Consider the following 72,089-nt stretch of genomic DNA (forward strand, 5'->3'; position numbering starts at 1 on the left):
TGTATTTACTCTCAATTTCTTTTAAATTTTTTTATTTATTTGAAAATCAGAGTTACAGAGAGAGACAGAGAGAGACAGTGGGAGAGGGAGAGGGAAAGGAAGAGGAAGAGGGAGAGGGAGAGGGAGAGAGAGAGACAGAGACAGAGAGACAGAGAGAGATCTTCCATCTGCTGGTTTACTCCCTAGATGGTTGCAACAGCCAGGGGGTGGGCCAAACTGAAGCCGGGATCCAGGGACTTCTTCTAGGTCTCTCATGTGGATGCAGGAACCCAAGGACTTGGGCCATCCTCCACTGCTTTTCCCAGGCCATTATCTGAGAGCTGGATTGGAAGTGGAACAGCCTGGACTTGAACTGGTATTCATATTGGATGTTGGCATCACAGATGGCGGCTTCATCATCTACCCACACTGCTGGCCCTTCACTTACTTATTAGATATTCAATAACGCAATGATGTTTGATACAAGTTTTTCTCTTTTATAATGACTTATTTGAAAGTTAGAAGTGGGGGTGGGGTGAGAGAGAGATATATCTTCCAACTGCTGGCTCACCTACCAAATGGCAAAAATGGCCTAGGCTTTGCCAGGCTAAGGCTAGGAGCCCAGAACTTCATTTGATGATCTCCCACATGGGTGTCAGGGACTCAAGTACTTGGGCTGTCTTCCACTGCTTTCCCAGGCACTTTAGCATGGGATTTGATTGGAAGTAGAGCAGCTGGGACTCACACTGGTGCTCATATGGGTTGCTGGCATTGAAGGCAGTGGCTCAACCCACTGTGCCACAATACTGACCCTGATACAAGTTTTTCTTGAAAAAGATTACCTTGACAAGGGCTAATTTCTCTTTTTTTTCTCTAGCTTTTTATTTGAAAATTTTCAATCTTTCAGAGGCTTTGAACAAACAGTATGAAACAGTATGATAAATCCACGTGTTTTTTACTTAGAGTCACCATTCTCAAGATCTTTCTATATTCCCTCTTTTATTCTTTTTTATACACATACATGTATACATATACATATATGTAAGTATGTGTATTAATATATACATACATATGTATACAAAGCATCCTGAAACAGTTTATGGAAAAGTGTGTATTATGAAAAAATTAGGCATAGATTTAAAAAATGTTTTGAACAAAAATAACTAATTTGGTTTTCCATGAACTTCCGAGGTTCACTCAAATATGGATTCAAATATACACACATAGACATTAATTCTATTTTATTGCTAAAATTGCTTGAGAAAAAGTTCAGATATCATGGCCCTTTTGCCCTAGATTCTTAAATTTTTTTTTATTTATCTGATAGGTAGAGCTAGACAGTGAGAGAGAGACAGAGAGAAGGGTCTTCCTTCTGTGGGTTCACCCCCACAAATGGTGCTATGGCCAGCGCTGCGCTGATCCAAAGCCAGGAGTCAGGTGCTTCCTTCTGGTCTTCCATGCGGGTGCAGGTGCCCAAGCACTTGGGCCATCCTCCACTGCCTTCCTGGGCCACAGCAGAGAGCTGGATTGGAAGAGGAGCAACTGGGACTAGAACCTGGTGCCCATATGGGATGCTGGCACCGCAGGCGGAGGATTAACCAAATGAGCCATGGCACCAGTCCCAGCCCTAGATTCTTCATTATGCCCTTTGTGAGTACATGGATATTTTCCTATAGAAACATAATATAGTTATCACATTAAACATTTGCAATGATAAAACTAAACATCTAATATATGACTTATTAAAAAAATCGCAGAAGCTCCATAACCACCTGCCCCGGCCATACCTAATCCAGGCGATAATCAAGTGTTGTGTTTAGTTATAGCAGAGATTGTGCTCCAGAAAGCTGGTTCTGCTTCTCTCAAATCAGGGAATAACCTTAGGCTACCAGACCTCCTTCGCTTATGGAGCTCACAGATTGCAGGAAGTGCAAGGATGGGCTGCGAGTGTTGATCCTATGCAATAACTGATGGGGCAGCTCTGTGATCATGCCCTTGGCCTTGGCAGGTCATGCCCTTGGCCCAGGACACCTATGCGTTGTAGGTGCCCCGGCTTGACCTCTTTTTCTTTTCCGCCTGCCTTCTGCACTCCCTGACCTGGTTATCCTGAGAACACTTGAAAGAAAATAGTTCAGGGAATTTTCTTCCCTTGATACGCCTTCGCAAAAACCAGTCTAAACCAGTTGTTAAACCTCTTTGGTGTCTTTTAAATGACTACAATTTCCCTGGTACAAATAAACATGTATTCTTTCACAGAGTGTTCTCAATTTGGGGTTTTCTGATTTTTTTCTTTCTGATTACATTTAGAGAAAATATTTTGGGCAAAAATACTACCTAGGTGAGTTATCTTTCTAATACACATTTTTTTTAAAAAATTTAAAATCTCGTACCGCCTTTCTTCTAATAAATGTCATAATCTTTTGATCACCAACCAAAGGGAATATAAGGATCCTTTTAAAAATCAAAGTTATCCTATTTCACACATGTTTTGAATTTCCTCTCTTCATTTCACCTGGTTTACTTATTGCTAACAGGGTAATAAAATTATTTGCTTATTCAAAGGTCAACAAGATAATCCTGATGTCTTAACTTATTCCTCTTCTACACTAACACTCACATTGAGATTGATTATGATTTTTCTCTGCTTAATTCCATTATGTACACGTCACTGACAAAAATCTATAAACATAAATTGTTGAAAACAGACAACATTTCAACTATGCTTTCATTTTATTTCAACCACCTAGACAAATATTCCCAAATTCTATAAAGTAAATTAGTGTTTTTCTTGGATTCTTTTCGAAGTTTCAGTCCTTTGACACAGGAATAGCCACAGCTGCTGTTCCTTTCTTTTCTTCCTCCCCCTCCTCTTCCTTCCTCTTCTTCATTCTCACACAGGCTTCATCTTTTTCCACCCTCCCCAAAAGCAGCAGCCAGTGGTTGGGTGGCTAATCACCAATCTGAGGGCCGGAGCCTCTTTCCTGGTCCGTGGCAAGCTTCCTGAAAAGCATCTAATAACTCTAGGCTTCCTCCAATAACTCAACTCTTCATTGGGTTAGCCTTTCTGTCTGTTTTAGGTTCTCCTCCTTTTAGATAATATGAACCGGAGTTCCTGTGACTTTCTTCATATATTACTACATTAAATTCAAATTGCGTTAAGTTTGTAATGGACAAAGGGCATGAACTAATTTTCAATTTCAAGTGATGTGGGCATTTCATTAATTCAGCTTAAATTACATCCACCACCAAAATGAACTTTTTAGCATGAGTATTACAGTTGGACCAAAGACAAGAAATGACTTTTCAGTTTGCATTCTCTCTGGTCCTTTCCTCCCTCCCCCTCTCCCTCTCCCTTCTTCCCAGAATGAGCGTTAGAAGGAGCTGTAGGAGAAAACAGGTTTTCCCAGCAGACTTGTCTCCTGTTTCTACAGCACTACTAAGGGCAGTGGTAGTCATCGCCCCCCAGCTGCCCATCCTGCTATTTAAATATCCGTCTTTAGATTTATTTTTTTCCTACATTTCCTTTTTTGCTACCTAGTCATGGCTATGGAGGAAACACTCTAGGCAACACCTCCCACACACAACCACATACATATTTATCAGATTTTTTATTTGTATCTATCTGTCCTGCACAACATGTACAGTTTTCATTGCTGACAGCCTTGTTTATTATTTAAATGAAAGTTCTGTTTATCTGTCTTTTGAATGGGAGAGAACTTAAGCCTTCACTGGTCAATGAGAATGTGTGCCTCCTTTTCAAGCATTTAAGATGTATGGTTTTGTTGCATTCTCCTTTAACTTGCACAGTAACTCATATTTAACTGGAAATTATTTCAAGCTAACTTATATCAGTTGATGGGATATGTTCTCTCCATTTGTATTAGTTCAGTAGATATTATATTGAGTATTTTCTATTTAGCAGGCATTGTATCCAGTACTGGGGATGATTATGAAACTGACTCAGCTCCCAGGAACTTCACAATGAAGCTTAAATAACAGAAAATCTCAAAACAAACAGTAGATTCTAATCAAAGTATACGGTGTGCTGAGGCCTCAGAGCTTGCTCTGTGTTTGCCTACAGGTGAACTATTCAATCCCTCCTGAATCTAGTTCTTCTCTGTGAAATGAAAGGGTGAATTAAATGACATAGTCGTTTAACACCACAACATCATTTTAGTATTGGCTGTGCTTGTCCATAAACCTGTTTGCCCTTGGATCTATCCCCTGCCCTCTCCTGTTGTGCTCTGCTCTGTTCTAGGAAAAAGCAGGTGACCCTTGCCAGCTGAACTTTCTAGTTGCCAGACGACTTTGGACTAGGTTAAGTGAAAGGGAGGCAAGATTTTATCCATGGCTGGAGATTAGGGGCAACACAGGAGTGGGCTTGAGGGAGGGAAAATCAAGACACTTCTTCATCTCCCCAGAAGAGGGCAGCTTGCTTCAGTAGTGGTCCTCTCTTCTGTGACTCCAGCCCTCTTTCTTGCATCAGAGTTCCTGTTCTAGAGGATGATCACATATTTTCCTTTTGTCCCTCCAGCCTAAGGATGGTGAAGACTTCCCTGCTGTCTCCAGGGTTCTTTTACCTCTGTTTAACTCACAGTCAGCATTACACAGAGTAATGTCAAATAGTTACATTCAATATGATTTATAAGATTCTTCTGGATTTCATGTAATGCAACACACATCTGTCTCTCCCCACAATTTACTTGTCATAGACTGAATAAAGACCTCTAAATAGGTCTCCTTTGTATTTCCTGAAACCTGTGAATATTCCCTTATATGGCAAAGGGGACCATGCAGATGCAATCAATTAAGGGTCTTGAGATGCGGAAACCATCCTCTGAATTACTCAAATGGACCCTGAATGCAGTCGCAAGTGTCCTCAAAGAGGGAGTCAGAAAGAAATTTTCACACAGACATACAGAGAGCAGAGACTGAAGTGATGAAGCCACAATCCTAGGGGATGGTGGCAGCCACCCAGAATCAGAAGCAGCAAGGAACAGATTCTCCCTTACAGCCCTGCTGACACCTTCATTTTAGTCTAAAGAGATTGACTTCAGATTGTGGCCTCCAAACATAAAGTTGATTTTTGTCCTTTTAATCCATCAAACATGTGCTTTAAGTCACACAAGAAAACATATATGTTGATGTGTTCAGTGACTCTCAAGCTGGTTCCTCCCTCTGGGACTCCCGCTGTATGAGCAATAGTGCCATTGTTTACCTTGTCAGCTCATCTGCATCAACTTCCCCCTTTCTTATTTCTGCATGCAAAGTCTTGGTGGCAGGCATGTGTGTGGCAAGGGCCAGGGGGAACAGAGCATATTTTCATCCCATTTCTTTCTTTTTTCAATGAATACATTAAATTAAAAAAAAATCTCTGCAAGAAATGCTTACCTACCATTTTAAAGTAAAACACCCTAAGTTAGGATTATTGTACTCTCAGTGATAAAACTGCTAGAAGTAAAAATGCCTTGGTAGTCCAAAGGTAATGGAGAGAAGAGAGGTTGAAGAGAAGTGCAATGCCTAAACCAAGTCTATAAAACAGTTTTTACATTTATATTGCATTCTCTAATCAAAACTTTAGGTTACTAATAACCTCATCATTATGATTTAACTCATGCTGTTAGTGGGGAAATGAGCTATCTGATAGATACAGAGGCTACAATAAAGTCATTTGTCCTTAGAACCAAGAAGTACACAGAATAATGAAGTTCATGAACAGTTTCTCCCTCCTTTATTTACATGGGCCATAACTTCAAACAGATTGACCCTGGCAGCAACATTTAAAAAAAGAGGATCCTGGGGCCGGCGTTGTGGTGTAGTGGGTAAAGCCGCAGCCTGCAGTGCCGGCATCCCATATGGGCACTGGTTCGAGTTCCAGCTGCTCTTCTTCTGATCCAGCTCTCTGCTATGCCCTGGGATAGCAGTAGAAGATGGCCCAAGTGCTTGGGCCCCTGCACCCACTTGGGAGACCTGGAAGAAGCTCCTGGCTCCTGGCTTCGGGTTGGCACAGCTCTGGCCATTGTGGCCATCTGGGGAGTGAACCAGCAGATGGAAGATCTCTCTCTCTCTCTCTCTCTCTCTGTCTTTCTCTCTCTCTCTCTGCCTCTCCTTCATTCACTCATCATATTAAATTCCATTGCAATCCATCGATGGTGTTGGAGGTATCTATCAATAGCTCGTTTCTTTACCTTGATGAGTAAGATTCCAAAGTACAGATGTACCACAATTCATTTAGTAAGTGTCTTTTCCTTTTAGTTCTGGGACAGTTTGTCAAAGTTATTTATTTATTTGAAAGAGAGAGAGAGAGAGAGAGAGAGAGAGAGACATATCTTCCATCTGTTGATCACTTTCCAGATGGCTGCAAAAGCCAGAGCTGGGCCAGATGTGGAGCTTCATCCAGGTCTCCCAAGTGGGTGCTGGATTGAAAGTGGAGCAGCCAGGACTTGAACCAGTGCCAATATGGGATGCTGGCTTTGCAAGTGGTGCCTTAACGCACTGTGTCACAGGCTGATACTTTAAATTTATTTTATTTTTTAGGCCTTCTTCATTTTCTCCCCGAATGAAGTCAATTTACTGTTCATTATTTGCATTGGCATTGTCAATTTGAGACACACATTATTTTTTGCCTTAGGAAATAATCTTAATGATTTCTGATTTTTCTCAGATTTAGTGATTCTCCAATCTTGTTCATAGTATGATTATAATTAAGATTAAGATATTTTTAGTGAAATAAATTGTATTTTTAAAGTGTTTTCATGTTTTCTGGAGCCAATATAGTGGAATGGCTCAAAGTAGATCCTGACTCAAACTGTTTTGCAAAACTCCCTAAGGCCTGGTTAAATCTGGAACACATTTTGGTCAGCACTGGCTTTGGTGAATTCATGAGACTGAGGCTCATGGGACAAAAGATATCTGTTCAGTGAGTTGAGTAAATATGAACACCAGGTGGGTATGTGGCCACCAGGTGGGTTATTCAGCATTCTGTTGCTTGGCTTTTGTTATCTGCAGGTGTCGTCAGCCATCCTTCAATTTGTAATGCGTGGAATTGTACTGTCATCTTCCACTGCAATGATTCTATTTGAAATTAGAATTGGATCCATTCATGGTGGATGGGGTTGTTTGGGAGGATGAATATTTTGTATTACTATGAGAAAGTATTTTATTGGGAAGAAAAGACATGCACTTGTCCCAGAATAATTTATATAGTACAAAAGTAAGTTTTTTCTTCACATATTTTATTGTGGTAAAATATACATAAAATTTATTATGTTAATCTTTTCAAAGTATGCAGCTTTATGGTATTAAATGCATTCATATTGTTATACAACTATCCCCACCATCAATTTCTAGGATTCCTCCCCTTTCAAACCTGATACTCTATACTTTTTTCCCAGCCCTGGCAACCAGCATTCTACTCTCTGTCTCAATTATTATGACTACTCTAGGTAACTCATGTAAATGGAATCATATAGTATTTGTCTTTTTGTGATTAGTTATTTCACTTTCATAGATCTTTTGTTGACTTTATCTGCTCCCTGTCCCCACTTTAGACTTTTTAGTGCCTGGGCTTCTCTTCAAGTTAAACCGCCTTGTCTATGAATGGACTTTAGTTATGAACTGTGCATGCTGTGTAGTTCTGTGCTGATGCATTGCTATTTCAATACTGACTGGGCGAAATTGGGGAAAGAAATGAGCTGAATATGCATCTGCTCCAGGCAAGGATATGACCCCAGTTGAAAGTTATTGTTGATATCCTACAATAAAAAAGAGAGACCGATAGTTTTGCTATTAAATGTATCTTAGTCTTCAGGGGACCATCTGGATTGATTAAGGAAGCCTATGAGAGGTGTTGTCATCATGGAGAATTTTAATCTTTATTATTAATAATACAAATTAAGAAAATTTATCTGAGGATAATATTGAAAGATGTTTCCTTATGGAGACACATTGTCTCTATTCAAAATCCTTCTGTTTTTTGTTTGTTTTGGAAGTGGTAGAAGAAATTTTCTCCCACTGTTTGAGCCTAGGAAAGTGACAGATGAGAGAGATAACATGGGTTCCTGTGACCTCTGTGGAGTATATAGGAGAAGTGAAATCATATGTCACCTAGCGATATGGAGACTAAAAAGAGATAGAGTGAAACTTCCAAAAAATATATTTAGAAGGAAAGGGGGACATTGTTAACATCATTTATTTATGAAAAAATGACTTAGATGAAGATGGAGAAAAGGTTGCTAGACTTGGGGATTGGGTTATTTGCAGCAATCTTCATGAAGAAGATCCAAAACAGATGTTCAAGTGAAAACCAGAGATTGAGGACATCTGTGGATGTTGAGAATGGACAGGTGAGATGTCAGTATCTGCAAAGTTTGTGTGTGATGAGGTCAATGGAAAGAGGTGATAATTTTCACATGGTCTTGAGGAGCCATCTTAAGTTTCCTGGTGAAGACTTGGACATGTCTGTAGGAATACATTAAGAATAGGAAAAAGAAAAAGGGAAAAATATATTAGAACTTCTATCTGAGTGGGAAGCAAATTTTGGATTCATTAAATATGTTTGGTTTATGTATTATATGACATTATGCTGTTTTTTCTTTTTCATCTTCTTACATGAGGTAAATTAATGTAATCTTATGATTTATTTGTCATGGAAATGAAGTTGTACATTTGTTCATGTTGGAATAAGAACAAAACAAAGTTTTCCTGAGAGAAATGTGTTGGAGTGGGCCACATTTCACCAGAGGTCCAGCCTTAACAGCCTTCTTTAGACTCCTGATAAGTCTTGGACAAATAAATGTTGTCTGGAACTAAAATTTGATCCCTGTGCAGTTCATATTCCTGCATATTAGACATACTTGTTTTATAAAGGATTCTATTTCATACAGGATTTATAAATAGGGTCATCACTTGGTTTTTAAGATATCCTATCCTAGATGAACATTTGTGCAGAGCATTTAAAATGGATAGTTTAAAATAACCTCTCTTCAGTCTTTAAATACACACACTGATTTGTCATATATAGAAGGAAATTCTCCTAAATTATCTTGCTTACACTTAATTTTAAGTGTGTTGGTTTTTAAAAAAATTATTTATTTATTTGAAAGGCACAGAGGCAGACAGAAAGATATTCCATCTGTTGGTTCACTTACAAGTGCCTGCAACAACCTGAGCTGGGCCAGGCTGAAGACAGAAGCCTGGAACTCAAACCTAGTTTCTCATGGGAGTGGCAGAGTCTCCAGTATTTGAACCATCATCTGCAATGTCCTGGGGTGCTCATTAGCAGAAAACTGGAAATGGAAGAGGAGCTGGGTCTCAAACCCAGCCACTCATGATATGGGATGCATCTTAACCATTGCACCAAATACCTGCTCTGGGAGTGTTGTGTTTTCATTTATACCACAACTGATGGTGACGACGAAGTCCTAGGTAGGTATGTAATGTCAGTCCAGATGCCATAGGAGGTGCCAAAATTTGGGATTATGCTTTGTCTCTCTGGGCCAGATCTGTTTTATTTTAATGATAGAAAAAACTATAGTACTCTAAGATAGAGACTACAAATTGTTTCAGTTTCCCAATGCAATATCATGCCCTACTCAGATATTTCATGCACTGCTCTTGCCTCCTCTCTGAAGATGGGAGTCCTGGATTACGACATTAGTCTTAGATGAGTGGCTCAGTCCGTTCCACGTCTTGGGACAGGTGACAGAGTGTGTCTACTTCCTTCAGCTGGGTTTCTGCAGGAAGACCAAATAGCTCTTCTAAAAGGGGGAAGGAGTCTGAACATTCTTACTATGTTTCCCAGGACATAAATTGTGTTGTAAAGGTAGTGTCTAATCATAAGTGTCTTACCAAATTTGGGTTAGGAGCATATTTTCAGTATAATACAAACCTCAGAAATTTAATACAATAATGTGTCAGTTACGAAGAGCTTTTCACAGGGAGGTGGCCAACGTCACAAGGACTGTTGTGGTAATATGCATAACGTGTCTGCCTGTGAAAACTTGCCTCAGAAAAAATACCTATAAATACCTGTGGTTGATTCCATCTGCACCTATGAAGTCAGGTTGTACATGCTGCTGTTGGATGATCTCTGAGAAGGTGAAAAGATTTCCTGAGAGGTCATTATAACATTGGAATTTAAAAACAACTACAAACATTTCCCAGGGTGAATAATTTATGGAAGTTAAAAAAAGTGAGTGCAATAAAAACTTATGCTTTGCAGTTTAATACAATGATAAATGCTATCATCTAAACGTGTCCTCTTCAAAATTCAAGTATAACCAATGTGATCATATTAACAGGTGAGACCTTTAAGGCATGATCAGGCTTTTTAAGATCCCCCTTCACTAACGATATTACGGCCTAAGTCCTATTATTTCCCAAATCATCTGAAACCCAAATCCTTCCTGCTGCCTTCATCTTAACTATTTTTGAGTAAAAGGAACAATGCCAAATTTTCATCAGTTTTGCACATGGGCCGCTAGAGGGCACCATTTTACTTCTTCCACTATTTAATGCCAGGCAACCTACAAAAGGCTGAGCTTTCCCTAAAGGGATTTGTGGGATGGAAAATCTGCAATGAAACCCACCCATCTCTGGTTGGTCTTTAAAGAGAAGAACAAATTATTGTATGTGACTGCCTTATTGATCTTGGGACAAGATCAAGCTTTCATGCTTGAGAAATTATCAGGAAGTTCAAAGTTTTAAATTCTTAAAAACAAAATTGTTAGTAAATATTTATTTTTATTTAAAAGGCATTTATGTATTTATTTTGAGAATCATGGAGGCAGAGAGAGGGAGCAGGAGAGACAGACATACAGAGAGGGCTCCCATCCACTGGTTCATGCCCCAGATGCCAGCAGTAGCTAAGGCTGGGCCTGGACTGCAGCCAGGAGCTAAGAATTCAATCCAGGTAATCCCAGTGAGTGGCAGGAAACCAATTATGTGAACCATTACCATTGCCTCCCAGGGACTATGCCAGCAGAAAGCTGGAGTCAGAAGCTGTAGCTGGGAATCAATCCCAGGCACACAGATGTAGGACTTAAGTGTCTCACCTACTAGGTTAAATGCCAGCTCCAAGATTATTGAAATTTATTTATTTATTTATTTATTTATTTGATGGAGAGAGGAGGAGAGGAGAGGAGAGAAAGCCAGGGCAAGAGACAGCACACTCTCATTGACTGGTTCACTCCTCCAGATGCTGGCAGGGACTAGGGGGCTGAAGCTGGAAGTCAAAACTCAATCCAGGTCTCCCACCCAGGTGGCCGGAACCCCATTCCTTGAGCCATTGCCTGTTGCCTCCCAGAGTGTGCATTAGCATGAAGCAGGAGTCAGGAGCAGAGCCAGGTACTGAACCCATGTTCTCCCATATGGGACACAGGTATACTAACTAGTATCTTAGACACTAACCAGTGCCTTTTCATCCAAATCTCCTGCTCCAAGTTTAGATTTTTAAGCATATTTTTAAAAAAGATTTATTTATTTGAAAGGCAGAGTAACAGAGGCAGGGAAATATACACCCCTCCATGCCCCATACACACAGTCTGATGGTTCACTCCCCAAATGGTCACAATGGCCTGAGCTGGTATAGGCCAAAGCCAGGAGCCCAGAACTCCATCCAGATATCTCACATGGGTGACAAGGGTGCAAGTATTGGGCTGTCATCTGCAGCTTTCCCAGGTGCTTTAGCAGGGAACTGGATGGGAGGCAGAGCAGCTGGTACTAGAACTGGTGCTTACATACAGAATACCAGTGTTGCTGGTGGTGGCTTAACCCATTGTGCCACAATGCTTGGAACTTTTCTTCCAGTCTGCATGTTTATCCTGTGGGATAAAATGTCCCTATTTAAGCACCCTGCATGCAGAAATGTGTCCTTATCACAAAACATATTGGTGGTGACACCAGCACAGGCTCTGTCTTCCTTTCCCCATGGCCAACCTGTGGAACCCACCTGCATCACCCTTCTCATGTCTGTCCTTTCTGCAGGTGCATGTCTGCTTTCTGATATCATTTATTTTTCTGCTCTTCATTTAGTACAGTTACACATCTCTGCCTAACATATTTATTTACTCAATTAGTCTGTGAGTTCTTTGAGGATGGGGACTATGTTTTACATTTCTCTTTCATTTCCTTTCAGTCTCTATGCTTCTCAAAAACAAACAACAAAAACCCTACTTTCTCTGGCTGGAGAATTTTTCCTATGCTTACCAGGTTGAGTTTACAAACAAATCAAATGACGTGTCATTTGCAAGACAGAAGCCATTCCTGACTACCTAATCTGCAGAATGAACAACCTTTAGCCCATTGTTCATTTCATAGTACCCTGTTCATAGTTTGTAGTCATGTGTGTAACTGTTCGATTAATGTTTGTTTCATCCATAGATCATGAACTCCATAAGAGCAAGAATTGAACCTGACTTTTAGTACACCCAGCATTGTGGGGAGTACATTGGAGGCAGAAGACATTTAGTAAATATTTGAGGAGTGAATGTATATACTGTTTGTTCTCTAGGTATATGAAAAGAATTTATTATGCAAATCAGTTTAACTCTGATGTTACTCTTTATGTCAAATAAATATTATGATGTCAGATTCATTGGCAGTTAAGTTTTAAGTAACAGTTAATATCTTTTTTGCAAAATAGCTTATTAGTAGGAAACTGAGTGTAGAAAAATTTTAGTGTAAGATTTTTAGGTAAAACATTAGAATCCTTTCCAAAGCAATGTGTCAGCATATTCAGGCAGGATTGACCTTTCTTAATTGCGAGAGATGTTTAAACTCGCATGGCTGTTCTCTGTTTTGACTGGACTGCTGACTGAGGGCTGATTGTTCAGTACCTGTAGCATGCCAACTGTTAAGTCATTTCACTACATAATATTCTCTTTAAAATTATTTTTTAGCTATTTTCCCCCTCCAAAGAAACCTTTTATTTAAGGAATACAGACTTCATGTATTTCATAAGTACAACTTTAGGAATTTAGTGTTTCTTATCAGCCCTTAAGGCATTCTGGTCTGGCTGAAAAGCCCATGAGAGCATTTCAGGCATGGAAAGCCAAGACACTGAGGAAAAAAAAATCCTATATAATATTCATACTTTTAATTTCTCATTGATATTTTTTTGACAGAGTGGACAGTGAGAGAGAGAGAGAGAGAGAGAGAGAGAGAGAAAGGTCTTCCTTTTCACCCTCCAATGGCCTCTGCAGCCGGTGCACTGTGGCCGGCGCAGTGCGCTGATCTGAAGCCAGGAGCCAGGTGCTTCTCCTGGTCTCCCATGGGGTGCAGGGCCCAAGCACTTGGGCCATCCTCCACTGCACTCCCGGGCCATAGCAGAGAGCTGGACTGGAAGAAGGGCAACCGGGACAGAATCCAGTGCCCCGCCAGGGACTAGAACCGGGTGTGCTGGCGCTGCAGGTGGAGGATTAGCCTATTGAGCCACTGAGCAGCGGCCTCATTGATATTTTGACAACAGAGATAGCTTTGTCTATCCAAACAGGTGTTGATTTTTAAATTAGTTTTTAAATCAAGACATTCTATGTTAGCCAAAATTTCTTTTAAGAAGAGAACATTTGTGGGTATATGTGTTTGTAAACCACACAAATGAAAAGACAAATAATAAGCAATATAAATAATTTGGCTCATAAAGGATTTCCTGTTGAGTTATATGCAACTTAATTTCAGAATTTGATTTTATATTTTTGTTGGGAGAGTGCACATTTGAGAGTCAGAAATTATGATTTTGAGCCATTGCTGCATAACCATGGGCATCTAATTTTGAGCTTAATTTGTCCATTTATAAAATAAGGTGGGTAATAAGAGGTCTATAAAGTCTATACAAGTCATACAGTTTCATGATTCTGCAGTGGGTGTTCCTTTCAAGAAGTGAAACATTGCTGAGATAAATACAGTGTCCCCTTACTCTAATGCTCTCACTCTCCTGAGGTCATCAACTTAATAGTCACATAGGCTGTATGGTCCTCTCTCATTCTTGCTGGCTATCACAAACATATCTGAACATATAAATATATTTGTTTATTTGCCTGAAAAAAAAAAGAAATCAAAAGGATGTTATTTAGTGTAGTTTCTTGCTTACAGACATCTAAATGCCTTCAGTTTGAGGGGGTGGGCATTATGGCGCAGCAGAGTTAAGCTGCTTCTTGGGATGCCTGGGAACAACTCCTGTCTCCACCTCTGATCCAGCTTCCTGCTAAAGTACACCTTTGGAGAAGGCAGATGGTGGCTTCAGTATTTGGGTCCCTGCTGCACACATGGGAGACCTGATGGAGTTCCTGACTCTTAGTTTTCTCCTGACCCAACCCTGGGTTTTCCGGGCATCTGGGGAGTGGACCAGCAGATGGAAGATACTCTCTCTGTCTCTCTTTGTCCTTGTCTGTCTTTAAAATGAATAAATAAAACTTTTTTTAAGTACTTAGTTTTTATTTTTAACACAAGAAACAGTACTTCTGTAAACATCCTTTCAGAAATACCATGATATATTGATGCTTATTTTCTCTTCTGTCAGATACAGTTAAAAATAGGGTTTCTGGGTTGAATTATGCTGATTTTTAATTTTAGTAAAAATGTTTGGGGTAATTAAGACTCCCAGCATTGAGGGCCAGCGCTGTGGCTCACTTGATTAATCCTTCGCCTGCGGCGCTGGCATCCCATATGGGCTCCGGGTTTTAGTCACAGTTGTTCCTCTTCCAGTCCATCTCTCTGCTGTGGCCCGGGAGTGCAGTGGAGGATGGCCCAAGTGCTTGGGCCCTGCACCTGCATGTGAGACCAGAAGGAAGCACTTGGTTCCTGGCTTCTGATCATCATAGCTCCGGCAGTAGCGGCTATTTGGGGGGTGAACCAACGGAAGAAGACCTTTTTCTATGTCTCTCTCTCTGTCTAATCTGCCTGTCAAATTAAAAAAAAAAAAAAAAACGACTCCCAGGATCAATGTAAAATTGCACTGACTTTCCTATATTCTTGCCGACACTGTTATTTATTTATTTATTTATGCTCAAAAACTGAAGGCTGAAAAAATAATGTCATTTTTGCTTAACTTGAATTTTCTTGACTCTGTTGACATGTACTATCAAAAATGATTCTACTGTCCATTTTCCAAATGACTGGCCCACACAGTTCTACCAGGGCTTGGTAACTCACAGCTTCCGCCTTGTTCATTTTAGAAAGTTTTAAAAAAATATTTATTTATTTATTTATTTGCAAGTCAGAGTTACACAGGAAAAGGAGAGGCAGAGAGAGAGAGAGAGAGTGAGAGAGAGAGAGAGAGAGATGTCTTCCATCCGATGGTTCACTCCCCAGTTGGCCACAATGGCCAGAACTGTGCTGATCTGAAGCCAGGAGCCAGGAGCTTCTCCGGGTCTCCCACGTGGGTGCAAGGGCCCAAGGACTTGGGCCACCTTCTGCTGCTTTTCCAGGCCATAGCAGAGAGCTGGATTAGAAGAGGAGCAGCTGGGTCTTGAACCGGCTCCCATATGGGATGCTGGCGCTTCAGGCCAGGGTGTTAACCTGCTGCGCCATAGCGCCAGGCCCCATTTTAGAAATTCTTACCACTTTTTAAAAATCCTAGTCATTTTTAAAATCCTCTTGAGGGGCCAGTGCTGTGGTGCAGCACGTTAAAGCCCTGACCTGAAGCGCCAGCATCCCATATGGGCGCTGGTTCTAGTCCTGGCTACTCCTCTTCCGATCCAGCTCTCTTCTATGGCCTGGGAAAGCAGTAGAAGATGGCCCAAGTCCTGGGGACCCTGCACCCACATGGGAGACTGGGAAGAAGCTCCTGGCTCCTGTCTTCTGATTGGCGCAGCTCCAGATGGAAGACCTCTCTCTCTGTCTCTACTTCTCTCTGTAACTCTGTCTTTCAAATAAGTAAAATAAATCTTTAAAAAAAATCCTATTGACTGTTAGATGTACTGAAAATGTTTCCCAGTCTCTGTCTTCTTGTTCATGGTCCACGTAGTCAAATGTGCTTGTTATTGTCATTTAATAAGTGGGGTTTTCTCTTGCTTTGCTTAAGATCTTCATCAAAAGCTTTCTTCTAGGATTTCTATTGCTTAATGTTAACATTTTTGATCCATTTGGAATTTAAGTAATGTGATGTGTGAAGTAAAAATCTACATTTATATTTTTACATGTGGGTTTTTTACTGAGTAGTGTTGAATTGAAAGCCCATTTTGTCATGTATAAAGTTCTCATGTGTATTTGGATGTAATTCAAGATTTGCTGTTCTCTCTAGATATGTTTACTTCTGTTCCAATAGTATACTCTTTAGATTATAGGAGCTTTAGCAAGTTTGAATGTGTGTGGCATTATATTAAATGTGTATGTTGATGTGGTGTGGTTATGATATGGATTATATATATATATGTATATATATATATGTGTATGTGTGTGTGTGTGTGTATCCTTCTATACTTTCTATTTAATGATAAATTACTGGGGTTTTTTTCCATATACCCCTGCAGCTTCCTAGGAATTTCAAGCTTTGTTGTCATGGGAATGTTTTGATTTTATTTCTATTTCAAAAGTATTGATTATGAAAGATTAAAACATTAATGTTGGCATATTTACCGTGTATGCAGCCCTGAGGAAATTTTATTAATTTTAGTTTTTAATAGAGCTTTTTTTTGAATTTGCTAGATACATAATAGTTTCATCTGCAAATACAGATGATCATGTTTCTTCTTTTCCAACATTCAAAACAAATATATGGTATTTAAATTGCAATATACACAAAAGGAATGTTGAATGATCATGGTCCTAATGAGTAGGCAAGTATTGTCCTCAATTTTAATTAAAATGGTTTCAATATTTTACATTTCTATGTTTTCTTGCATATACTTTAGCATACTTAATTTTCTTTTAATCATAATTTACATTGAATTCTTCACACAGGAATAACTGCTCAATTTTTCATGTTGGCTGCTTTTGGATGTTTGATTCATATGACTTTTTGCTTATGTTTGTTTATGTGGTGTTATACATTCCAATAAACAATAACACTTTCATTTTTAATTCCTTTGTTATTTACTATATTATTCTTTAACATACCTAATGTGATTTATCATACCTTTATAAAACAATGGGGGAATTTTCTTTTTCCTGTAATATGGATTTTTTTTTTTTTTTTGGACAGGCAGAGTTAGACAGTGAGAGAGAGAGAGAGACAGAGAGAAAGGTCTCCCTTCCGTTGGTTCACCCCCAAAATGGCCGCTATGGCTGGCGCACTGCGTCGATCCAAAGCCAGGAGCCAGGAGCTTCTTCCAGGTCTCCCATGCGAGTGCAGGGCCATCCTCCACTGCCTTCCTGGGCCACAGCAGAGAGCTGGACTGGAAGAGGAGCAACCAGGACAGAATCCAGTGCCCCAACCGGGAATAGAACCCAGTGTACTGGCACTGCAGTTGGGGGATTAGCCAAGTAAGTCGCGGCGGTTGCTTTAAGATTTTTATAATGTCTTTTATTTGAATAGGATTGATTTAGTGTGCTAAAAATTTTGGAGGGAGATCATATTTGCTAGCACAAATTTTTTCATATTTCATTTCTGCTCTGAAAGGCATGTAGGGCAGAATTGAAAGGCAGCATGTTTATTTCCACTAAGGAAACCTCCTGAAAGTCTATACACCAGGCGATTTCCACAAAGCAATTTCACTGGACAAATGAATAAGAATAACCTAAACAAAGACAATTCATACCACTATATGTTTTTTACTGAAACAAAATCTTTAAAATGGGAAACCAAGTAAATGAAACTTACAACTTAAGTTTTGTATTGTTCCAAAATGGGGATAAAATGATGCCTGTTTAACTGTAGAGCTGTAAATGTTAATATTTCATTTGAGATAAGTGTAGAGTTTGAAAATGACTCCTATGGAAATCTACTCCACTTGATTGAAAAAAAAAGTTATTCATTTATGAAATACATACATCTTTGACTATCTGAAGTGACTCACGGAAAATTGCCCCTTCTCCAAGATCATAACCCATGACAGTGTAATTGTGTATTTTGGATACCTTCACTTATTCATGCAGTTTGATTTTACTGACACTTCTTTGCCTTGTGTTTAATTGATTGTTAATTAGTCTACAGACAGGTCCCAGGACTCCTGTCCAGGAAATGCTGCTTCATTACTTTTTTTAGAATTTGCCTTGACCAACTACAACTTCTAGAATCCACTGAGGTTTTAATGTTATGAAATTAATTGTTTTGCATAATGTGGGAACAAGGTAACAAGTGTTTAACTGTGATTTTAAAAAAACATTTCCTGGTAGTCTGTTATTCTGTAAGAAGTCTGCGGTCCTTATAACAAGTATTTGAAGTAATCATTGCCATCTGTAATCTCCTACCACCAAGACTTCTGTAAAGCAAGGGCATTCAGATTATCCAAAAACTAGTCAGGTTCTGAGCAATTAGCATAAGGGAGACTGAGATACTTTATGAAGTGTTCATAGCTGCTCTGCACCAATATTTCCAGAAGGAACATGCACACATATACTTGTGAGGAAAAATTATGAGCAAGGGACAAAAAGTTTGTGCATTTCAGCTCATCAGGGAGAAGATTGTGTGTCCTATTTTTTTAGATATGTAATGAAACTAATTAGGAGAATTGCAGACCACCAAATTCCCTGACTGCTTTCCATGTTCTTATTTTTTGTTTGAATTTTTAAAGCTAGAAATATTTTCAATAAAACAGAAATACATAGAAGTGTGTTTTTATAGGTTATGAACATAAAATGTGAACAAAAATGTTGCAAACATGAGAAGCATAAGGTGAGTGTGGGAGTGATAGTCGAGCTTCAGAGGAAAAGACCAAAAATTTTAACAGTGAGATCAAGAGATTAAAGTAAAATAATATGTAATTATTGAAAATGAATTTAGTTAATATCAGGTTGCATGTTTTCCCATCCTTTGAGAGACATTTTTAAAAATGTTAAAAATTAAGTTTTCTGTTACTATTCGGTTTGTAATCAGATGTTTGATTCTTCAACATGTCAGCAAATCGATTTTTTGGAATGTTGAGTCAACTAAGAGATTACTGAGATAAACTACATTTTCATAGTTTGGCTATTCTTTCATCAAGAATGTAGTTTTTGCCAGTGCCGCGGCTCACTAGGCTAATCCTCCACCTGCAGTGCCGGCACACCCGGTTCTAGTCCTGGTTGGGGCGCCGGATTCTGTCCCGGTTGCTCCTCTTCCAGTCCAGCTCTCTGCTGTGGCCTGGGAAGGCAGTGGAGGATGGCCCAACTGCTTGGGCCCTGCACCCGCATGGGAGACCGGGAGAAGCACCTGGCTCCTGGCTTCGGATCAGTGCGGTGCGCCGGCCGCAGTGCGCCAGCCACAGCGGCCGGCCATTGGGAGTGAACCAATGGAAAAGGAAGACCTTTCTCTCTGTCTCTCTCTCTCACTGTCCACTCTGCCTGTCAAAAAAAAAAAAAAAAAAAAAAAAAAGAATGTAGTTTCTATTTCACTATTTATAAGTTGTTTACATTGTTATTTATATGATATTCCTATATTATTAACTAATGGACAATATTCTTTATCCATGATTGCTAGCTTTTTAGGACTTGAGTATTTGAGATGCATTCACATTTCTGTAATTCCATCATGATGTTTATAGAATTCCAGCTAAATTCAGTAAGAAATTCTGCAAACTATATAAACCAACATACTCAACTACATACATGCTAATAAGCTGAGATTTCTTCTGAAGGCTTTTGGTTTGGATCAGGACATGGAGGCAATGGTGTTTAAAGAAAAACACAAAAAATTCTACAAATAGGAAAAGGTTGAGGCTTGTTAATGTGGAAACCAGATCTAGTTGCTTATAAAAGGAAAGTATGTAGGAAGAGCCTATAATTTTCACTACTATTTTTGGGCTTGGAGAAATGCCCAGGTTAGTGACAAAGGGAACTTTGGGGGAAGACTCTAAATCTACCACATTGTAAGAGAGAAAATGGAAAATGAGATGGATGGCTCCATTAAAAAATAAGCCATGTAGAATCTTGGAGAGTTCAAGGAATAATAGCAGTATTTCTATTGATTTTTTTAAATTGAAATATACTGTGATTTAACAATTTAAATTATTTTGAAAATAAGCAGCAATGCAGCTGTATGCCATTAACTACAGTCAAACTCATTATGAATCTGCTTTCTGGCATTTCCACAAACCCCCAATGACCCAATTTTGAAACCTCTTTGTCCCCCTCTGATCTTCACCATTTTAAAACAAGATTTATATGAAAGGCAGAGTTACAGAGAAAGAAGGAAAGACAGACAAGACGATTTTTATTAGCTGGTTGACTCTGCCAGGTAGGCCAGGCCAAAGCCAGGAGTCTGAAATTCCACCCAGGTCTCCTGGATGCAGTTCTATGTTAGCCTTCCATGTGGATGGCAGGGGCCCAAGCACTTCGGCCATCATCTGCTACTTTCCCACGTGCATTAGCAGGGAGCTGGATTGGAGGTGGAGCAGCCGGGACTCTAATCAGTACTCATTTGAGATGCAGGTATCGCAGGTGGCTTAACCTGCCGAGCCACAAGAGCAGCCCTACTGATCTTCACTGTTTCTTGAGGCACAATTTCTCTTGCATCTCTCCTTAGTTTTTTTTTTTTTTTTCAGATGCTATTTTCATGACATCGAGGGTACTGCTTCTCATAGTTCAATGTGCACACAAGTTCCTGAAGATCTAATTGAAATGTAGACTCTGAGTATATAGGTCTAGAGTGAGGCCTTTGAGTCCCAAGGTGTGAATGAGAGCCAATGCTGTGGTTCTGTGGCCATCCTTTGGGTAGTAAGGGTCTCGAGGGCACTGCCACAGCCTCTTGAATGATTTTATACCACTTGATTGACCTTTCTTGCTTTACTAAACATCTTTATTTTCTGGAAGAAATTCAGAGATCTACCTAATCTATTTAAAGTCAAAATATATTCATTTGCTGCCCTTCATAATTCTGAAATTACATTCCAACCTTATTTTCTGCTACTCCCTTCAAGAATTCTGTGCCTTAAATCAGTATGCAGGGGCCAATGTTTAGCCTAGCGGTTGGTATGCTGTTTGAGATGCTTGTGTCGCATATCAGAATACCCATGTTCTATGCTCCCACACCAGCTTCCTGATGATGTGTGCCATGGGAGGCAATGGTGACAGCATAAGTGGTTAGCTTCCTGTCACTCACTTTGGAAATCTGGATTGAATTGCTGGCTTCTGGTTTTGCTCAGCCCAGTCCTGGCCTCTGTGTTTGTTTGGGGAGTAGACCATGGGATAGGAGCTCTCTTTGTCTTCCTGCCTGCCTGTCTCCCTCTCTGCCTCTCAAATAATAAGTAAATAACTTTTTTAAAAAAGCCTGATATTGGTGGCAACTAAATGGTGCTTTTAGGATTTTTATCACAGAATAGATGTCTTGAAGACATTATTTGAAGTGAAATAAGGTAGACACAGACAGACAAATAATGCATATTCTCATTCACATGTGGAAGCTTGAAGTGTTGATCACATAGCAGTAGAGAGTGGCATAGAGGCCACCAGAGGCTAAGATCAATAGGGAGAAGGGAGAGATAAAAAGAGATTGAACATATACAGACACAACAGACATTAAAAATTGTACATATATATGGAGTGCCACATGATGTTTCAGTGCATGACATGATTGTGTCATGGCTAATTGGGCTAAATATGGCTATTATGAGAAATACAAATGTTAACAAACTCTGGTAATGATGTAGAGAAAGGAGAATCCTTGCATATTGTTGGTGTGGATGGAACTTAGTACAGCCATTGTGGAAAACAGTATGGGGGTTCCTCACAAAGCTAACAAGAGCACTACCATACCATCCAACAGTCCCACTAACTGGTATGTATCTGAGGGAATTGATGACTGTCAAACAGACATCTGCACACTCATTTTTATTACAATACTGTTCACAATAGTGAAAAAATGGCAACAACCTAAGTGTCCATCAACTAATGAATAATAAAGATAAAGATAAAGAAAATGAAAAGGGGCTGGGACAAGTAGTAATAGAGGAAGGAGAGATAGGAAGAGATTGGAAACACAGATAGGGAGATTAAATTTTAGTGTTCTATAGTATAGTAGTGTTACTATCATTCACAATACTTTATTGTACATTTCAAAATAGTTAAAGAGAGAATTTGGAATGTTTCTAACACAAAGAAATAATAAATGAGGTGACAATTTGTTACTTATGATAATTTGATCACTGCACATTTTGTGTTTTGAAATATCACATTGTCCCCAATGAATATGTACAATTATTATATATCAAGCAAAATAAAATCTAGTATTTGTTGATTGTGAAAACAGCCAAAATTCCACTTTCCAGTTTTTATTTAAATAGAAAAATACAAAGACATAAACCTTATCTATATTTAACCTACTAAGCAATAGAAATACAGAACTTGTAACTACTGCCTAATTATAACTTACTATCTGTTAGTCAACTTTTCCCCATTCCTCTCCAGTCTCTGGTAGCCACCATAATACTTTTAAAGTCTCTAACATTATTGTTTTTTAGACTCCACATGTGAGTAAGATCATGCAGTACTCATCTTTCTGTGTATGTCTTATTTCATTTAACAAAGACCTCCAGTTTCCATCCATGTTGTTACAAATGACAAGATTTCATCCATTTATATCTGAGGAATACTCCACTGTGTGTATGTACCACATTTTCTTTATCCTTTCATCAGTGGATGGACACTTAGCTTGTTCCTACTTCTTGACTATTGTGGGTGCTGTGATGAATATGAGAGTGCAGACGTTTCTTTGACATAGTGATTTAATTTCATTTGGATATATATCCTGTGGTGGAATTGCTGGATCATAAGGTACTGGTCTTCTTAGATTTTTTAGGTACCTACATTTTGTTTTCCATGATGACATTGCTGCCAATAGTGTGCAATGGTTCCTTTTTCTCCACATCATTACTAGCATTTGTAATCATTTCTATTTCTGATAATAGCCATGGTTACCATGACTGGATATTACATAATGCATACATGTGTTGAAACTTCATATAGTACCCCATAAGTATAATTTTATATGTCTTAAAATGTTTTAATAAAATTATTTAAGAAGAGATAAAATAATATCCTTATGCTACCATGTAGCCTTCAGTAAGTAATCCCATTTTTTCCTTTTGCTTTCTTTTATGGTTCCATTTTGTTAATTGCATAATTTTGTCAGGATGCATATGCCAGTTTATATCACTTCTTCAACTTTATCTTGACTTTTATGCTAGTCTTGCATTTACAATTACATATGCCCAAAGGGACTCCAAACATCCTTGGAAAATGTGATTAAAAGATAAGTTTATTTTGGTAAAAAAAAAAAAATTGAACTATTTCCTGTAGTAGATCCTACTGAAGGTCTTGAGTCTCTGAGTTGATGTATGTGTAAACTTATTTGTCACCTTGACTCTCTATTTGCAGGGGTCAGAGATTGGGGGGATTTACAGAGACTCTTGGTTTGAGAATATTCTATCTTATTGTACAGAGAAGTAATTTCTTTAACAGATGGCAACTTTTAGAAAGGGAAGTTGGTGTATCTTCTATTTTTGCCCTTTTTTGGTCTCTGTATTTTCTTTAATTTCCAAGACTTACCCTTCTCTCCTCTTACTACTAAGCCTTCAGGTGACACCCCTACCCCAGGCCCAGCTGCCTCAACCCCAGAGGCCATACCTTCCCAAGGATGCTGCCTCTGAATTGCACACATTTCTGTTCCTGCCTGCCTCTTCTCCAGGAGTCAGCACTCCGATGCATCCTTTTCTCAGTATTTATCCATAAGGAGAACTCACTCATTCTGTGAGGGATTTTGTATCTCAGGTTCTGTGGCTGCAGAGTCCCATGGCCTTCCCTTTGTTTTGGTTCTGGTTTTGGGCTCCATAACTTTAGATGTTCATTTTCTCATTACAGGTAAATTGCATTTTCTCACATCATCTGTCCCCAATCATACTTTGGCTGTGAAGTGTGGGTGGTTTCCTCTGACACCTTTTTGGATGTGTGTGGATTTTAGAAAAGATGAGCAGCAAAATGAATTGAGGCAGTCACCATCACCCTGTGGAAACTCAAAGGGCAGCTCAAATTACTTTTTATTTTAGTAGTTTGAGCCTAATTATACTGTAGCAACTTTGAAGACACACCTAATACAGTGTTGGGTTTGTAGAAAATGATGATAAACCATCTGATGAAGAAACTGTTAGAAGATATAGTAGTCCACTCTTATTCTTGGTCTCTGTATTTTCTTTAATTTCCAACACTTACCCTTCTCTTCTCTTACTACTAAGCCTCCAGGTGATACCCACAAGTATCTACAAGACTTCCAAGGGATGCCTGAACTCTCTATATACTATGTTTTTTCCCAAACTTGTGATGATTTATAAATTAGGTGCAGTAAGGATTAACAACAACATTAATAAAGTGTGGCAATAATAACAGTCTACTTTAATAAAGGTTAGGTGGATGGGGTCACTACGGCACTAATCCTTCTTGTAGTGGAATCATGCAATGCTTGTGGGATGACGGGAAGTGAGGGGAATGATGTAGGCCTTGTGACATGAAGTGTTAGATCCTAAATAAGGTTTGCTTGCACAAAGACACTGTAGTACCATTCAGTCAGTCTGCTAACCTAGGTGGTCACTGAGTGACTAAAAGGAGAGGAGCATAGACAGCATGGATCTACAGGAGAAAAGGATGCTTCACATCCTGGGAGGGAATTAGCGGGAATGTGTGAGAGTCCATTGCGCTACTCAGAGCAGTACACAATTTCAAACTTATGATTGCTTATTCCTGGAATTTTTAATTTAATGTTTTAGAACTGATGTTTACTATGAGTAATTGAAATAATGAAAAATGAAACCATGGAAGGGAGGGGAGGTTTCTGTATTATAATTCACTTTACTTTAGCAAAAGAGATTATGTAAGAACTATTCTAATGTTTAGGATAGAATAGTTATGTTTTTCTAGTCTGGATTTTCTTAATTGCCTGACTCACTGGCTGAATTGTTGGCAGCCCACTAGTGATACAATATTGTAGAAGCTAAGTGGCAAATTGTTTCACTCATTTGGATACAGTCTGAGAGATAGAGGGAAGCTCACATCCAGAGAGAAAACAAGATAGTAAGGTCATTTTTTTCCTAGCAATGTAAGAAGTGTGATGAAATTTTTAGGTAAAGAGAAGAGTAATCTATGTAGTTGTATTTTCCTTGATTTAAAATTTCATATAGATGAAGCTCTCTACTTCTAGTTACTTGGCAGGATGTTATGTAACAACAACAACAACAACAACAACAACAACAAAGCAAAAAGTAAACTTGAAAAATCCATGAAATCCTGCCAAGGATTTTGATCAAGGAATGTTGGCAGACTGAAGGAAATGTCTTATGAAGGAACATTGCCAAGCAATTTTGATGTTTATAGAAGGCGGTTTTCTTAAACTTAATTGTGTAGGTCTGTGATGACAGAAAAACCAAATAACTCAGATCAGATAAGTCAGTGCCAGTTTTCGAGGTTAGGACTGGCAGTATCTCACATCTTTCTCTAGAGGTGACTTTTCTGTGGTCTAAACCTGTTCCATATTTGTGCTGTCCAACAGTAGCTACCAGCCATGGTGGCAAATAGACAGAGGAACTCAATTTTAAACCTGCTTGTTTTAACTAATTATTAAATTATATAGCCACATGTGATTCATGGCCATTATATTGGAAGCTTTAAGTGACCAGAGAGACAACCATGGATTGAGATTTGAAGGTAACTGGTTAGAGGGAGAGAAAAGAATAGAACAGTAAAGAAAGGGGAAATCCATTTGTGAAAGGGAGAGGGTAACTGGTTTTTTTTTTTTTTTTTTGTCGGAAAGGAAAGAATAACTTCTTTTTACTCTCGGGTAAGCCCACAACTCTACGTATTCCAAAGTTGTGAGGATCTTCAGTCACTGCCTCTGCTGTTTTGTATTGAACTATAATATACACATTTATATTTATCTCCATTAATGCCTGATTATTATTTCATATTAGTGAAATCAATATATAGGATATCACCATGTGAATAGAGCACTTTGGATACTAAGCTCAGCATTACATACATATTCATCTCAATTACATCTTCCTACATTTGTCTATACACACACTAGTCCTGCTGTTACAACGAGAGCTATATTCACATTAGTTAACCAGATCTTTGGTTTATTGGTTGCTAGGTTGGCTATGGTTTTGGCTAGGATTCAGGACATAAACTGCCTGGGTTTTACTCCTAGACCTTCCACTGATTAGGTAATATAACTCTTCAATATAGATTTAGTCTTTGTATCAGTTTCCAACTGAGGTTGTTATAAGATTGAAATTAACTCACATATGTGAAGTATGTACAACCGTGCTTTACATTATTTATTGGTCACATGATGTGAAATTAAAAAAAAAGACATTATGTATTTCCATTTTCTCATTCATCAGCACATATTTAAACATCTGTCACATGGCAGACATTGAAAACACCCAAGAGGGGGCTAACCAGGTAGATGCCAGTTTGGTAAGCTTTGTATCTGGTAGTCTGTAGCTCCAAAGTGTCAGGATGGTTGCATAAGCTCTGTTGTTGTCTACCACCAGGGCAGGAAAGAGAAGAAATGCTGAGGCTTTCACTTACTTAGATCACTTTGAATAACTGCAGATACAAAAAACATGTCTGACTTTGCCATTAAATAACTACCAGTTTAGCAATCCGGAGACAGATCTGTTTGCAAATGTGAATAGGTACCCAGGTTAGGCTGGTGAAATACTCAATATTCTGTTGCTAAGGATCTAAGCCTATTCATGGTATCTTATTTTTAGAATGTAGAAGAATGAATCAGAGGCCTATGATTAATTATTAATGATTGTGAAATAACACTGTTGGATGACAGAAAGTAGAAAGTTTTAATAGCAGCTGCTCTGAGAGTTTCTTTTAACAAACACATAAGAGGATTTTTGAAGTTATATTTTACCTCTTGGGAACATTACTTGCTTTGAAATTTTTTTCCCCTAAATGTCTGTGGTTTAGTCATATCTTAAAAAGAAAACAACATGGCAAAGAGAAACTTTGAAAGGATTGGATATAGTTCATTAGTTATCATCATGAAAACTGAAATTCTAAAACTTGTGAATGTTTGACAACCTGTCAGATTAAACAAAAACATTTTTAAAACTTGAATTTTAGTGTCTATAATAAATGTTGATATGGATTACTTAATAGGTCCAGACTCTGTTCTCCATGAATTAGATAGGTGAGTTTTATTGTTATTGTCAGAGGGAAAGAGAGAATAGGAATCACAGATTTCGTGGCTCAAGACATTCCTATGTGATGGTTCCTTTCGTTTCTTTACAATATCTTTCATTTTCACTGCCCTTAACATTTGGTACAGAATATTTTATTCACCTCCTATCTGGTCAAGCTGCATCTGAACTTCCCCCCTATTTCATACCATTCAGCAAAGTTTGGTGAGTTAGGCACCACTGAGAACTACTTCAACCATGTCACTTCTGCACTTAAGCCTCTCCATTTACTGCAGAGAAGTAGACTGAAGATGAAGTGAGGTTCTGGCTAATAAATTAGAATCAGATCAAGCTGGAGGAATTCAGAGATAAAGATGGGTTGCCACTATCAAGGAACTTGAATCATCTAGAGGATGTTCGATACATTTTTCTAAGCATTTTTGTTAGGCTAATGTCCCAGAGAAATCTACATTATTTTTGCCCAAAAACTAGTATAATTTTATCACCCTCAAAATACTCTATGTGGGCCCAGCACTTCCTTCTATTTTGTGGCCATTTAAGCAGTGAACCAGTGGATGGAAGACCTCTCTCTCTCTCTGCCTTTCAAATAAATAATTTTAAAAAAAAAATACTCTATGTGTCATCATTTCAACAATACATACTCACTTGGAAAAGATTATTTGGAGAAACATTGCACCTTTTAATAAAAGATTGTCACTCCATAAAAAAAATACAACTGTATTCAGCATTAATTTTCTTTTTCTTTTTAAAAAAATTTTAAATTTATTTATTTATTTATTTTTATTTTTTTGACAGGCAGAGTGGACAGAGAGAGAGAGAGAGACAGAGAGAAAGGTCTTCCTCTTCCATTGGTTCACCCCCAATGGCCCCTGTGGCCGGTGCACCGCGCTGATCCGAAGCCAGGAGCCAGGAGCTTCTTCCAGGTCTCCCATGCGGGTGCAGGGCCATCCTCCACTGCCTTCCCGGGCCACAGCAGAGAGCTGGACTGGAAGAGGAGCAACCAGGACAGAATCCAGTACCCCGACCGGGACTAGAACCCAGTGTGCCGCTGGCGCTGCAGGCGGAGGATTAGCCTATTGAGCCGCGGCACCGGCCTCAGCATTAATTTTCAAAACACTTATTGGTACATGACTTACTTTCATGACTAGACGTGGAAAACATGTCAAGCTTCCTTTAGTCCCCAAGTGCTTGTACAGTCGAGAACATTTGCTTTCCATTTTCATTTCATCATAGCAAAACTAAGTATTGTCAAATGTGAGCTGATGTACCTACTACATGGGTGAGGTTACCAAGAATAGTTATGCAAAGGAAGTGGGAGTAAAAAACAAGTAAGAGTAACCTGTTGATTTATTTAAAAACCAGGAAATGCAAAATGTTTGATTTTATATTATTGAATATATGTGAACAGTGAGTCTAGACACTTCCTTCTAAAGGTTTAACTGTAGAGGGAAAAGAAGGCTGGGCAATAATAGAGAGGCAATGTTTTAAGATGGGAGAGACTTGAGAATAGTCCATAACCAGGGAGGTAGTGTCAGTCACAAGAGAGGATAGAGAAAAGACATAAAACATATGGTTCTTGATCAGATGAGAAAGGAGAGCTCTGAGAACACATAGAGGTTGGTCTTTCTGCATTGCCTAAAATTAGGAGGCCACTCTCATTTTGTGAAACAGGGGATTTCATTCCTAAACCCATGAATCAGAAGCAAAAGGGCTTCAAAGAATTTGTTAAGCACTTAACACTGCAAGAATGAGTGTGTGTGTGTATGTGCACGCATGCAAACACATATTGTCTTGGCTATAAGGTCAAGAAGTGTTATCAAAGAGAAAATAGATCTGTAAAGAGAACTACTACCCTTCTTGAAGCCAACTTAAGAGAGCAAAATGTGAGGTATTTGGAGTTATTTTCCCTTTTTATTCCAACTACATTCTCCTAGATATATCATGATCAAATATTTTCTGCTTTTAACTGCTTCAGATATTTGTCCTCTGAAACAGGGCTAATGATTATTTCTTTATGTCCCGTATCATTCAAGAGACAGGGTAAATACCTCAACCTCACATATCTTATGCCTGAGTGCCCCATTAGCTGCACCTGCCTGTAAGCTGAAGTGCTAGGTTACTTGTGGGGTTAGGTAGTCCATACATCTCAGCCTCTGGGGCAGAAGGTTGAAGGTTGGAGAATTAATTGTACCTGGGGTTGAAGGCAATGGATTGAAGGAAGCCCCTGGGCCAAGCCCTCATGTAGGATGGCCTGAAAGCTGACTGTATCTGCATACTTGCTCTTCCACCTACCTGGTTCACCCTCTCATGCTCTTTGAGTCTTTGCTCAAATGTCACTCTTTGATGAGGACTTCTCTCATCAGTTTCTTTTAAATAGTAACCTGTCTCCTCTGCTTTGACTTTGATGTTGGCAGAATCAACATTAGAAAAACTGCGTTTCATTGATTTGCTTCATTTTCAGCATCTCCTCACTAAAACATAGGCCCTAAGAGAGCAGAAAATATTTGTTGAGAACATTTCCATATCCTCAATGCCTGTATCAGAAAAGCCTAATGGCCATAGGTGCTCAACATATATACATATTGAAAGCATGAAGAAGGATGTCACTTAATTTGAAAAAAAAAAAAAATCCTGAACTGTGAATTTAAAATGGAACCCAGGGGAAGGTGGTTTGGACAGCTCCATCCTATATTGGAGGGCCTGGGTTCAAGCCCAGTCCCAGCTTTTACTTCGGCATTCCTGCTAGTGCAGACTTTGGGGGGTATGACACAGGTAGTTGCATGCCTGCCACCATATATGAGACCCAGGTTGAGTTCCAGGCCCAGCCTTAGCCGTTGCAAGTATCCTTTTCTTCTCAATCTGTGCTGTTTTTCCAATAACTTTTCTTTTCTCTCACCACTTCAATTACTATTTCTATAGCCATCAGTGCCAAAATTATACATCTAGCCAGGTCACTTTGAGCTCTAGACATGAAATCCGTTTGCTTAAGCAATAAATCTACTTCAACACCTCATAGGAATTTAAATGCAACATGTTCAAAAGTGAACTCATGGTCTTTTCCTCAAAATTCTTTCCTCCCAAGTATTTAAATAAGCCAAGCCACCATCTACTCATTTTTTTTTGTTGTTTTGTTTTTTCTTGTTAGAAATCTTGGAAATCACCAAACTTTCTTAACACTTTCCTCCCTAACACTCAGAGAATCACTGAGTGAAGCTGATTTTGTTTCCTAAATATCTTAAATCTGTCCCCTTACCTTCATTTCTGATGCTGTCACATTATTCCAAGAAACTTTCTGTTCTCCTGTAAACATTTGGAACTGCTTCCTCAGGATCTGCTAACTAAACATCCTTTCTCCTTCCCATAGCCTGTTTTCCACATGGTGGCTACAGCATTTCCTTAAGAGTCCATGGCAACCACCAGCAAGTAAGATAGTTTGGATATCATATTATTCTGTTGTTATTCTCCATCCTGTCTCCAGTTTCCAAAGTGGGTAAGATAAAGTAATCATCATTTGCTGGAGGGGCCCAAGACAAGAATGCAATGCCCATTGAGGAAATTTCAGGAATTCTCGTCTTGGGAGGTGGATGAGAACTTCATTACCCATACTGTTCTCCAGTAGAATTTCCCTCAATGGTACTAGCAAGACAAAGAGATTCTCCATAGTGCTGATACTGTCTTGAAAATCCCACCCACAGGACTCAACTCAGCATATTTCCTTTTGAGGAAAAGACCATGAGTTCACTTTTGAACATGTTGCATTTAAATTCTTAAGAGGTGTTGAAGTAGATTTATTGCTTAAGCAAATGGATTTCATGTCTAGAGCTCAAAATGACCTGGATATATATATATATATATATATATATATATAATATATATAATATATATATCTATATATCTAAAAAATATATGTATACATATATATATATACATGTATTTTTTTAGATCCTTTTTTTTTATATTTTAAAGAGAGAGAGAGAGAGAGAGAGAGAGAGAGAGAATGATTCTTCTATTTTCTTCTCTCTTCTGGTCACTTCCAAAATGCTTGCAAAAGCCAGGGCAGGGTAAGGCTGCAGCCAGGAGTGGGGAACGCCACTCAATATTTAACAGAATGGATAACTACAATTAGGTAGCACCAGGCTCAAGTTAGGGCTCAGACCTGATTTGGAGGAATCTAGATGTCTCTTCAAGATTCCCACAACTCACAGATGACTATTCTTGTTAGTCCATCCAGGTCACTTCATTACCTTCAATATAATAACACACCATGTTTCATGGGAGTGAAAGAGTTTGGATTACACATACTAAGTTGTGGAGAGTCTTACTATATTTTACAAACTCAAACCAGAGTATTTCACTTCTCTGATTAAAGCACTCCCACAGCTTTCTTTGCTCTTAGGATAAAATCTGTAATCATGTGGTCCCTAAAATCCAATTCCAATCTCAAATACCTATGGAAACAGGCAGTTGTCATGAATGCGTCCTCCACCTGACCATGGCATATGATTAGGTCTGGGGCATCTGCATCTGTACTTCCTAGGAAAGTACATTCATACTCAATTAAAAATGAAAGAGAGCCAGTAACAAACAGGTGAAGAGACTTTGACCAGATCTGCACTCTGGCCACTTCTTCATCACCTTGTATCTCTTTCTCCCCTACCAATGTTGAAATTTTATGAAAATTACCAATGCCTTCCTATCACAGAATTTAAGAACAGATGAATCCCTCTGCCTAGGATACTTTCCTCTTCCCCTGATTTCTTATAACAGATGAGTTTGAAAGTCAGTTCTTCAGAGAAGCCTGTAACTTTTGTCCGCCTGCATGCATTGGATTCCATTTCCCTATCGCAGAACACTTATCACTTCAGCCTTTGTTCAAAATTGTGATTTTCCTAATATCTACATTTTCCTCTCCTTCCTTGCAGCCATCGAATCATCATACTATGAATCTTTATTAAGCACCTACTTTTCGACAGGAGCCTCCAATGTATCATAAACCCACAGCAGGGATCTTGGTATTTAGTAGTTGGAAAATGAATGCGGGAGAAAGAGTAGGAGAGGTTATACGATAAATTTTGGTGTTATACATGAAAAAATGATGGACTACCCAAGAGCATAGAAAAACCAGCATAGAAGTATGTTTTGGGGGAGGATGAAATAGTCTCTTTGAGATTGTGGTGAGTCATTCAAAGATTAACGTCTGGCTGAAAGAGAATCTGGGGAGCCATTTGAGAATCACCATGTGTGATGATAAAGTTATGAGTCTACTCATACTCTAAGGAATGGAATAGGACAGAAAGAGAAAACACTGGCATATTTGAAGAAGACTTTAGAAAAGTTAGCTCAAAAAGATATTTTACATTTTGTAAGGGATACAACTTGACCAAAATTGCTTAATTTTTAAGGGAGTATTATATTTTAATTTAAGGGAATATTAATTTTTAAGTGGGTATATTTGGCTTCAATAAACTAGGAAGGCTAGAGGAAGTCCCTGATGTACATCATTACTCTAGGAAAGAATGGTGCAACCCTGCTCAGGTGAGGAGTGGGGGTGGGGGAGACTTAGTTCTTGGCTGAGCAATAATTGTTCCGTAATGGTGCAAGTTGGAGCCTTAATTAGCCAATTAAACCTCACTTCCTCATCCTTCCTATTTCTAAATATATATTTTGAGCTCTCGTTTGATGTTGGAAAAATTCTCCTGCCTTTGAAAAAAAGCCTGAAAATATTATTCAATAGAAACCCATCTGCACAGCGATTGAGTCACAACAAATCCAGATTCCTGGAATCTGTGAAGGGCTTGTACTTGTCACGTCATCTCTCCCCCTTTTGTAGTTCTGCGCTGGAGATGCTGCAGTTTGTGCAGACATCATTTTCTGTGAGGCTATGCTCAGTCTTCCCACATGAGGGTAGCAGAGAGGTAGAGTAGAAGGCCCTGAATAGTGTATCAGAGGCTCCTGAAACTAATTTTGGGCGTAGTGTTTTCAGAAACATCCTTTCAAAAATTATATCACATGTTTTATCTTTTTTAAACAACCTCAGTCTATTGATTTGTCTGCTCTTCTTCTTTAAAAGAAAATCAAACCTGCATCTAAGAATAGATAAGTACGTGTGAATACCGGCTTTCACAAGAGTTGGATCTGGTGTAATCATAAAACATTTTCTACTTTTTCTTGGTAGTTTCAATTTGAAAAAAAAAACTTTATTTAGTATTTACTCTATTATATTGTCTTGTATCCTTAAGAATAATTATTTTCAGCCTAGTCCAAGCCCTGATGCCCTGTTTTGATACATATGGAAAGACATTTTGATTAAATGTAATCTGAATAAAAGATGAGTGAAATTCCAATAGTTTTTGTTATGTTTATGTACTGTCTTTAGCTGTATCTTAGATTGCATAAAAAAAAGTTGTTGAATAGATTTAAACACTAAGACAAGCAATTATTGCTATTGAATTACAAGGAAAGAGAGAGACACATTCTCCAGTGTGGTGACAGTGCCTTTGTTCTCTCTGCCCAGGGATGTCTTTTCCACAGCCCCGTGGCAGCTCACTTTCCAGCCACACCCACCCTTTCCCTGATGCACTGCAGCAGGCTTCTCTGGTCACGGGGAGGGGGAAGAGAGCTCACCATCAGGCAACCTTCCCTCCTGCTTCTCGATTTTCCATAGCCATTCTGTGCCTCTACTCACTCTCATTGTGCACTATAGGCTTCTATGGGAACTCTGTCTCATTCTTAATTTCATTTGTAGCATCAAATACTATGTATTTAGAAAGGACCCAATTAAAAAAAAAAGAAAAAAGAAAAAATACTTGGTACGTTTATCAAGGTAGTGGAAGTGGCAGTGAGATCAGAGAATCATTCAAGTGGTGAAGTTTAACAGAGGATTTGTCACCTTCCTGTTTTTGGATCAGGGTAGGAATTTAATATTTGAAGCTAGAGATAGAATGATGGAGATCAATTCTCATTTGATAGTCTTAGGGAAGACCAGATAAACCTTAGGTTTGTAGCTCCTCAGGTAGTCAGTCCTATGATTCTATTATGATGAAAGTCTGGAGCTTAAAAGAAATAGAAGCCTATTTGAGAAGATGCTTTGTGTAGTGCTGAGCATGGAGGGGGCATCCTGTATCTGCTGGGAAACAAAAGAAGCTTAACCTTCATAGTGATCTTAGCAAAACTCTTATACAGCTTTCTGGTTGTTAAGGTGATTCTCTCAAGGGCATTTGTCTGTGCTAGAGGTCAGTGCAGCTTGCAGCAGGGCGGGGAGAGAGGAGGAGCTCTTTCTAGAGAGGACTCAGCCCAGCTTGCCTTCTTAGCATCTTGTTGCTAGGCAATGGCTCCTCCAGTGAAAGCTCATCTCCCTCTTTAAAAATGGAGTGAGGTCTTGTTGAGGGGAATGCCGTTTGTGTAAATTGGACCATATGCAAACAATATTTTGCTCTACTCTTAAAAATTGCCTTATCCTATAAGGGAGACAAATAATTTCTTCTTAAAATACTGTCACTTAGCAACGAGAAGCTATAATTCCTCTCTCTTTTCTGCAAAGCAATATACTCCCTTTTTAATCTTATTGATTTATTTTTACCTTTCCACCCATATGCCTTTGCAAATTGATTTAATGAGATTCAGCAGGGCATTGTTTGTGATAGTATTTCCCTAGACTGCTGAATTAATTTCCATTTGAAAAATTACTTTGAGTCTGCAGCGTCTATCCAGTACCTTGCCTGCTGCACTTAGTACATATTACATAATGATAAAATATAATGAGTTTTCAATTTGAAGGGCTAATATTTAAAGAATATAGTTATTTTCTAAACAGAGTGTGGACAAGTTGTGCTATCTGTGTATTTCTGAAAACTTTATGTGTGGCTTACTGGACTAAAATTTCAACAATCATTGTAGAATAATTATCTCTTAGAGCTGAAAAATATCCTTAGACTCTAAGAGATTTTAAGCTTATTTATTTTTGAAAGGCAAAGTGACAGAGAAAGAGAGATGGGGGAGAAGAGGAGAGATTGATTTTCCATCAGTTGATTCATTCTCCAAATGCCAAGCAATCTGGGGTTCAACCAGCTTGAAGCCAGGAGTCAATCACTTAACCCTACATGAATGGCAGGGGTCCAAGTACTTGAGCTATCACCTGCTGCCTCCTGGGGTAAGAATTAACAAGAAATTGGATAGGAAGTAGGAGTGGGACTGGAACCCTGGAATGGGATGTGGGTGTCCCAAATCCCAATTTAACTCACTGTGCCACAATGCTGGCCCCACATAAGAAACTTTTGTATTAATGTATTATCACTGTGGGATTGAAAATGAATCATGATGTGATTGGAAGGGGAGAGGGAGCGGGAAAGAGGAGGGTTGTGGGTGGGAGGGAAGTTTTGGGAGGGGGAAGCCTTTGTAACCCATAAGCTGTACTTTGGAAATTTATATTCATTAAATAAAAGTTTAATTAAAAAAATGACAATATTAATGAAGTTTAAAAAAAAATGTATTATCACTGTGCCACAATGCTGGCCCCACATAAGAAACTTTTGTATTAATGTATTAAAATTTTAAATTGTTGGTCACTTTCTAGTTCCTACTTTGCAATTTGGTTTTATTTTTTCATCTTGTAAGAATGTCACAGACTTTGGGGAGCACGTGACTGTTAAATAGTTACCAAAGTCAGATTTTGATCAATCTGTTTTTTAAGTCTGTAAGATTTAAATGTATAAATAATTAGAAAAATGTATTTATTTTACTAAGGAGTTTTAAAATTCTTTTGTACTTATTGTATAATTTAAATAGTGTGTTCATTATGAAGTTCTATTTTTTTCAAATTAGATATAGGAGATCTGACAAAGGATTGTCCCCAACACCAATATTCTGATTATTAAGTTCACAAACTTTTGATTCCTTGAGTGGGTTTGGTAAGGTTGAAAGGAACTCCTAAGCCACTTAAATTTTTAATTTTCCTTTCTTCCTTCTTTCTTTTTCCAATCATCGAACTTGCATTTTTTGCACCATGAGGATGAGGAGAGGCACAGAATGACTAAGGAAAATCGAGAAGCATTTGTTGATTTTAATCTTTTTTAGTCAGCATATTCTGACAGTGACAGAACTCCAGTTTTGAACCAGCTTGAGCCAGAAAGTTTGTCCATGCAGAGCTGAATGTCTAAAACCACTGGGATGCTTCTTTCCCTCCCTCCTTCAGGTGTTCCCTTCAAGTGTCAGCCTCTTAAACTGCCTTTATCTGTGTCTATACCCAGGGCTTCCTGGATCCTATCTTCTTGGGTCCTATCTTGCTAGCGTAGACAGAAAGAAAAAGGCTCCTAATTTACCAATATATGTACTCTAGGAACAAAATAGACAGTTAATTTCAGTCACATACTCACTGGAGAATCTAAACCGGTGGTCATGAAAGCAGAGACATTAATGAAAATGGCAGTTCGAAATGACTGAAAGAAAGAGTGAGGGAGTGAGAAAGGTAGTGCTGCTGGCTGCAGAACGGGGATAAAAAGCAAATAAAAAGAAAAAGTACTACTACTCCATCACTTGCTGAGTACTTTGAGAAAAACTTAAATGCATTCTTTTCACATAGAGAACACACCCTCCAACGGAAACAGCAGATTTATAAACTGTTAACTCTAATACAGTGTTATTTGTGCAGCAAATAATGTTTGCACATGGCTCTCTGGGACCTTAAAGAAAGATAAGCCAACTTTCCTAGGAATATGGAGGTAAGACATTAGATAAATGTACATAAAGGGAAGTCAAATGGTGTTGCCAAGAAAATGTATATAGTGACAAATACATTTTCATTGCATCTTGAATGATATGCAGGATTATGCTAGGTCAACAAAAGACGCGGTTCATTTAGGGAAATGGGACAGCAGAGACAAAAAGAACAGGGTGTGTCTTTGAAATGTTATGGGTTTGATATGGATTAAGTAAAAGGTAAATCCTTGGACTTGCAAGAAAACATCCACAAAAATAAGCAAGATTAGTGTCATTAAGGACCTTTGGGACTGTGATGAGGAGTTTCAGTTTATCTCATATGCTAAAAGGAGTCCTGACAGATTTTAAGTTGAATATAAAAACTCTGGTTGGCTATTGTGTGGATAAGTAAACTTTATTGTGCATCACTATTCATATGAAATGGAAAATTCCTTGAAATTTCTGGCACAAACTTGCATTTTATACCTGCCTGGGGATCACTGGAAGTATATTATGTTATTGAATTTTCATTCCATTTACTCATTAGAAAGATTAAAGCTGTACTGTCCACAATTTATCTATGTGCCTTTGTCATTCTTTTTTTTAAAATCTCATTTACATGTCAATCAATTTGATTAAGAGAAGAGAGAATTAGGGCCCTTTTCAGACTTCTTTTGATTGATGTCATTTTCCTGGTTGAGGTACTGAAAATTCAGTTAATGGAAGCTTCATGATCAAGAAATGAAAAGTTGAGAAAAATGCTATCCAGTCTCACCCAGGGGGGCATCACACAAGGATTCACAAGGAAGCAAAGGCGTTTAAATAATATGCCCTGATACTCAAATTTAGGTGTCTGAATGTGATTTCCATAAGGGGAAGATTTCATCAGAAGATAATTACAACAGTTGTGTTCTAGGTGCTGTTGACTGAGAAAAAGACACAATAATACTTCAGAGGAAGCATTTAGGCTGAATTGTTGAGAATGTCAAGGAAATTAGAGTAGTTCACAGCACAGCATTTCCAGTTATGATTAGCCTTTAAATTGAATTTGTTTCAGAATCCACAAGTATAATATTGTTTATGCAAATGTTTTATTTGTAATAGCAGGGATGGAAATGTCATGTTAGATCATCTCCTGCCAATGCAAAATAACCCCTGAAATCTGCTTATGGTGACTCTGTCTGTGCTGGTTTATTATGGTTAGCTCAAATTTAGTAGTGTTGGGGAACCATCCTTTAATGTGGAAGGCAGCTAAAACTAAAAACATCAGCAGAGTGAAATGTCATTATTATGATTTTCAGATAACCTAAATACAATGGGGTGATTCAGCAAGGGTGTTAAAATCAACAGCAAGCTGGCTATGCTAGATAAACTGCTTGAACAACACTCAAAGTGCTTCATGAATCTTTGATGCTATTTAGGGTAATATGTAAATTATTTAGCTCAGCATGTTCAGAGACTATGCAGCAACACCAAAGCTCAAATGCAATGTGAGTTGTTATTCTATTGAACTTCAAAGACTAATAAAAAAACATGGACAAAATTAAATGAGAAATACTTTATATACTTATTACCAAGAATTTCTTTAAAATATTAGCTGTTTGAACTGATGGGTTTTTTGTGCATTCTTATTTTAAAGATTTCTAGATAGTGCTCACAGGAGCCCCTCTTGAATTCTCAGTACTTTTGAAGGCACAGGTACAGGGGAATTCTCACAATGCATCCACAATGTGAAACTGACATTTAACCTCATGCCAACATCTGGGAGGAATTTTCAGGAACTATAAGAACCATGGAAAGGGATTTTGCAAGTGCAGAAAATAAGTTTCTAGTCTTATGCTATTTTTTTTTTAATTTACCTGAAAGGAATAGAAAAACAATATTTTTTTTCCTCCTTCAAGTCTCCTTGTCACTCTTTCCCTCCATACACACACAGCTCATTGAGGCTGGACCCACAAGAAAATGAGGCAAAACTAAATTGCCATTTTAATGTCTTTTTCTCAATCACAGCCCACCTTCCCTTCACAACACACATTGGAAAGGCAGTCGAGACAGAAAGGGCGTATCAGGCAGAAGGAGAGTGATGAAGCATTTCCTGGCTTAACAAGTTGCAAGCTTGTATTTACATGTCAAGATGGATCCCCTCGGTCCCACTGAAAACTATGACCTGTGCATGGCCCATGGCCACTGTATCAGCCTTTCTGTGACTTGTACTGTTCCTGATTCCACTGTGAAAAGAACCAGAGTCTAGGGACTGGAAGGTAGAAGGTCCCTCTTCAGTGCAGAGGTGTTGAGGTGGATTCATTCTGAGAGAAGCGTGGTGGGGGCAAGAGGCGTGGAGTCACCACACAGAAACTGAGAGTCGGGTGAAAGCAGGCCAGAGGTGATCAGCTCGCAGACTCATTTTTTCAGTTGGTATAGCAGCTTACATAGCCGAGGCAGCCAATCTGGTCAAGGGGCAGTTTATGCCCTAACCAATCACATCCTGTTGCCAGGTAGGCTCCGTTGCCAGATAGGTTCCGAAGCCATTCCTGAGTAACTGACGCTTGCTTGCCAGCGGCCATCCTGGCATGGCTTTCTCATTCTACCACACAGAGAAATCTCAATCTCAATAGATAAAAAGCTGTTGTATTTCAAGACTGGGACTCAGAATATATTGAATATATTGATTGGGCCCAGCATTGTGGCACAGGGGTTTAGGTTGCTTCCTGTGATGGCAGCATCCCATATGGGCACTATACTGAGTCCTGGCTCCTCTTCAGATCCAGCTGCTTGCTAATATGCCTGGGAAAGCAATGGAGGATTTCCCAAGTGCTTGGCTTCCCTGCCACCCATGTGGGAGGCGTGGAAGAAATTCTTGGCTCCTGGTGTTAACCTGGCCCACCCTCAGCTATTGAAGCCATTTGTGGACTGAACCAGCAGATGGAAGACTCCCTCTCTCTCTCCCCTCTCCCCCTGTTTCTGTACTTCTGTCTTCCAAATAAATAAGTATATACATCTTTAAAAATAATATATTTATTTTCCATAGAATTGTAAATCAGAGATTGTGTCAGGACAAGGGAAGAAAAAAGTTAATTTTCTTATTTGTTGTCACTAAATGTTTACTATCAGTAAGTGTTGAGAATCTGGGTATGCATGATTTATTCAGTGTTGGATAATTGAAAAGAAAAATATCCTCTATGAAGACTATGAAAAATTACCTGGGAAAGAGAGCTGTTGTGGTGGAAGCAACCCCAAGAAATAGATTTTAGAAAAAGAATAGGCTTTGGGGCTGGTGCTGTGGCATAGCAGGTAAAGCCACTGTCCCTTATGCCCATTTGAGTGCTGATTTGAGTCCTGGCAGCTCCACTTCTGATCAAGCTCTCTGCTATGGCCTGGGAAAGCAGAAGATGTCCCAAGACCTTGGGTCCCTGCATCTGCATGGGAGACCCAGAAGAACCTCCTGGCTCCTGGCTTCAGACCAGCTCAGCTCTGGCCGTTGTGGCCATTTGGAGAGTGAACCAGAAAATTGAACACTTATCTCTCCTCCTCTCTTTCTCGCTCTCTGCCTTTGCCTTCTGTAATTCTGCTCTTCAAATAAATAAATGAATAAATATTTTTTAAAAATAAGTAATAGGCTTCTTGGTATGATGTCACAAGACTTTTTTTCCTAAGGCTGAGATACAATAGGATAAAATTAAAAGGGAAATTCATGGATGAAAAATTGATTATATGGAGCTAAAAATTCAATACTGAATTAAAATTCACATGGGAAACAGTTAAAGTTTTGACACTGCAGAAAATCAAATCAGTAATGTGAACGATGCTTAGTTCTCAGAATGCAGAAAAAATGCACAATAATAAAAAGGATGGGGAAGAAGATCACAGATATGAAATGCCAAAAATGGAGAGCCGATTTCAAAATCACAGTCTGAATAAGGGACTAGAATAATTGTCTCAGAAGCACTGTGCAAAGATATAATCAATGAAAAATTTCATGGATTGATAATGTGGTTGAAAGGGTATTCTACATTCCAGGCAAAATTTAACACAAAGAAACTAGGAGTGTGTTGGGCATTCTTTTTTAAACAATTCCATCATGTGGGACTACATTTCATTGAAGTCATAAAATGCAGTTTATTTGGAACAGAATAAAAAATTGTGATAACATCTGAAGGCTCCTCTGCTATGTATATTTAAGAAGATACCGAAACAATCAACCTGTTCTAATTTTCTGTGAAATGTGGAAGGAAGGATCATAACCCAAGGATTTTACATAAAATCAAGGCTGGCTGTTATGAATTAAGGCAGGAAAAATGATTTTCATATAAGTCCCTTCTCAGAAAATACATCATCCATATACTTGAAAAGTAACATGAAAATATAATCAGGGAATCCAAAAAACAAATCAAAATCAGAAATTCAAAAATAATATTATAATGTAAAAAGGTCCTTAACTTTCTTTTAGAAAAGATTTATTTTATTTGAAATTCAGAATTACACAGAGAGAGGAGGAAAAGCAGAGAGAGAGAGAGAGAGAGAGAGAGAGAAAAGAGAGAGAGAGAGAGAGAGAGAGAGATCTTCTATCCTTTGGTTCACTCCCCAGCTGTCTGCAAAGGCCGGAACTGCATCCATCTGAAGCCAGGAGCCAGGATCTTCTTCCAGGTCAGCCATGCAAGTGCAGGGGCCCAAGGACGTGGGCCACCTTCTATTGCTTTCCCAAGCCATAGCAGAGAGCTGGATGGGAAGTGGAGCAGCCGGGACTCGAACTGGTGGCCATGTGGGATGCTGGCACTGCAGGCAGTGGCTTTACCCGCTACGCCAGCCACAGCACTGACACTGGTCGTTAACTTTTGCAGACTCCAAATTCAGATATTCCATTGAATTTTTCACATTCATCAACATCTAGTTCAGAAGGTTTCTCTTAACAACAAAGACTATTTTGATTAAACCTGAGTGCTGAATATTTGTTTCTGTGGAAAATCATTTAATCTATTATCATGTTAGTCTTTTTATATGTAAAGTGGAAGTAATGATAATGCTTATTTTATAAAATTATAAGAACTACATAAATCAAAAGACATTGATGTTAGCTATTATTTCCTGATTTAAAATATTTAATAATATTATACATTTTATATGTATAAGCTACAACAACAAGTAAACAACAAAATCTTCTGTGACAGAAAGAGAGTGTATGCTATGGTTTGAGTATGGTTTGAGAGCCTTCAAGTTTTCCTGTGTTAAAATGTGAGCCCCACTGTGAGGAATTATGAGAATGGGAATTTAATCCAACTGCGGGGCTTCAGGTGAGGCCTTTGGGAAATGGTTGGATTAGATTAAGGTCACTGGGGTAGAGCCCCTGGATGGAATTCTGATGGCTTATTAAGAAGAGGGAGATAGACCAGCAGACACACATGGGCTCCCTATCTCTTGCCTTGTGATGCCATGCATGTACCCAGGACTCTGCCAGCAAGAAGGTCATTACCAGATATGAGTAATCCTGAGGACCAGCAGCTAAAATAAACCCCTTTTCTTTTCTTTTCTTTTCTTTTCTTTTCTTTTTTTTTAACTTTTATTTAATGAATATAAATTTCCAGTGTACAGCTTATGGATTACAATGGCTTCCCCCCCCATAACTTCCCTCCCACCCGCAACCCTCCCCTCTCCCGCTCCCTCTCCCCTTCCATTTGCATCAAGATTCATTTTCAATTCTCTTTATATACAGAAGATCAATTTAGTATAAAGATTTCAACAGTTTGCAGCCACATAGAAACACAAAGTGAAACATACTGTTTGAGTACTAGTTATAGCATTAAATCACAATGTACAGCACATTAAGGACAGAGATCCCACATGAGGAGCAAGTGCACAGTGGCTCCTGTTGTTGACCTAACAAATTGACACTCTAGTTTATGGCGCCAGTAACCATCCTAGGCTGTCGTCATGAGTTGCCAAGGCTATGGAAGCCTTCCAAGTTTGCCGACTCTGATCATATTTAGACAAGGTCATAAAAGACAGAGTGAGGATAGTAACCAATGATCCTAAGAGTGGCATTTACCAGGTTTGAACAATTATACAGCATTAAGTGGGGAAGAGGACCATCAGTACACACAGGTTGGGAGTAGAGCCATTGGTGGTAGAGTAGAGGTTTTGTCTTGTCTTGTCTTTTCTTTTCTTTTCTTTTCCTCTCCTCTCCTCTCCTCTCCTCTCCTCTTCTTTTCTTTTTCTCTTCTCTTCTTTTTAAGATTTTATCTATTTATTTGAGAGGTAGAGTTACAGACAGTGAGAGGGAGAGATAGAGAGAAAAGTCTTCCATCTGCTGGTTCACTCCCCAGTTGGCCGCAATGGCTGGAGCTGTGCAGATCCAAAGCCAGGAGCCAGGAGCTTCTTCCTGGTCTCCAATGTGGGTGCAGGGGCCCAAGCACCTGGGTTATCTTCTACTGCTTTCCCAGGCCACAGCAGAGAGCTGAATTGGAAGAGGAGCAGCTGGGACACAAACTGGCGCCCATATGAGATGCTGGCACTGCAGCAGAGGATTAACCTACTGTGTCACAGTGCCGGCCCATAAACCCTTTTTCTACATAAGTAGCCTAACTACAGTCTTTCTAAAGACTAGTCTGTACTAATACAGAATAGTATAATGTTTAAGACATTTCTCTGAAAATTTTTTTGTAATGTGATTTTGAATAAGTTATTGGATCTCTCTGAACCTCAATTTTTTAATCAGCAAAACTGGAGAAACAAAAATAATGTTGAGGGGCCGGCGCTGTGGTGCAGTGGTTTAAAGTCCTGGCCTGAAGTGCTGGCATCCCATATTGGTGCCAGTTCTAGTCCCAGCTGCTCCTCTTCTGATCCAGTTCTCTGCTGTGGCCTGGGAAAGCAGGAGAAGATGGCCCAAGTGCTTGGGCCCCTGCACCTGTGTGGGAGACCCGAAAGAAGCTGCTGGCTCTTGGCTTCAGATCGGCGCAGCTCATGCCATTGTGGCCATCTGGGGAGTGAACCAGTGGATACAAGACCTCTCTCTGTCTCTTCCTCTCTCTGTATCTCTTTTAAATAAATAAAATGAATCTTTAAAAAAATTAATGTTGAAGTAAAAAAAGTGTAGGGTGATCATCTAGTCCTCGTTTTCCCTGGATATTTCTGGTTTTTGCCCTGAAAGTTTTGTGATCCAAGAACCCCTTTGTCTCAGATAAACTGGGACCATTGGTCACTGTATCCTCATAATTTAACACTGGTCTCACATTTACCTAGCATATGACCTTAAAATGTAAGTGTTCAATAAATGCTGTTTGCTATTTATTTCCTTTTTAAATAGTATGCCTTCAAAACCCAGTGTGTACCTTATGCCTACAACATCTCTCAATTTAGACTACTACATTGCTGGTGTTCAGTAGTCACAGATGGATCATGCCTACCACGTTGAACAATGCAGTTCTAGACTGATGCTGGAATAAACTGAAAAATAGGTACCTCCCCCAAATTGTTATTTTCTTTCTTCCAAGAAAACACTGATTATTATTTCATCATTCTTATTTCACATACTTAGAATTTCCAAAAACATGCTTTCTTCTGCAAAGTCAAATACTGTAGTCAGATGATAAAATAAATGGATGTAAGTTTTTCTCATGTTTGGGATTAGCAACAACACTTACCAAAAACTTGATATATACATAAAAACTAGGTCACAATGTATAGGAGTAAGAAAGCCTAAAGTTTATTCATTGATTGATCATTTTTAAAAATTTTTTTTGACAGGCAAAGTGGATAGTGAGAGAGAGAGACAGAGAGAAAGGTCTTCCTTTTTGCTGTTGGTTCACCCTCCAATGGCTGCTGCGGCCGGCGCATCATGCTGATCCAAAGCCAGGAGCCAGGTGTTTCTCCTGGTCTCCCATGCGGGTGCAGGGCCCAAGGACTTGGGCCATCCTCCACTGGCTTCCCGGGCCATAGCAGAGAGCTGGCCTGGAAGAGGGGCAACCGGGATAGAATCCGGCACCCCAACCGGGACTAGAACCTGGTGTGCCGGCGCCGCAAGGCGGAGAATTAGCCTGTTGAGCCACCGCGCCGGCCTTGATCATTTGTTTTAAAATGGTTAAAAAAAAAGTATAGCCACAAATTATCTTGGCATAATTGAATCTCTGATTGGCCTCCCCCCCCCCCACCATTTTTTTTCTTTTTGGTCTGAAAAGAATGTGTTTCCAAGAGATTGTTTAACAAAATATGAAATACAAAGCCAAGATAGCTGAAGTTTAATACTTCCATATTTCAGTGTCTACCCCCTCCCAGAGTATCCATAGTTCATAAAAGATACTTACTTTATGCTAATTTTGATTTATAGGCTCTACATAGATTTTATGGTGAATAAAAATGTAATTAAGTAATACAGACAACTAAGCAATTGGGTTTTGCTTTTGTTGAGTACTGAGTCCTGTGTAGAAAACCAAAGGATAGCTTATTTTCCCCTTTTAAACTTCCTATGGCCTCAGGAAAACTAGCTCAAACTAGACTCAATTTTTTAGACTAACTCTTGTTGAATACCAATGCTATATGACAATCCAACTTCTTCTTTGTTTCTGATTGTTTTAGATAAAAGCTAAAGGAGGCAGGGTGGCAAGTTACGTCTCAAATGCCAACCCTAATTGATTATTAGCGGCTATAAGAAAGGCTCTGCTAAGGAGAACTGTAAGGTTTGATGCAGTTCTCTGTGAAAAATCAACTGAAGATGTCAGCCCCAGCTGTGGGAAGTGGGAGCACATATGCAGTCCTGACCTCTCATTAGCAGCAAGTGTCAAAAAGGTGACAGAGGTGCAACTGGCACTTGGGCAGACTGTCTGGAGCTGCAAACAGTATCTCATGAAAAACCAGGTCAGTCAAATGCGAAGCCTAAACAAACTTGGCTGCTGGAAGCCTCCAAAAGGAGGCAGAATCCTCGCCCACGTGCTCACTGGTGCCTTTCTCTGGAAAGCAGCCTGCCCCAGCACACCAACTGGTAGTGCATTCATTTATGTTGTAACCAGCCGCACCAGCAGTGTGGAATGAGGATACTAAAGGTAACTTTTAAAAAGTGGATCTCTCTGAAACTATCATAGGCATGTAGTATCCAAAAAGTTTAATCAATACAATCATGCACTACCTAATAACCTTTCAGTCAGCAATGCAGTGTATAAACAAACAACAGTGGGCTCCTACGATTATAATGGGGCTGAAAAATTCTTGTCCGCTAGTGATGTCGAAGTCATCATAGTGAAATAGGTTACTCGTGTGTTTATGGTGATGCTGGTGTACAAAGCCTACTGCACTGCTTATAAATGCACAATGCCTATGATGATGTACACTAAGTGTGTGGCAGGCTATGCCATTTAGGTTTGTGTCCATATACTTCAAAATGCTCACACCATGGCAGAAGTGCCTAAGGATATGTTTCTCAAAATATATCCTCACCATTAAGCAACATATAACTATGTTTTCCTGGGAGCAGACTACCTTCAAAATGTGCAATGATAGACTATAAGAACTAGAGTGATTTCATCTGATCCAACCTCATAATTTAACAAATAGGCAATCAAAGAAAAAAGGGTGAAATCCACAATCTGAGAGTTTAAGTGTATTGGAATTGTGCTCAAACTAAGGCCTCCTAATTCTAACAGGTATTTGATTTCTGTAAGAGAAAAATAATTGAATATCGTAAACTGACTAGAACCTGGTAGAGGTTACTTATTTCACTTTACTTCCTACAGGAAGCGTTTTCCAAAGGTTATTTTGGGTAAACAATTTTTTATGGTCTCTAAAAAGCCCTAGGACATTACATTGTTTCTGTCATTTAAGTGTAAAAGAAAATAATTTTGTCTCTTGCCTGATTTCCATTTAATGTCTTTCCTTCTGCCCCCTTTCTAAAGGAGATACATTAACATTTTCAAATATATCATCTTTTTTGAAATATAAATGACTTCAATAATGTTTTAGGTAAGAAAAATCCATGACTAGTAAAAATGTCCTATTTTTAATGTATAATCTAACACTCCTTTTATTCTGTTGTAATTAGTCATAATTATATGTAAAATTTAAATTTTTTGGAAAGTGCTTTAAATTATTTTGGTTTCAGCTGAAAGATAGTATCTTTATCCATTCACTAAACATTTTTGAATACTTACCAAATGAACTAGGTACATAAAGGACTGGACATGAAATGCTTCTAAAATAGTCATAATTTGGGAGATAGAAATGAACAAATAGAACTAAAATGGTGCATTTCATATGACTAACATGAACAAAGTGCAGAAAATGTGGTCCAGATAGATCTCATGGATGAGATGAGTGTTGAAGTTGGTAGAGAATTCCCAAGGAAGACAAGACATGGCAGAGAAAGGGCATAAGCAAAAGCAAGGGGGTGTAGTGTCATGTGTCATTTTTATGGAATGGTGAGTAGCCTGGTGTGACCAAAATGCAGAGTATATGGGATGGAGTGGCAGAGATTGATCCTAGAGATGTGTATTATTTACTGGAACTGTATCTTTAAGGGTTGGGTAGTTATCTACAATCAGTACTGTTTTTTTTTTTTTTTTTTTCAGTGCTGTGTTTACTACGTTACCACTAGTGGCTACACAGAAGATGGTTTAGGAAGACAGATTGCAGGCTGCAGGACACTAAAGATGGAAAGTAGAAGAAATAAGACAATTCTAGGTGCTCTTCTATTTTCTTTACCCTTTCTTGATTTCTTCCTACTGGCTCACTTTACCTGTATATCATCTCAATTCCTTAACACAATTTATAAGACTTAGCGAGATCTGGCCTCTGCCTGCCCTGTCAACCTGGACCAACTCCACCCTTCCCATCCCTCATGGAGCTCCCGCATGGCATTCTTCCTTCCACTGAACTTATGCTGCAAACTCCTTCCTTCCTCAGGCCTTGCACACACCAAGGATCTCCTGACTGGACTGTTTTTCCTCCCCATATACATGGTCAATTAATTGGTTTTTCAAGTTTCACCTTTGATTTATTTCCATGAGGAATTCCTTCCCTGTTTCTTCTTCTCTCAAAACACTCTTGCATATACTTGGCATATACTTGCTTGCACACACAAGTATATGCCACCCTCCATCTTTTTATGATCCTTCACTGTTCTCTGCTTTGCTGTGAGGCCCTATAAAAGAAAAGGAAACTCTAGCTTAGAGGTTTAAAATAAATGCCTGTGCAATTGTTTGCTTATTGTCACACTCCTTCACCAGAAAAGGCTCTGGTCTGACCATATATTGTTTGTTGCTTTAAGTACTCAGTAAGTAATTTGAATAAATGAACATGGCTACCACTGTAAAAACTACAAGGCATTATTGCCCTGCAACAACTAGCTGCTGTCTTTCCATCAGAGAATGAGAGAGAGAGGAAGAAAGGTTCTGGGTTGGGCACTTTTAAGTATGTTTTCTACCCTGAGGATGGAGGTGGCAGTGCGGCTGGGTATGAAGCTCACACCCAGGTTTAGCAGACACCCCAAAGTATACTTCATACGTAGTAATCAGATAAATGGAGCTGAGAAGTTCCTAAGTAGATGTGGACATGACATACAAGAATTAAAATCAAACTATACAAATGGAAAGTGGCTGACCAAGCAAAATGTAGGGCCTACATTGGACTATATTCAAAGAATCACAGTCTGCCATTTGAAATTTCAGTGACAGGAGCACGTTAATAAGAAGATGTTATGTTTCGTGATTATGTTCCATAATGTATCTGTTCTAGGCTCCTTTACTTTCGATTGGTAGAAAAAAAAATCATGATTCATGATTGTTGTAGAGATAAATATTAGAAATGAATACTATAAAAATAAGCTTATAAAAATAAGCTTATTAAAATGACCCACAGAGAAGGATATTGAGAAAATATGTAATCTTTCTTTGATTTACAAACACTTATGGATAGAATATCAATCCAGTAGTTTTTTTTTTTTTTTTTGACAGGCAGAGTGGACAGTGAGAGAGAGAGACAGAGAGAAAGGTCTTCCTTTTGCCGTTGGTTGACCCTCCAATGGCCGCCGCGGTTGGCGCGCTGCGGCCGGCGCACTGCGCTGTTCCGATGGCAGGAGCCAGGTGCTTCTCCTGGTCTCCCATGCGGGTGCAGGACCCAAGGACTTGGGCCATCCTCCACTGCACTCCCTAGCCACAGCAGAGAGCTGGCCTGGAAGAGGGGCAACCGGGACAGGATCGGTGCCCCGACCGGGACTAGAACTCGGTGTGCCGGCGCCGCAAGGCGGAGGATTAGCCTAGTGAGCCGCAGCGCCGGCCAATCCAGTAGTTTTAATCATTGTTGTGGAATCCAAGGAAGTAGGATGACATTATCACAGTTATCAACAAGATGTTAAACATGGGTTTACTAGTATTTTTCCAACTCCTAGCATAGTGACTGAGAAGCAGGGACTGATTGAGGAATGAGAGTTGAATGAATGAGTGGAATTGTCCGTTATTTAGGGTCCATATGCATTCACTTTTATAGAAATAATACCAGGGGCCAATGTTGCAGCCTAGCAGGTAAAGCCGCCTAGCAAAGCTGGCCCATATGGGTGCCGGTTAGAGTCCTGGTCTCTGTTTCTGATCCAGTTCTCTGTCAGTGTGCCTGGTGGTACTGGAGATGGCCCAAAGTGCTTGGACCCATGCACCCACATTGGTGACCTGGAGGAAGCTCCTGACTCTTGGCCTCGGCATGACCCAGCTCAGCCATTGCAGCCACATGGAGAGTAAATGAGAGGATGGAACATCTCTGTCTCTTTCTGATCTCTTTTTTTTCTCTCTCTCTATAACTCTGCCTTTCAAAAGAATAAATAAATCTTAAAAAAAAAAAAAGAAAGAATACCAGGGGACAGGATTGTGGTGCAGTGGGTTATACTGCCTCTTTTGATGTCCTCATCTGGTTAGTTCCAGTTCTGGCTGCTCTGCTTCTGATCCAGCCCCCTGCAGATGCACCTGGGAAAGCAGGCCACCCTACCTTTCAAATAAATAAAATAAATCTTATGAGGAAAAAAAAAACCCCAAGAAGAAATAATACCAAACAAAATAGGTGATATTTGAGCTTTCATAATGTAAGATATTGTTCTAAGATATGTAAGTGTAAAACTCACTGAACATTCATAACTTGTTTTCAAAGGCAAGTTTTGCTATTATTCTAATATGGAGAGGCCAGTGGAGCAGAAGATAACTGCCACTGACAAACATCTTGTTACTCACAGTCCCCAAGAGAGGGGGCTTGGTTCACCACCACACGGGACCACACTGGACAGCACCCAGTGTCATTTGGGAAGCAGATGGAGATGCAGGGAAACGTGGACAACAGCTTTTTCTATGGTTCTCATGGGTAAGGCAGGGTGAGCTAATTTACTTAATGCTTAAATAAGTATGAATAATTTTAGTGTTCTCTGGGATAGAGAGGTAGTCCCTGGTTGTCTGGTACCTGTCCCTGGGGTGATCTAGGCAACAGAATAGTGTGCCAGACAGCAGGAGCTTGATAAAAGGAGGGGAATGTGAGTAGGGACTCGAGATTAGCTGGTTTGCATCCCCAAAATGTGCTCACAGCAAACTGTTGGCTACCCCTGGGAATTAGCTCCTTCATGGGAAGGGAATCCCTTCTCAGTTACGGAAAGATCAAGATGTCAAACATCACCAAGTACCAAAAATAAAGAGATACACGATTAATATATAACCACATGATAACAGTTATTATTATTCAAACTTTCAATGAGCATGGAAGCAGGGGCAAGCTAACTTTTTAAAAACTACCTAAGTATAAATGGTCAAGTCAGGATTCAAACCAGATAATACAGATTCAGAGGCTCAGTTCCTGTCATTTTATTTTTCATAGCCACAGTAGGTAAGTATCAAATACGACAAAAATCCAGATAATACAAGTACGTGCAGAACAAACAAACAAGAGCTGAACTGATAAAACCACAAGAATAAATGTATTTAATTAAGTCATTAAAATCTTGGTGAGAGGTGAATAGGTTGTTAGATGAAGAGCTTTTCCTTTCTTATTTTATAAAAAATGTTCATAAATGATTTTTTTAGGATAAGAACAAAGATACCTTTTAAACAATAAAGGCTATTTATATTTACATCTGAATAATCCATTGTGACTTTATTTATTTATTTTATTTTGCATGAATTTTCCATATTAGGTACTGGGTATGCAAGGCAAAGACTTTTTTCTTTTACATCTCAGCATCCTTGATATCTGTCAGATATCTCAGATATCTGATATCTCTTTAATCTGCATTCTAACAAAAGGTGTAAATACTGAAACTCTGGAGGTAGAATAGTTAGGTGGGTAGATGATGGCATAATGATACATATGCAGACAGGCACATGTTATATGCAGCATTTTGAGGATGATGCCTGGTCTCTGTTGTTCTGAATTCCATACTTGATCCTCAAGTTTCTTCCTTATGTAACAGCTCAGAAAGAACTATCAGGGGTGACATAGGCACTGAGGCCAAGACTAGCTCCTGATTGCACTTTGCTTATTTAGCAGCCCAGCATATTCCCTAGACCATTGCTCCCATGGTCTTTAATCATTAGTCATAAAAGTGGGAGCTAATGGTTAGATGGCCCAGCTGTGCTGAGGCCAAGCTCAAAGATGTTGGAAAAAAAATGACAAGAGATAGTTAAATATTTAAAGGAAATAAAAGGAACAAAGATGATTATTGTAATAAAATGCCATTAAATTTCCTTTTCATCAGATCAGCATATTTCTGTGTAACATTGGTGGTTCATTTTCCATCCTTGATCTGCAGGATGAGATTTGTTTCTCATGGGAGAACACTTCACAAAGCATACCAAAGTTAATTGCGTTTAGCTACTTTCGATTGTGAAAAGAATGTACATTGAATATTAGATTGTTCATACCACAGTCTTGCAGAAACTGAAAAGCAAAAGGGCTTATTCCCACATGTTTATTTAAATTTTAATTGCGTTTTGAAGAAACCCAGAAGCTTGTAGCCAAGATTTGCAGAATCTAGGTCATCAAACTAGAGTATAAATTCTACCTCTAAGATTACACAATAGTGGTTTAGAAGAATGATTCAAATGACTCTTTTTCCTATTGTTTAGCCAGTCAATAAGATATTTCAGAGAATTATTATTTTAGGTAAGAAGATAGATTAGTTCTTGTCATCACATTCTTTGGATTATTTCTTTTTGGTGCCTGCTAGAGTGCAGGTGACTTAAAAAATCATGTTTCATTAATAATTGCTAGAACTATTAATTGAAAATGTAGATGTAGGATTCATTTCCTTTATAGTGTGCTGCAGAAACTTCAAACTTCTGGCTGCATATCAAGCCAATCTAGGTTTTTAAATGTTTATTTATTTTCACTTACTTGAAAGGTAGAGAGAAAGGGTGGGAGGGAGAGATTTTCAGTTATCTAGCTCACTTCCCAGATGCTCACTATATCAGTGCACTGCCAACCAAAGATAGGAGCTTGGAACTCTCCAGTTTCTAGTATGGGTCACAGGGGTCCCAGCACTTGAGCCATCATCCACCTTGACAGGAATCTGGATCAGAAGCAGAGGAGCCAGAACTCCAGCTGGCACTGTGATGTGGGATCTATGTATGCCCTGTGGCAGCTTAACCCTGCCCCCAGTTCAACTTTGATTAGCTATCTTTTTGCTCTCATAAACATCTGTGGAGAAAAAAGAGAATAAAATCAAAGAAGTTTATTTTTGAATCTATGTTAAAATGAACTAGACATGACTTATTATGTTAATTACTTATTTGTTTCTAATGTTTCTTTTGCTTCTCTTATTCATATGTAAGAATCAAAGGAAAGGCAGAAGGGTGTGAATTTTCTTGAGTTTCTTGTTAATGGACAACATCATTTTTAGCTTTTGGTTAGGCAAACTTGCACTTTTATTTCTTATTTATGTTACTTAGCCATTTATACCTCTTTTTCAAAATTTCAGTTAGCAGGACACAATAAATTGCTAGATGCATTTTTTACCAGGACATTCAGAAATATTTCTAGGTTGCACTAAAAATTAATTCAAAAATAGTTTACTGAGTATCTACTATGTGACAACCAGGTATCAACATGACAATTACCAATATTTTTAGTTACTGGATTTTATAAATGTGAACTATAATCTTGTTGATGATAAAGGGGTCAGTTCTTCAAGAAGACATAGCAATCCTTAGAATAGAACATTTGAAAAATAGTGAGGCAAAAACCAATATAACCGGATATCCACATGCCAAAAGAAAATAATCAATATGCAGATCTTACATTCTTCATAAAAATTAACTCAAAAAGGATCATAAACTTAAACTTATAACACAAAACTACAACTGCTAGAATATAACATAAAGAAAACCTAACTGAACTTGGATACAGCAATGGCATTTTAGATATAGTACCAATGGAAGAAATAATCAATAAACTGAATTTCATTAAAATTAAAAACTCATGCTTTGTGAAAGACAATGTCAAGAGAATGAGAAGACAAGCCACAAAGTGGGAGAAAATATTGGCAAAACATACATCTAATAGAGGACTATTATCCAAAATAAAGAACTCTTAAACCTCAACAATAAGAAAGTAAACAAGCTGATAAAAAATAGGCAAAAGTTCTAAACAGCCACTTCTTCAAAGAAGATCTACAGAAAGCAAGTGAGCATATTAAAGGTGTTCAACAGCGTATGTCCTTAGGAAATTGCAAATTAAAGCAGGGAGATACCACTACATACCTATTACAATGACCAAAATCCAAAACACTGACTCCAATGTTGATGAAGATGTGGAGCAATAGAAATTCTCAATCATTACTGTGGGACTACAACATGGTACAAACACATAGGAAATTTTTCAGGAGTTTTCTGTAAAACTAAACATTTTTTAAACAATGTGTTTAGTAATTGTACTCCTTTATACTTACTCAAAATAATTGAAAACATATTCCTACACGAAAACCTGCTAATGCATGTTTAGAGCAGCTTTGTTTATTATTGCCAAAACTTACAACCAACCATGAGGTTTTCCATAGATAAGTGAATATGTAAGCTATGATATTTCCAGACAAAGAAATGTCAATCAGCACTAAAAAGAAGTGAACTATCAAGTCATAAAAAGGCATGGGAAAAACCTAAAGTACATGTTACTAAGTGAAAGAAGCCAAGCTGAAAAGGCTACAGATTGTGTGATTTCAAATCTATGGCATTCTAGAAAATGCAAAACTATAGAGACAGCAAGAGGGTCAATGGTTGCCAAGGCTCAGGTAGGTGGGAGGGATGAATGGGCAGAGCACAGAGGGTTTTCGTGATGGTGAAGCCATGCTGGTGGACACACATCATTACACATTTGGCAAAACCCACAGAATGTCCACAGCAAGTGTGAAACCTAACATGAACTGTGGGCTCTGGGTGGGTTCTGGGTGATAATGAGGTCTCACGGGTGTCTCATCAATGGTAACAAATACACCCCCTCTGGTGGAGAGTGTTGACTCTGAGCCAGACTGTGTGAGAGGAGGTACATGGGATCTCTCTTTGCTCTCTGCTCATTTCTGTCCTGAACATAAAATTGCTTAAAAATAAAATGCACAAAATGCGTTCATTAGAAGTGCATTATTCTTTTTGATTTTCCAGTAACAAGTTGATCCTGTTAATGTAAACAAAAATTATTTGACAGAATGCCCTATAGCCCCTCAGAGAAGGAATACATGATTCAAGCAGTTTTTGAATTAGTAGGCACATGTGTATTTATATTAATATAAATATGTATACACTTGAAGTGTTAATGTTATCTCCCCCAATTCACATACAACTAGAGACTGTCTATTTGCCATGGCAACACTATCTTGATGAAATGTGGGCTCCTTATCAAATTGAGTCATGTTTCTAGTAGTGACAATGTGACTGTCTTCCCAGAGCACTGCAGCAACTGATTCTGGTGCTAGGAAAAGAGGGAATGTTTCATGAGTGTGTGGGTTGTAAACAGAACAAAGGGGTTATCTGCAATTCAGACTAAAAATAAATTGCAGAGTTAGCAACAGCATTCTCACTAAGGCCCTGCTCCAGAAAGGCTTCGGATAAAAATCTGTGTTTGAGATTTTCCTATAGGAGAATCCAAGCAGAGCACAGCATTGCACGTTTTCTAATATCTTTCTCTAATTACTCAAGGTTCTCCCCCACCCCAATAGAGCCTACAACAAGCAGATTTAATCTTCCCTTTCGTATAAGATTGTAAAAATTTCCAAAGGATGTTTTTACAGAGTATTAAGTGCCTGAACCCAGATGACTAAATCCACTGTGTAGCCTGGGCGTAATAGTAACACCCTCAGCACCCTTAGATGTCAACCCAAGAGACATTGCTATAAAGGTGAAGTAGGGAGTTACTGTTTTGTTTTCTTGCTTACTGAAAATAGCATAGTCAAAGGTAAAAGTTCTGTGCTAGCATCTGATGACTACCCCATGACCCACAGTATGTATTTTGTGTGTAAACATAAATCATGAAGTCTTTGTATATGCTTAGTACAAAGAGGTTGTCATTTACCCAAAAAAAGTATTGTTCAATGCAGCAACACTACCGGTGTGACTCCAAAAGGAAAATATCAGGTCATTTTACCTTGGATACACTGATGATTTCTCTTAGGATGCCATCTGTGGATGATTTTTGATAGGGCTGTTCTTGATTCTGGGCCTATTTCTTTGCTTTCTGGGCCATAGGATCATATATCTCATAGTAAATGTGTAAGCAGGCAATGTTTGCTAAAATGCCATGTAAATGGACATTTTATTTTAAATCAGTGCCTCTCAACTATTTTGATAATAGGACCCCTTTTAATATACTTAGCAATTATTCAGAACACTAATGTGTTTTTTGCTTATGAGGGCTGTTTTTTTATGAAGTTTTTTAAAGTGCTGTTTACTATATTAAAAATTAAAACTAGATGATGTTTGGCTTAGTGGTTAAGATGCCAGTTAAGCTGTCCACGTTCCATACTAGAGTGCCTGGGCTCTGTCCCTACCTGCGATTATGACTTCAGCTTCCTCCTAACACAGACTCAGGGAGGCAGCATTGATAGCTAAGTGACCTGGTTCCTGCAGTTCACGTGAGAGACAGGGGATGAGTTTCCAGCTTTCAGATTTGCCATGGCCCAGCCAGATGTTGTGGGTATTTGAGGAGTGAATCAGCAGAGGAGAGTATCTCTCTCTCTCTCTTCCCTAAAAGTTGAAACTAAGACATTTGAAAATGTATACTTATTAATGACAATAAGTAGATAAACCGAATGGGAGATCCAAGCTCTTGGCTTCAGTCTAGCATAGCTTAGGCTGTTGCAAGCATTTGGGAAGTGAACCAGTGAATTTAGGATTTAGAAAGAGAGAAATAAAAAGTAAATCTCTTTAAAAATATTTTGATAAGATTTGCATTATATTTATGGTTTATTTGACAAAGGCTAATGTTTTTATGTCATCAAGTCCTTCTGTAAAAGTCATTTTTACCACAGTACTTATTAATTTGATTAAAAGTAAAATCTAATGTTTATCTTTAAAAAGAAAATTGGCTTGAAGCAATAAAGCAGTTTCAAAAAGAAGGAATATTTTGACGATTTTCAGGTAATTGTGGACATTTTTTTTTGCACTGATCTGAAGCTAGGAGCCAGGAGCTTCTTCCAGGTCTCCCATGCTGATGCAGGGGTCCAAGGACTTGGAGCATCTTCCACTGTTTTCCCAGGCCATAGCAGCTGGATTGGAAGTGGAGCAGCTGGGTGTCGAACCGACGCCCATATGGCTTCAGGCCAAGGTATTAATCCGCTGTGCCACAGTGCCAGCCCCAGTATTAGTTTCTTAAAAGTTGCCATGTGAAATCTAAAACTGGATCAGCCAACTTTGCATATTCTGCAATTGATTGATTTTGCACTTTGGGTGGTTCTTGACTACTGCATGATGCTTTACTAGCATGGATTGGTAACTGGAAAATATAGCTTCACTGATATATGCAGACCTTGCAAATGTTACCACAATTCATTATGCAACATCTAAATTACAGTTGTTGGTATCATTAATAAACTCATCAGAAAAAATATTTAAGTATTGGGAAGCTGTAAAGCCTATGGCAGCTGACCAAGTTTCCAACATTTTTATTTTTGCTCAAAAACTCACATTTTTATAATTTGCAAAAATAAGTATTAGTAGTTTTTCTTGAAGTGACAGACTTATTTTGTTCATTTTCAAGGAAATACCTTTCAAATGCCTAGGTCAGAATAACTATAGCTTTTTCTTTAAAGTAAAAATGATCTTCCATGAAAAAATGTGCCAGTCCCTCTTGCAGTAAGTTTTTTATGTACTCCTCATTTTGTCATGAAATTCAAAACATGTGCACTCAATGATCAAGAGTTTATAAAATCAACAAGTTTTACTGCTTTATCTATCAGAGTTTTACATAATAATTTTACAAAAAGTAAGTGTGGCAGTGAGAATATAATGTGTATTCACACAGCTTGGCATTACTGCCTTGAATCAGGCTAAAGCGTCAGCAATTTCACTTGCCAAGGCTTCCACACCATCATTGTAAATGTCAACATAATCATACTGGCAAATAACAACTTAGTGTCACTACCAATATAGTTTTGACCTTGTGGAACCCCTGGAAAGGACTCACAGATCTTCAGGGATCTGTGATTCAAAATTTCAGAACTGCTGCTTTATTCATAGTGATCACATTTGTAATCAAAAGATTACAGTTTCACCTGCTGGGCAACAAAATACCTCGAAAAGCAGCAGTTCCTACAGCAATGTATGGCAATGTCACATATTTCCGCGAGATGACTCAGTGCAGAAGGAAGGCTTGCAGCTGAGGGTTTGCATTCAGTGCCAGTCAGCAGTGCAGGCCGGAGTAATTTCATGGCTTCCTTGCTCTTGCATGTCATCTCTACCTGCCGCGGTAGCACTGGGGAGGCTGAGAGGTATTTGGAAGCCTCTTTGTGCCAGTGTGGACTTTCCACCTGCATAGCGAGGGGTTCCTCACAGTATGGCTGTCTCTGAATGGTCAGTTTTCACGTGTTGAAGCTGGCTTTCCTGAGAGTGGTCCAGAAGAGTGGAAATGACAGTCCGGTTCAGAAACTGACATACCATTCCTTCTTTTGTAATCTATTGGCAAAAGCAGTCACGGAAGCGCTAGGATTCAAGGGAAGACAATGTAGTTCTCAATGGGAGGAAGCAGAGGAATTGTGATGACCTTTAATCTGCCTCAAATAATGTGATCTTGGAAAACTCACTCCTCAGACATTCCCAAATCTTACAAACTCATTTCTCTTGTTTTCAAAATGGGGATCCTAATAGGGCATACATTATAGGGCCTCCCTGAAGAGTCAATAATACAGTTATACAGCCCATATCATTGTGCCTCCCAAACAGCAGAATTCATTAAATGTGAAATATTATAGACATTCTTATTTTCAGTGTCATTATTTCACAGTGTGCAAAGTTTTCCTATGGTTTAAATTCTGTTTATCCCTTTAGAATTTTACTAGTTTCAGATTCTTAGAATTAAATATTTTATCCCTTTGCTATCCCTTAACTATCATTTTTGAAATACCAGTTATTCCCATGGAGACATAGAAGAGCATGTTGCAATGCTGGAAAACAGGCTTCTTTCCAGGCTATACCTCATCGTACTTGGTGAACTTGTATTGATATTTAAGAGTATGTGGGTCTCCATCCAGAAACTGCTCCAGCTGGAGAATGTGATTCCTGGGCCAGGTACTAATTCATAGATGTGGATGTTTTAGACTTGCAGTGGTGGCTAAAGGTGTGCATGACGTCTTTTGCCCTTGTGGGACAACCCTCCTAAGAATACTGTTATCATTATTTTTCAAATCCTAAATTCTCCTTTACTCAATAGTGTGACAGTGTGATGCCAACATGGCAAAACTTAACAGTCACTTTCTGCGCTTTAACTCTCGCTATGGAGTTTTAAAATCAAATATGAAATCAGTAAGTTTCACTCTGTATGTAAATGACAGATCAGAAATGATGAACTCCCTTTCCCTACTGACAAATGCAGGAAACAACCCACCGAATCTCCACACTCCTGAATAAGCCACTCTTTTCACTTTATTTTTTTATTTTTTTTAAAGCAAGATTGTGATTATTTTTTTTAAAGAATTATTTATTTATTTGAAAGGCAGAGTTACGGAGAGGCAGAGGCAGAGAGAGAGAGCGAACGAGAGGTTTTACATCTAACGGTTCACTCCCCAAATGGCTGCAACAGCTGGAACTGAGTGGATCTGAAGCCAGGAGCTTCTCCCGGGTTTCCCATGTGAGTGCAAGAGCCCAAGCACCAGGGCCATTTTCTGCTGCTTTCCCAGGCCATAGCAGAGAGCTGGATCAGGAGAGGAGCAGCCAGGAATCAAATCAGAGCCCACAGGGGATGCAGGCACTGCAGGCGACAGCTTCACCTGCTACCCCACAGCACCAGCCCCTCTTTTCACTTTAGTTAAGCGCCTTTGAGCACGTCATCTCTCAGTAAATTTGTATCCTTTTTTTTTTTTCACAAAAAGACAAAAGCAGGACAGTGAACCCTAACAAAATTTTCAAAGCTAGATTTTCAACTAGGATATAAGCAATTAAACCTGTGTTGAATAAACACATAAAAGCAATAGCTTCCTTAAAACTTTTTCCTTCACTACAGTCAATGGTAGAGAGGAATCCGGTTTAGCAAGCCACAATCCCTCCAGGCATCACTCAACACTTACTTCTAAGGCTAAAAATCTCTGACTTCTTGCCAAGGGGCAAAGCAGCCCTGAGCGTCTACTGCAAAATTCCCTTTCAATGAATAAAATTTTACTGGAAATATCATTTGTATGTGTTAGGTGCAATATTTTAGTTCCATATTTTATTTATATAGTGAAGAAAAACATAATTGTTCAAGAAAACTCCATCAGTGAAGTCACCTCTTAAAAATGTTTCCAGATTATATCATATTAACTTCCTTCTTAACAGTCTTATGGTTATAATACTGCTCTTCACTCTTGAAAAGTAGTTAATAGGTCTTCTATTTCAATGACAAACTTTTCACGTGTACAATTAGCCAGAAACCATCTGGAGGGGTACCCTACTTCTGTCTTACCCTCCTGGCTGCTCAAGTGTCTTACTGAGAGATAGATCACACTCAAGAAGCTGTTATAGTATAACAGGTGTAACGAATTTGAGCAGATGAAGAGTTTTCTTAGAAGATTGCTTCTGCTTCCCTAGTAGCTTGCGGTGCACTTAGCTACCTTCTAAAAATAATGTTTGGTCTCCATTTAAAATACAACACACTATAGATGACTTCATCTTCGAAGTCGGAGGACTGCCAATATTTGACTTCAGTACTTACTATAAAGCTACAGTGTGTGCTAGGAAAAGGATAAACAACTAAAATTGTGTTTTTTAAAAATCATCAGTTAACAAAATATCCTCAAATGTAAACTCTTTTTAAAAAAAAAAAAGCATTTATTTTTATTTATTTGAAAGGCAGAGTTACAGAGAGGCAGAGGCAGAGAGAGAGAGAGAGGTCTTCTATTCACTGGTTCACCCCCTAGATGGCCCTCAGTGGTTGGAGCTGTGCAGATCCAAAGCCAGAGGCAGGAGCTTCATGCGGGCACTGGGGCCCAAGTACTTGGGCCATCCTCTGCTTGTTTCCCAGGCACATTAGCAGGGATATGGATAGGAAGTGGAGCAGCCACGATGCTAACCAGTGCCCTTGTTGGATGCTGGCACTGCAGGCAGTGGCTTTACCCATTATGCTACAGCGCAGGCCTCCAAAAGTAAACTCCTATCTTGGCTTCTCATTCCTGCTGAGATTGGATCCTGTAGTCCTCTGCATTCATTCATTTGACTGTTCATTTGGTCAGTTGGGTAAGTCACAAAATATGACCTCTTCTTTGTCAAGGCTCTACGCTAGGCCTGGTGGCCTTAGGTAGTTGGTTCTCTCAAGTGTTTAATTTTCTAATCCCCTAACACCCTGCAATTTCATAACTTCATCACAGAGTGTTGGCATTACTTGTTTGCTTCTCGCTGTTAGTTGGCAAGCTCCAGGAGAGAAGAGAGAATGGATATTCTTGGTTGGTGTCATTTTCTCAACATTTAGCACAGTGCCAGCCACAACAGGTACTCAATAAATGGGTTATCTGTGAGTCAATAGGTTATTTTGCTTGCATTTTTCTTTGACCTCTCCATTGTCTTTATAGACTTTGTTTTATTTTTCAGTGCATGAATTTAATTATGTCTTCAGTGTGTGTGTCAGTGCTGCCTGACCCTAATTGGGTAAGACATTGTCTATTTAATCAATCTTTTCCCATGTCCAGAACAGAATAGTTCATGTGACCAAGCCTTTAAATTCAGAATAAATTGTCATGAAATTAAATTATTTTAAGCTCAAGGGCAGGAACTGTAGAGTTCCTTTTTAAATTCTCTAACACCTTCTGATTTTCTACACAGAAAGATATTCAATAAATATTAATTTTGTCTAAAATGTGACTCCAGAGGAAACATTGACTAACTACACCAGTGGGATAGCTAGGGTTCCGATAGCTTTGAAGAGGAATTCTACAAAACAAGACTAATTTAAGCAGGTTTTGGCACCAGCTAAACCTGAATTTTAATGTTGGCTCTGACTCTTTTTGGTGCTGAGCCTCAGTTTCTCCATATTTAAGATAAGGTTAACAAAACTTATCTCTGGATCTTATGAAGGATAGAAAGGATAAATTTTATAAATCTCAGCAGCATGGCACAGTGGGTTGTAATAGTTGTTGCAGTAATTTTTCTTCTTACCACATAATGTTAAGCTAAAAGTACATGGCATCTTTATTTTCTTTAACAAAAAAAGATGTTTCTAGAATGTAAAAACCTCTGGGTCAAATAGGAGTTCATGCAGTAATTAAATGAACTTTATGTTGTGGCTTCCAGACTTGGAGGAATTTGGAGCCTGACCCAGAGTGTCAGGATGATGCAACTCTACCTATTGCTTGCTTCCAATTGTCTAAACACTAAGAAGTTTGTTTCCACAATGGATTGCAGAAAGCACTGTCTGAATTAAGAAGGGAAGTTTTCCTTAAACTAGACCACAGGATACATCATTTTATTTTCTAGGAAATGATTGCTCTTAGAATATGCTTTTCAAAGCACAATATCTAAAGTTGAGAATGAGGTCTTTTAGCTGTTTTTTTTTTTAAGATTTATTTATTTGAAAGGCACAATTAGAGAGAGATAGAGGGAGAGAGAGATGGAGGGAGCAAGGGGAAAGGAGGGAGAGACACACACACATACACACACACACCCAGAGAGAGAGAGAGAGAGAGAGAGAGAGAGACAAAGATCTTCCATCTGCTGATTTCATTCCCCAAATGACCACAATGGCCCAACCTGGCCAAAGCCAGAAGCTAGGCATTTCTTCTGGGTCTCCTGCTTGGGCCATATTCTGCTGCTTTCCCAGGTGCATGAGCAGGATCCGAAGTGGAGCAGCTGGGTCTCAAACTGGCCCCGATATGGGATACAGGCATTGCAGGCCGCCACTTAACCTGCTGCAGTAAACCGCCAGCCCTGAGAATTAGATATTTTAAAGTATGTATTTTTGTTTGTTAAAAAAAAAAGTAATAAAATCATGTTATTTGAAGTGGAGACTACAGTTGGAAATGAGTTCCCCTAAAAATCTGGTTTTTGAATTCCATCACCACATCCCCATGCAAATGAAGGAATTTTAACTCAAAATAATTTAGCACATGGCACACACAACAAATGCAAGTTAACTCCAGTGTTCAGATTTCTATGCCAGCTTCTATTTTAGAGTTACTTAAAAATTATACCTGGAAGAATTGAGTAAGTTCCACTATTTTATTTCCTGTATGTTAACTACAAATTATGAAAGCATTGACTATTTGAAGTTGGATTACCTACCTGAGTAAAATTTGAAAATAAGAGAGGAAAAACTAAACACATACACACACATGCCTACCAATGTTGGGAGAGGACAAATTTATTCATTTTAGTCACAGACACAACTGACAATGACAGTTCTTTACTGGAGCAAGGATGGCCCACAAGGGTGACAGCAGCTGACAGTCAATCTAAATATATCTGTGGGGGTGATCAGGCCTGGAATTGGATCGCAGAAAGCCAATTGTTCATCATTCCTTTTACTAACATTCCCTAGCAGAGACATTAGTCTGTTTCCCTTGGGAGGAGCAAGAAGGTGATCAGAGGCTAGAAATGTTCTTTCCATACTTCTCCCTCTAGAGAACAAGAATAAATTGGAAATTTCCTCTATGAAAGCATGAGGAGCTTCCCTGTGTGTGTGATATTGCCTGCCATGACTGTGTAATAAATAATTTTTTGTTTAATCATTTTTCTCCATATGTATTATATATGTATCTATGCATATATTTGTATACACACACATACACAAACGCATGAGGGTAGTCCACAAGGTTCATGAAAAAATAAAAAATAAGTTTATTTTGGTGTAAAATATTTTTTGGAGAAAAGGAGAATGATCTTTCATCCATTAGTTAACTTCCTAAATGCTGGCAAAAGCCAGGGTTGGGCCAGGCCAAAGCCAGGAGCCAGGAAGCCCCTCCTGGTCTCCCATGTGGGTGGCCGGGATCCAAGTGCTTGAGTTATCCTATGCTGCTGTCCAGGATGCACATTAGCAGGAAGTAGAAGGAAAGCAGAGGAGTCAGGACTTGAAGTAGGCACTCCAGGATGGAGTATGAATATGGGCATCCCAAGCAGTGTCTTAATCACTGCACCAAACATCCACTCCCTGTTAGCAACTTTAGTGTGTAAATAATTATTAACAATATATGAACTAATATATCCCATATACCCAAGAATATACTTGTGTTGAATTCCTTTTGGAATAGTTTTTCAAGGGAAGTAGCCTGTACCAACTAAATAATACAAATAGCTTACAAGTAAATTTGTTGTTATTTTATTAACTTTATTAACTTTGTTCATTTACATACTTTTACCTATTTGTATTTTCTATTGAAGGGTACAGAATGTCAACATAAGTTGAAAATGTTACCACAGATTTTTTAGACAAAGTAGCTGTGCTTTGAATTTAATAAGACTATTGAATAGAGGAAAAAATGCTGTTTATATTCATCCAAATGAATTATAAAGATTACTATTTAATATTGAATAACGTTTTCACTTTTAATTACTGTTCAAATTCTAGCTAAATTAATTTTCTGTTTTATAATACAAATAGAGCTTATTATAAAATAGAAGTTCTCTATAGGTACTAATAGATGGTTTATTTCTATTTGTGTGTGTTTGAACCATTCTTAATTTAAAGAAATTTGTTAGCTTATGCTTACCTTTCTGTACAGAAATACAAGTATTTAAAGACTGAAAGATTAAAGTAACTACCCTGGTATATAACTTTCTTTAAAAATTTAAACAGTCTTGTTATGGTGTTAATTGTTTATTTTTATTTCTAGTAACATTTGCTATTATATGAAAGATTTAATTATATTGGAGTAGCTTTGTCTTTATTGGACTTTAAAAGAAGCAAATGACTTATCTAAAAACAGCTCTTCGATCTATTTCAATTTTACCTAAGCAAATAAGTGATTAAAGAGTTTCCTTATTGATCGAATATTATTGCGTCGGTGTGTGTGTGTGTAGGGGATTTACTTCATTCCTTTTCTTTTCTCCCTTGCAGTGTGCTAGGTCATTGATTGGACTCCCCTGCAAGCTACAAAGGAGCTCGCCATTGTGTTCAGGCTTGCTCCTAAGCAGCCCTGCTGTTGCTGCTCTGAGTAGAGGCGGCTCCCCGCCTCCCCCTGTCTCCATGACAACACTCTGTCCTCTGGGAAGCTGCTGAGAGCCAAAGACCTTCTGCAAGCCGGGTGAGGAGCCATTTTTGCGCAAAATCTCACCTAATTTTCCCTCTTTCCAATGCGTTTTGCTAAATTATGTCTCTCTATAACCGTGTGTTTCTACGTAATGTTGTCACCTAAAAGCCACACAATCCAGAATCTTATTTCATAAACAAAAAAGCCATAGCATGAGGATTTTTCTAGCATCTGGTGTATAGTTTTGCTCCCCTCCCCCATTTTGTATGAACTTTGTCTCTAGCTCTCCAATTTCTTGAAATGATTTGGATATTGATGATCGTTGGAGAGCCAGTCACTCACTTACATTTGTGATACACTATGAATATTTGTAAGGAAAAGATTTCTTCTTTTGCTTTTGCTTAAATATACTAGTGTAATTTAAGATTAAAGCATTAAATATTTTGCTATCAGGCAAAATACATGTATGCTATATATATTATAAAAACTTGAATTTACCAAGCTTACCCTTCAGTGGATGAGTACTCGACATATAATTGCCACAAATTTCAGCAATATTTTACACATACCTTTTGTTTTAAAACAAACTCTATTCCTAGGAGGTAAGAATTTTTAAATGTTGTACTGTGGCTAGACCTAGTAATGACAGTGAGCAATGCCAACTATCTTCTCTTGATTCTCTAAACCTTCTCTCAGAGCCCGCTGCTAGTTTCCACTATTTTATATTAAGTATATTAAGTTCCACTATTTTATTTCCTGTATGTTAACTACAAATTATGAAAGCATTGACTATTTGAAGTTGGATTACCTACCTGAGTAAAATTTGAAAATAAGAGAGGAAAAACTACACACATACACACACATGCCTACCAATGTTGGGAGAGGACAAATTTATTCATTTTAGTCACAGACACAACTGACAATTACAGTTCTTTTCAGAGCACAATATCTAAAGTTGAGAATGAGGTCTTTCAGCAGTTTTTTTTTTTTTAAGATTTATTTATTTGAAAGGCAGAATTAGAGAGAGATAGAGGGATCCTGAAACAAGTGAATTACAATTTGTTTCATGGATGACTTGGGCCCTGCCTCTGCCTTGGTGGTGACTTTCCATGGATTGAATGTAGACAAGCTGTAACTGCATTTCTTAGAATTCATCTATGGTATTGGCTGAACTTTGTCTCCCAGGCCAAAAGGAAAATTTTGTTTTGTTTTGTTTTGTTTTGTGTTTACTCTCTGAACCAGGCTCATGACCCTAGACAGTGTGTTAAATTGCCCCTGCTAGCACGTGGCAGGCCTGGGGGCCTTTCGGTTCTCTAGTTCCTGCATATCTGCACCTTTTCTGAGTCCTGGACCAGGCCAGTGCTCCAGGTTACTGGGCAGTCCTAGACAGGAGACATGAACTTCTTCTGAATCTATCATGTGTGTGCAGGGGCCCAAGCACTTGTGTCATTTTCCACTGCTTTCCCAGGCCATGGCAGAGAGCTGGATCGGAAGTGGAATAAGCAGGACTCAAACAGGCACCCATATAGGATGCCAATACTACAGGTGGTGGCTTTTCCTGCTATGCTACAGCGCCAGCCCCATTGCTGAGGATTTTTGCATCTATGTTTATCAGGGATATTGGTCTGTAGTTTTTTTTGCTTTGTTGTATCTTTTTCACATTTAGATATTAAGGTGATGATGGCTTCATAGAAGGGGTTTGGGAGGACTCCCTCCCCTTAAATCATTTTGTATATCTTCAGAAAAATTGGAATTAGTTCTTCTTTAAATGTCTAATAGAATTCAACAGTGAACCATCCAGTCCTGGGAGGGTCTTCATTTCTATTTTTTGTTGTTGTTATATTTGAAAAAGCACTGGGGCTAGATTTATTTATTTATTTATTTTTCCCCAAAGAAAATTTTTATTTAAGGAATACAAACTTCATGCGTTTCATAAGTACAACTTTAGGAATATAGTGATTCTTCCCACCATACCCACCCTCCCACCCATACTCCCATGCTTCCTCCTCCCTTTGCCATTTCCAGTCCCATTCTCCACTAATATCCATTTTCAATTAACTTTATATACAGAAGACCAACTCTATACTAAGGAAAGAGTTCAACAATTTGCGCACACACACACACACACACACAAAACCTGTTCCTCAACAGTAGAGAGAAAGGCTGTTCAAAACCATTGCATTTTTAACTTAATTTCACTTCTTTTTCTTTTTTAGAAACTTAATTAACTTTAAAGAAGCATCCAAGAATGATACGTCTTTTGTGAGCACTTAGATATAACCATGAGACATAAGAATATCCTCCATTTAATACATTAAAAGAAAGTCCTTGAGAATAAGTTTTATCATTAATTAAGGAAGCACCTAAGAAAATAAGCAATGGAGTTAGACACTTAGGCATAACTAAACTTATGAGGATAAGAATATCCTCCACTTAATACACTAAAATGAAATAAATCTTTGGGAACAAGTTTTTATGTTTAATCTTGTAATACAACTCTTTGAGGACAGAAGTCCTGCATGGGAAGTTAGTACATAGTGACTCCTGTCGTTAATTTAACAATTAACACTCTTACGTATGACATCAGTAATCACTGGAGGCTCTTGACATGAGCTGCCTAGGCTATGGAAGCCTTTTGAATCCACAAAGTCCATCATATTTAGGCAAGGACATAAGCAAAGTGGAAGTTCTATCCTCCATTCAGAGAAAAATATACCCTTCTTTGATGTCCCCTTCTTTCCCCTGGGGTCTCACTCACAGAGATCTTTCATGTAGGACACTTTGTTGTTGTTGCCACAGTGCCTTGACTTTCCATGCCTGAAATTCTCTCATGGGCTTTTCAACCAATCCAGAATGCCTTGAGGGCTATTCCGAGGTCAGAGTGCTGATTAGAGCATCTGTCATTCTACTAGTCTGCTGTTTGGTAATAATAATAGATAGAATTAAAAATGATTAAATGCTATGACATGGGAAGCAGTCCACACAGCAGACTCATAGAATGACAATCACTTTAAGTAGTTCTCTGATCTCAGAATCAGCCCTTAAGGAATTCTCGTCTGGCTGAAAAGCCCATGAGAGCATTTCATGCATGGAAAGCCAAGAAACTCTGGTAAAAAATGCCCTAAATGAAGGACCTTGATGGGTAAAACCTCAGTGTTCTTTGATGAACACTTCTTTCCCCTGAGATCTATTTTCAGTTGACTTTATGCACATATGATTAGCTCTATGTTAAGTAAACAGTTCAACAAATAGTAAAAAACAAAACAAAACAAAACTCTTCTTCAACAATCAAGAAAAGGGTTGTTCAAGTCATTGCTTCTCAAAGTGTCAATTTCACTCTATAGGTTGCATTTTAGATGCTCTATTAGTTATCACAGATAAGGGAGAACATATGGTATTTGTCCTTTTGGGTCTGGATTGACAGTTTTTTTCTCTTAGGACTTGTAATATATCTCACCATTCTCTCCTAGCCTGTAGAATTTTTTATTAGAAATCTGATGTGAGTCTAATTGGAGATCCTCTGAAAGTAATCTGGCATTTCTTTCATGTACATTTTAGAATCTTTTCTTTATGTTTTACTGTGGAGAGTTTGACTACAATGTGTCATGGTGAAGATCTTTTCTAGTCATGTCTATTAGTTCTGTGTGCTTCCTGTACTTGGATGTCCCTCTCTTTCTCCAAATTAGGGAAGTTTTCTGTTATTATTCCATTAAAAAAGCCTTCTACTCCTCTCTCTTTCCATGCCTTCTGGAACTCCTAGAACCTGTATGCTGGGTCATTTTATAGTATTCTATAGGTTCTTCTTCTTGTTTCTGCTCTAATTGTAAATTTCCTATGATTTGTCTTCTAAATTGAATGTTCTTTCTTCTGCTTCACTGAGTCTGTTGTTAAGGCTTTCCACTGCATTGTTTATTTGTTCTATTGAATTCTTTATTTCTAAGATTTTATTTTGATTTCTCTTTAAGACCTCAATTTTGTGGAAGAAATTTTCTTTCATGTTATGTATGGATTTCATTAGTTCATGCATTTGCTTCTGATTACTTCTAAGTAATCCTAAAATCAATTTCCTGAATTTCATTTCTGGCATTTCTTCAATTTCTTCATCTTCACAATCCAGTACTGAAGTGTTGCATTCTTTTGTGGGCATCATGTTGTCTTCCTTTTTCTTGTTTCTTGAATCGCTGCATTTATTATCTGGCATTTGTAGAGCTATTTGTTGGTTTCTTCTTTCTTTTTTAGCTGTGATGGCTTTTATCTTTGTACTGTGCCTCTGTGATTAGTGGTCTTTTTCAGTGAATCTCTAGAGGCCTGTTGTGGGTGTGTTCAGGGAGCTCTGTTCAGTGCTCTAGAGTGAGGGGAATGTCCAAGGTGACACCCAGATTGGGTGTGGTAAATTGCCTTTTTATTTTTAATCAGAAGTGTGGTTTGATCTGCTCTGTTGGCGTAGATTCAGCTCACCTCCTCTCCTCAAAGGACACCAGTGCCTGGGCACTAGCCCCAGTGAATATAATATTCAACAGTGTTGCCCCAAGACCCATACAAAGGATCTGTGCAGTCTGTGTTGTAAGCACATATTCTACAGCAGTGTCCCTCAGTAGGGAACTAGGGAGCCCTGAGTGTGTATGGAGCATCCCACAGTGACTACCTAAAGTCCCAGCCAACACCCTGAACTCTCCCATGCAGTCTCAGTGTTTTCACAATCCCAACACACATGACCCCCACAGTCATGAACACTCAGGTCCCTTTCCATTCTCCCTGCCAAACTCAGCTGTCTCTGCTCAGCTGTTTATTGGGTATGTATACCAGCTGGTACAGCTGTTACATATGTCCAAAATGGCAACCACTTTTTTTTTCAGCTTGTTACAGGATACTGTTGCAGGGTGATTGGAGAGAGAGAAACATGTAAACCCCCCTTTTTTTTCTCCTCTAGTTTGGGAGGTATACTATCCATCCCAGGGCACCAAGCCAGATTCCCTCGAGGCTTTTCCTGCAGCTTTATTGCCACTACCTTGTGCTGTTGCAGACTGGTCTCACCTCACTCTCCAAAGCTGGTGCAGAGGTTCTCTGCTTCTGGGGTTCCAAGTTGTGTGTGTCCACACCCTCCACATAGGTTCACAGTGTCCCTCTAATTTTTGTGGAGTTTTCCTCTGTTCTTTTATCCCTAAGTCTTCCATGAGACTCTACTCTCTGCACTTTTTAAAAACTATCTTCTAGATTAGAACAGTAAGCTCCTTCCCTGCTTCACCATCTTAATCCAATTGGGTATTTCTGATTTGATCTCCATCTTAGTTATTCATCTGTTTAGGTTTTCTATGTCTTCATGATTCAATTTTGGTAGATTGTATATGTCCAGGACTCTATTCATTTCTTCTAGATTTTCCTATTTATTGTAATACAGCTCTTTGTAGTAATTCCTAATGATTCTTTTTATTTCTGTGGTATCTGTTGTTACACTTGTTATTTCATCTCTGATTTGGGTCTTCTCCTTTTTTTTTTTGTTTTTTTGGGCCAATGGTATATCAATTTTGCTTATTTTACAAAAACCAGCTCTTTGAGGCAGGGAGCTCACTGATAGTCCAGGAAAAGATAGTTTAATAAAAGTGGAGATAGTGTAGTCTCAGGGAAGAGTTAGGGAAAAAAAAACAGCAGAAAAAACTTTTCCAGAATTAGAGGGACATGGTGGATCTACGTGGAGGGCATGGGTGCTCACAGCTCAGGACCTCAGCTGCCAGAGAATCTCCACACCAGCACTGGAAAGAAAGGTGAGACAAAACTTCAGAAGCCCGAGACATGGCAGAAAAGTGGCAGGGAGAGCCTAGAGGGAATGAGGTTTGAAGCCCCGTGGGGGAAAGTACACACAAGCCTAGCTAGAGGAGAGAAAAAATAAAAGGGATGGTACAAATACAATTCTCTCTCTCCACACACCTTACAAAGGTGTGTGAGACAATAGAGCAGGCACCATTTTGAACATAAGTAACAGCTGCACCAGCTCAGGGCTGTGCCCACCCTCAATCAAGCAGAAAAACCTAACTCTGCTGGAGAGTAATAACAGGAGACTAAGATCTAGTGAATGTGTGGAACTTATGAACAAGGACTGGGAAAAAAAAACAAAAAACAAACTGAGGATGTGTGGGAGAACTCACAGTGTGGCTGAGACATGAGTAGTCTCAGTAAGAGATGCCACAAGCTCAGGCAGTCTTGACTGCACAGTGAGAGACATTGCAGGGGAGTCTGAGCTTACATTGAGGACTGCACAGATTCTTTGTGTAGTCCCTGGGACAGAGCAGACAAATATTATACTCACTGGGGCTAGTGCTCAGGCAGTGATTGCCATCGAGGAGAAGAGCTCAGCTGAGCAGAATTACTTCCCTTCTAAATAAAAAAAAGAGAGAGAGAGAGAGAGAGAGAAGATTTACCATGCCAAACCAGGGTGTGTCACCTTTGGCACACCCTTAACCCTGAAGAACTGAATAGAGCTCTCTGGCCACACCCACCACAAGCCTCTAGAGATTCACCAAAAGCAGACAGTCCACTTAATCTAGAGTCATAGTATAACAAGAAAAGCTGCCACAGAGGAAAAAAAAAAGAAGACGAAGAAACCAAAGAATATCTCCATAATGCCAAATAACAAATGCAAAAACTGAGGAAATAAGAACAAGGAAGACAACATGATGCTCCCAAAAGAACATGACACTCCAATACAAGATTATGAAAATGATGAGATAGAAGAAATGCAAGAAATGGAACTCAAAAATTTATGATAAGAATATTTAGAAGTAATCAAAAACAAATGCATCAATTACTGAAATCCATGCAGAAGATGACAGAAAATCTCTGTCACGAAGATGAAATATTAAGGAGGAATCAAAATGAAATGAGGAATTTAGTAGAACATGAAATTGAGATATTGAAAATAAATCAAAATGAAATGGAGAATTCAATAGAACAAATAAAAATCACATTTGAAAGCTTTAAAAACAGAATCAGTGAGGCAGAAGAGAGAATATCAGACTTAGAAGACAGAGCACAGGAAAGTATACAGTCAAACCAAAGAAAAGAAGAGGAAACTAGAAATCTAAAAAATATTGTCGGGAATCTATAGGATACTATTAAAAAACTCAACATTCGAGTTCTAGGAGTTCTGAAGGCATGGAGAGAGAGAAAGGATTAGAAGGCCTTTTTAGTGAGATACTTGCCGAAAACTCCCAGGTTTGGAGAAAGAAAGAGACATCCAAGTACAAGAAGCACACAGAACTACCAATAAACATGACCAGAAGAGATACTCACCATGACACATTTTAATCAAACTCACCACTGTAAAACATAAAGAAAAGATTCTAAAATATACA

Source organism: Lepus europaeus, chromosome 1 (genome assembly GCF_033115175.1).
Source record: "Lepus europaeus isolate LE1 chromosome 1, mLepTim1.pri, whole genome shotgun sequence".
In the NCBI taxonomy this organism is placed as follows: domain Eukaryota; kingdom Metazoa; phylum Chordata; class Mammalia; order Lagomorpha; family Leporidae; genus Lepus; species Lepus europaeus.